This window comes from Piliocolobus tephrosceles, chromosome 12 (assembly GCF_002776525.5).
Source record: "Piliocolobus tephrosceles isolate RC106 chromosome 12, ASM277652v3, whole genome shotgun sequence".
NCBI classification, from domain to species: domain Eukaryota; kingdom Metazoa; phylum Chordata; class Mammalia; order Primates; family Cercopithecidae; genus Piliocolobus; species Piliocolobus tephrosceles.
In genome coordinates, this window is record NC_045445.1 from 10,909,001 (window position 1) to 10,981,089 (window position 72,089).

At 38.3% G+C, this 72,089-nt stretch overlaps 1 protein-coding gene and 1 pseudogene across 2 annotated transcripts; both read left to right on the plus strand.

Annotated features, from left to right (window-relative positions):
- Window positions 1-2,201: 2,201 nt before the first annotated feature.
- On the plus strand, window positions 2,202-3,578 carry LOC111536357 (annotated as a pseudogene).
- A 39,589-nt stretch (window positions 3,579-43,167) lies between these two features.
- Window positions 43,168-50,885, plus strand: SLITRK4 (SLIT and NTRK like family member 4). Of its 2 annotated transcripts, none has more exons than XM_023202691.2 (2): window positions 43,168-43,249; window positions 47,838-50,882. In XM_023202691.2, the coding sequence occupies exon 2, from the start codon at window positions 47,888-47,890 to the stop codon at window positions 50,399-50,401; it is 2,514 nt and encodes an 837-aa protein (XP_023058459.1). In that variant the 5' UTR covers window positions 43,168-43,249; window positions 47,838-47,887; the 3' UTR covers window positions 50,402-50,882. The 2 variants fall into 2 exon arrangements, with proteins under 2 accessions (XP_023058459.1, XP_023058458.1); XM_023202690.1 differs by lacking the exon at window positions 43,168-43,249 and adding an exon at window positions 43,782-44,095 and having other exon boundaries at window positions 47,838-50,885.
- Window positions 50,886-72,089: the final 21,204 nt, after the last annotated feature.

Consider the following 72,089-nt stretch of genomic DNA (forward strand, 5'->3'; position numbering starts at 1 on the left):
TGTTCTAAACCAAAAATTTCGTCTTTTCAAGCCCTTGGATAAAAGGCTCCCATGGCTCTCCATCACTATCAGGATAAGGTCTACATTCGTCAACATCTGACCCTAATTATCACTTAGTCCCTGTCAACTTGGCCCCAACATACACTTCCTATTCACAGAGCCTGAATTACTTGCTCTTTTGTGAACATAACATAAACTTTCATCCCACTGTACCCTTGTTAAACGTTCTCTCCTCTCCCTGGAATACCTTTTTCCTCTGGCCCTGTTGGAAAACTCTTCCTTAAAAGCTCAGCTAAATTGTCACTTCTTTAAAGCATTCTCTGAGTACCCCAAGCAGAATTAAGATCTCCTCTGCATATCCACAGCATTTAGTTATGCCTTCTATTAGTTCACTTAATATATTACTCTCTGAGCCACCACTCTCAGCTGGGGGCTGAAAGGTTTACCATTTCCAACTAGCTGTTTATATCATGCGGACAGCCTAAAAGCAGTCCTAGGTTTGAATTTACCTCTGCTTCTATTTACTGTTTACTTAATTTGGGAAAACAAAAAGGATAGATCGACAGTCCCAAATTAGATGAATTGTCACACAGTTGAAAAGAATATAGTGCAGGCCTAGAAAATGGTTTGAGAAAGAATCAAAACCTTACCTTCAAAGTGAGGATACCTTAAAGATATTCTTGGGAAAGAAAAAGTTTTCATTTTATAGATATATGAGGCACTCCATTCCAAGAAAATTGATGCTATGCTAGAAAGTCTCCTACCTGCAGGACTGACATGATTAAAGGAATAAAAGGGAAAAATGGGAAAAGATGAAATAAATGGCTAGATACTAGGGGAATATGAAGAAATCCACATGAATGTCTACAGTGCTCTAAATAACATGATCATTCATTTGTAAAGATGAACTCAAAAAATAAAATTAGTTATACTATACATACACTATTTAATTGTATGAAAATAGTCAATAAGATGAAGTTTTTTTTTTTGTTTGTTTGTTTGTTTTTTGTTTTTTGTTTTTTTTGAGATGGAGTCTAGCTCTTGTTGCCCAGGCTGGAGTGCAGTGGCAGGATCTCGGTTCACTGCAACATCTGCCTCCTGGGTTTAAGCGATTCTCCTGCCTCAGCCTCCTGAGTAGCTGGGATTACAGGCAAGTGCCACCACTCCCAGCGAATTTTTCTATTTTTAGGAAAGACGGGGTTTCACCACGTTGGCCAGACTGGTCTCTTATCTCCTGACCTCAGGTGATCCACCCACCTCGACCACCCAAAGTGCTGGGACTACAAGCGTGAGCCACTGTGCCCAGCCGAGATGAAGTATTAATATGGAAAAAGGTTCGTGGAAAAGAAGTAGGTTGAAAATATATATGGACTATGACTTTTTATGTCACTTATTCGAAATAAAAGATAAAAACACCCTTTATGTGTATATGTGTGTGTGTAAATGTCTACAAAATTTTACAAGGTATGCCTGATTAGCAAAAATGTTTCCTTCGTAAATAAGGGAGGAGACTTTGGGGTTGATAATCCAAGAGAGTCAAAGGGCATTTTAACTGTTACCTTTACTTGTGAATTGCTTGACTTCTTAAAAATAATGAGCAATTTTTTGTCAATTTAAATTAAAACCAACAAAATGTACATTCACATCACATCCAGATCCTACAAGACATAACATTTCAACAGGGTCTAAAAGAATAGGTGATATATTCTTACTCATTTAGTTTTTAAATTGTCTTTCTTGGGTTTTAAATATACATAATAAAAGAAAATCGTAGATGCTGAAATAAGTATTCCAAAGCTAAAACCCAAGCTGAGAACATCAGAATTAAAACCACATAGGTTAAAAATTATTTTCTTTAAGAACGTTGAATGTTGGTGCCCACTCTCTCCTGGCTTGTAGGTTCTACTGAGAGGTCTGCTGTTAGCCTGTGCAGCAAACCACCATGGCACACATTTACCTATGTAACAAACCTGCACGTTCTGCACATGTCTCCCGGAATCTAAAATAAATTAAAATTAAAGAAACACATGAACTAAAGCCGTTTCTATTAAAGGTGAATGAAACAAACAATAGACGGAAGTCGGGTTACCATGGAAGCAACAGAAATGAACATGTAGAAAAAAAAAAAAGGAGAAGATTTTCTGCTCAGCCACGTCAAAGTCGGGTGTCTAGTCTGTTTCAGTGTCAGATCATGTAAGATGATGATGTTGGGCACTGAAGGTGGACAGAGATTCATAAGGAAGGTCCAGAGATTGCCCTAGTCTTGCTCAGCCAATAAAGTGCAGTGGATTTTTTTCTGAGTGCAAAATTTAAAATAGGGCTCCACGTATTCATTTCATCTACAGCAGAGAAGGCAGACCAAGTGGTGAGACTTTTGCTGAACTTGAGAGTATGAGGTCAAATTGGACTTGAAAAAAGACAATGAAATTATAAGACACAGATATGTTTCAGTATTCAAGTCAAACAACATTGAGATGGATGCGGTGCTGAAGCATAGTGGTCCAGATAGTTCTGACACGGCCAATGATGGCTTTGTACTCCCCTTTGAATGTAGCAAGGAAGAAATTGTTCAGTTCTTCTCACGGTTGGAAATCATGCCAAATGGCATAAGACTGATCGTGGATTTCCAGGGAAGGAGTACAGGGGAGGCCTTTGTACAGTATGCTTCACAGGAAATAGCTGAAAATACTCTAGAGAAACACAAGGAAAGAAGAAGGCACATGCATATCAAAATATTTAAGAGCAGTAGAGCTGAAGTTAGAACTCACAAAAGCTTATGGCCATGCAGTGGCCAGGTCCCTATGACAGACCTGGGGCTGTCAACGGGCGTAACAGCATTAGCAGAGGAGCTGACTTTGAGCGGATGGGGTGTGGTGCTTATGGTGGAAGCTATGGAGGCTATAATGATTATAATGGTTATAATGATGGCTATGAATGTGGGTCAGATAGATTTGGAAGAAACTTCGATTATAGTTTTTTAGGAATGTCTGATCATAGACATAAGGACGGTGGCTGTACCTTCCAGAACACAATGGGACACCGTGTACACATGTGTGGATTACCTTACAGAGCTACTGAGAATGATGTTTATATTTTTTTTCCACTGCTCCATCGTGGAGAGTACACATTGTAATTGGTCCTGATGGCAGAGCAACTGGTGAAGCAAACGTCGAGCTTGGAACTCAGAAGACGCTGTGGCAGCTATGTCAAAAGACAAAGCAAATATGCATCATAGATACGTAGGACTCTTTTGGATTCTACAATACACCAAGTGGTGGTGGTTATGGTAGCCAAATGATGGGAGTTATGGGCTTGTCAAACCAGTTCAGTTACAGTGCTCCAGCCAGCCCACAGCTTAGTGGTGGTTATGGAGGCAGCTATGGTGGCTAGAGCAGCATGAGTGGATACGATCAAGTTTTACAGGAAAACTCCAGTAATTTTCAATCAAACATTACATAAGTAGCCAAGGAGCAATGAACAGCAGCTACTACAATGGAGGAAGCCATGCATCTCTGGGCGTGAGCAGCGTGGGAGGGATGTCTAGCACGTCTGATATGAGTGGTGGATGGAGAATGTAATTGATCCTGATCACGGACTCTTGGCCAACTTTTTTCAAGAAAAAAACTTCAGTTTAACAGTTTTTGAAATACAAGCTTGTGGTTTATGCTTACTCTCTAAGTGGAAATCCGGATTGTTCTGCAGACTTAATTAAGGCTCATTGTTTTTGAACACAGTGCTCCTCTAGGATGTAACAGTGAAGTTGAGTAAACTGTAACTGTTAAAAAAGTTTTCGTTTTTCTCAAGTTAGTTATATTGTACAATGTACTGAAGCAGTACACGTATTTAGGTTAAAGCAGTTGAATTAAGTTAGTTGTTACCCTTATACCACATTACATTGAACACAGTTTGGATGCATGTTGAAATACATGCTTTTTTTTTTTTTTTTTTTTTTTTTTTGCAAAACTCAATATAGGAGCTATGTCTGGAATTAAAGTAAAAATTTTTGGCATGTTTTTTAATTCTAGTTTCATTTAATAACCTGTAGGGCATGTATGTTTAAGCTTTATTTAAATTAATGGGAAAAAATTAGAGATCCAATACCAATACTTTAGGATTTTGTCTTGGTGTTTACATGAAATTCTTAGGCCTTGATTTTAATCTTTCACTGTATTGTGATTTTCTTCTAGCTGTACTGTACCACATGAAACTTGCCAAATCAATCTTTCTCTTTTTTTTTAATTTTTTGAGACAGAGTCTTGCTCTGTCGCCCAGCCTGAAGTGCAGTGGCACAATCTTGGCTCACTGCAGCCTCTGCCCACCAGGTTCCAGCGATTCTCCTGCCTCAGCCTCCTGGGTAGCTGGGATTATGGGAGCATGCCACCATGCCCGGCGAAGTTTTGTATTTTTACTAGCGATGGGGTTTCCCCATGTTGGCCAGGCTGGTCTTGAACTCCTGACCTCAGGTGATCCGCCTGCCTCGGTCTCCAAAAGTGCTGGGATTGCAGGCATGAGCCACCGCACCCGGCCAATCTTCCTGTTAAAAACTGAAGGAGGAGGAGGAGGAGGAGGAGGAGAAGGGAAGGGAGGGGGGTATTATGACTTGGCACAACTAGTAATATCAGGTTAGAATAGATCGTCAGGGCTATCATATTTTGTAATCCTTGAAAATCAATAAAGTTGAATAGTTAATTTCAGTGCAGGCTAACTTAAAATGTAAAGTAATTTTCTCCTCTTTGATTCATAAATTCATTTATTCATTAATCCGTCAAAGATTTACTGAGTGCCTAAAATGTGCCAGACCCTGTATGCTGGGTGTGAAAGATACAGAAAAGAAATAACTCATGCCTTTCTTGTACTTAAAAAGCTCAGTCTAACCAAGGCCTTTATGTAGAGTCAATGACTTGTAAGAGACTCACTGGCTGTCTGGGACAATATTGTTCTCTTTATTTCTCCTTACTGTTGGTTAAGATTTCCCCTAAATATATTACAGATTCAACTCCTTTTATGTAGCAAGAACTGGCAGTGTGGAGTGGAACTGTTCACCACCCGTTCACCATCTCTGCTTTCCGATTTCCAACGCGGAGGTTGGCAAACTTTTAGCGTAAAAGGGCCAGATAGTAAATACTGTAGGCTTTGTGGGATAAAAGTCTAGGGCATCACATAGGTACTTATATAACCATTTAAAATGTAGAAACCATTTTTAGCTTGTAAACCATATGAAAACAGAGCCAGATTTGACCAATAATTTGCTAACCCTTGTTCTAGTGGAAACATCTGAGGATGAGAGAGGGCAGCAGCAAAGTTGTTATTCCTACTATTTAAGGTCAGATATAATAAAGAGCAAAATAGGCACAGTCCTTGCCTTCACAGAGTTTACAGAGCAGGCACACAGCTAGTCCATAAATGTGTATGTTTATCCCATTTCTCTTGCATGTCACAAAAAGAGCAGCTGTTTGAAAGCTTCCCTTACACGTACACCATCATTCTAAAATGAACTACTTGCATGTCTGTATCCTCACTAGGTTAAAACCGCTGATAAGCCAAGGAGCATGTTTTATTTATCTTTATATTCTTAGTTCCTAGCACTCCCTGCGCCTTGTGCATGTGTTATACACTCAATAATTGCTTGTCAGATGAATGGAACTAAACTGTTTTATCACATTATGTGTGTGCCTTTTTAGGTGGTCACTTGTCTTTTGCTAGAGTTAACTGTGTTGTAAAAAAGACTCTGAATTCAAAGCCTTCACTTTTGAGAATGGAAGGGGGCGTATATTCACTGCAGTTGACATAAACATAAGGTCTAAAAAAAATCTTTGTGACATCCTATATTTTCAGCTGGGATTTGCAACAAACTATTGTTTTCCTTTTCTCCAAGAAAAACTCTACCTAACAACAATTTTCTTGTTGGTTTCACCAGGAGACTGTTTGCACACTCTTACATCTTTCAGGTCTTACATGTTTCAGGTCTTACATCTTTCTTTCCTTATTATTTCATAAAGGAAAAGGACAGCTTTTTCTTATGTTGACTATTCTGTCTCTGTGACCTGTGGGTAAAACTAAATACACAGGTAGTGACTACTCAAAAGCCCGTCTGGATGGCTGAAACTGACATGTTTCTATTTGAACATGTGTGAAGTCAAACGTGCCCTTGTCAGCATAAAAGATGCAAATGCCTTTAAAAGTATACTCTATTTTTACCAGTATAAAAGGAATGCATATTCATTCTAGAAAATTTGAAAATAATAGAAAAATGGAAGGTAAGGGAATAGACTGTGTATATACTCACCATCTAAATATATCTGTTATACTATTTTTCTCAAGTTTAAGCTTTATGTGCCTCAGGTTTTTCATCTATAAATTCATTTATAAATCTATAAACAACAATACCTTCCTTAAAGTGTTGTAATGAATCTTAAAATAATCAATACATGCATAATGCCTAAAAAATATTTTTTCTTTATTTAAAAAACTTGTATTTTAGGTTCAGGGGTACATGTGCATGTTTGTTATATAGGTACATTTGTGTCATGGGGGTTTGTCATACAGATTATTTTATCATCCAGATACTAAGCCTAGTACCCAATAGTTATTTTTTCTGATACTCTCCCTTTTCCTACCCTCCACCCTCAAATAGACCCCAGTGTCTGCTCTTCCCCTCCTAAAGGAGATTTTTACACAGAGTACATGCTCAACAAATGTTAGATAAATAGTACTCCTCATACTGAATATTATCTTTTAGTGCCTTAACTTGTTTTGTTATCATTATATCACAATAACAAACATTCCTTATGTAATTAAAAATTTTACTTAACATATTTGGGAGGCTGAGGCAGGCAGATCACGAGGTCAGGAGTTCAAGATCAGCCTGGCCAACATAGTGAAACCCCGTCTCTACTAAGAATACAAAAATTAGCTGGGCGTGGTGGTGCACACCTGTAGTTCCAGTTACTCAGGAGACTGAGGCAGGAGAATCACTTGAACCTGGGAGGCAGAGATTGCAGTGAGCCGAGAGCGTGCCACTGCACTTCAGCCTGGCAACAGAGCAAGACTCCATCTCAAAAAAAAAAAAAAAAAAAAAATTTTACTTAACATAATTATGGTCTAATGCCTCCAATACATTGTTACAATTAGTAATAATACAGAATATTATATAAAAGAACCCCTAACTCTTGCTTATTTTATAAAACAAACTGAAATCAGTTACAAAATTCATAAATATTAACATTGTTTGAAATGTCGATCCTACTTAACCACAATTGCCAGAATAGCCTAGAAAAGTCTGTTCATGAAGTATTTGTAGAAAACAGCTAAGTTTTCAACTATATCTAGGTGACTCTAAGACCATTTATAAAAAGAACATGCTTCGAAATTGTCCAAAGAAATCTTCATTTTTACTAAGCTTCAGATAGGTAATTGCATATTTTTGAATACTTACGGGAACTGAATCTGAATATTCAACTCTAAAGTAACCCATCAAACTTGCCATAATTTTCTTATATTTTCTCGAATCACGGACTATAGATTACACTTCATCAGTTATTAACTTCTTTAATGATAACATTTTTTAGTTTATTTACTGTTTGTCCTCAACCTTCTACATACTTTTCCATTTCAGAGACAAATTAATGAGTAAAATAGCCAGTGGACAGGCGTTATTCATTAAAATTGTGTTTACAGATGCAAAGTATGATAGGTAATTCTGGTAACTGCCTAGATCAGAACTACATGAATGAAGAAATGTAAGTAATAACACCAACTTCCCAGGCAATAAATTAGCAGTTTACTTGAAGTGTCAGTTCCCACAAGAAATACAAATAGTAAATATTCATAACAAATAAGTTCAACTTGGTTAAGGGGTTAAACAAATGCAATATTTAACAAACATGAGATGCAAATTTTTGTATAGAAAAGAAGAAAAAAATAAATGAAATAAGTCCCAATCCTGGAAAAGACTGAAAAGAAATACGCTTATTTATGACTAGCATAATCCTTTCAATGAATAATTTGGTGATGTATATCAGGGTAGATAAAATAATTATACCCTCTGGCCCAACAATTCCCCACATGGAAATTTACCCTAAGTGACTAATCAAAGCAGCGAAGCTATGTAAGATTGCTTTATTAACATGCCATGGTGGATGGCAGAGCAAGATGGCTGACATCGATGCCGCTCTCTTCCACAGAATGGAACCAAAATAGCATGTAGTTATTCACACTTAAAATAGATTGCGAAAGAGGGAACACTGGAATGCAACAGAGCAGTGATGGGAAAGCACTGAAAGCAAAGAAGAAAGAAGCAAGGCAGCCTGCTTGGCAGAGATGTGCCAGGAGCTGGGACAAGGTCCTGTGTGGGGAAAGGGTAAGTGAGAGCCCACCAAGGCTGTACATTTTCACAACGGACTCTTACAATCCTAGCTATGGGGAGAGCCCGTCCACTGTCACGGGCCTGGAGATGAGCACAAGAAGCTGTCTAGAGATCGTGCAGGCATTGTTCCAGAGAGGGTACTCACGCTGAACCCCACAGGCTTCTGAGCCCTGAGCAGCTACAGCATGGTATCATTGGAAGATCTCGGTCCCCAAAGGACTGTTTCCTATTCTGGGGCACACATTGCTCCTGCCACTGCCGGGGGAAAAAGAAAAAGGCAGAAGGAGACCAGGCACATTCACATATCCCAAGGACAAATTCCACCACCACCACTGTAGTGGTGGGGGACTCAGACACAAGTAAACTGTGCCCCCCACGGCACTGTACCCACTGAGAGTGACCCCACCCTCCTCCTCAGTAGCAGACCCAAAGCGGGCGGCAATCTCAGAGCCAAATCGCCAAAGGACTGCATCCTGCCCTGGAGCTGATGCTGCCACTGCCACCACCAGGCCAAGGATGGTGGAGAGAGGAGGGTGGGCGTTTACATGCACCCTTACTCTTCTGGAAAGAGGCTGCTGTGGGACTGATGCTGGAGAGGATATGGAGAAAAGGGAATATTTATATGCTGCTGGTGGGAATGTAATTGAGTAAAATCACTATGAAAAACAGTATGCAGATTTCTTAAAGAACTAAAAATAGAACTACCATCACATCCAGCAATCCCACTAAATCAGTATCTCAAAAGGATACCGGTACTCCCATGTTTGTTGCAGCAGTATTCCCATAGATTTGGAAGCAACGTTAAGTGTCCATCAACAGACAAATTGATGATGAAAATGTGGTCTACATACACACTGGAATACTATTCAGCCATAAAAAAGAATGAAGCCTTGCAATTTGCAGCAACATGGATGAGCCCTGTAGGACATTATGCTATGTGAAATAAGCCAGGCACAGAAAAATATCACATGTTCTCACTCATACGCGGGAGCTAAAAAAGAGTTAATCTCATGGGCATAGAGAATAGAATGATAGTGGGAAGGGTGGGAGGGTGAGAGTAGGGGATGAAGAGATCCTGACTAGTGGGTAAAAACGTACGGTTAGATAGAAGAAATAGACTCCAATATTCTATAACAAAACAGGACCAGTATAGTTAGCAACGATGTGTTACATATTTCTGGCAACCATCATTCTACTCTCTATCTCCATGAGTTCAATTGTCTTAATTTCTAGGTCCCATAGTTCAAAGTAGATAAAAGAGAGGACATGAAATGTTACAAACACATGGCTGGGCGCTGTGGCTCACGCCTGTAATCCCAGCAGTTTGGGAGGCTAAGGTGGGCGGATGATGACGTCGGGAGATTGAGACCATCCTGGCTAACGCTGTGAAAACCCGTCTCTACTGAAAATACAAAAAATTAGCTGGGTATGGTGGCACGCGCCTGTAGTCCCAGCGACTCGGGAGGCTGAGGCAGGAGAATCACATGAACCCAGGCGACGGAGGTTGCAGTAAGCTGAGATCATACCACTGCACTCCAACTTAGGTGACAGAGTGAGACTCTGTCTCAAAAAAAAAAAAAAAAAAAAAAAAAGAGAAAGAAATGTTACAAACATAGAATTTACAAAACCTCAAGGTGAAGGATACTGTGAATACTCTGACTTGATCATTTCAGATTCTATTCATAAAACAACCGCTCACATATACCCCATAAATACACAAAATATTTGATGTCAGTAAAAAAGTCGTCCATGGTCACGTTATTTATTGTGGCCAAAAAACTGTAAAAATTTAAGTTCTTAGCCAAAGACATGTTCAGTATATTGCAAGAATTAAATTGCTACAACATAATATTAAGCATTTATCATAAATAATACATCTTGGGATCCTTTAAAAGCTTCGAAAACAGCTTGGAGTTAATATTTTGTGAGACATAAAATTGGATTAAAGTAGATACTATACATTTTTGAGGAATCAAATCTAAGACTAAAAATATTTACCTTTTAAAATGCAATAAAATAACTAAAACATCTAACCCAAAATTAAATACCATTTTTTTCCAATTTCTCTGAATTGTTACCGGGGTGCATGATGAATAGTTTTATGAATTGCTTTTTCTTGTTTCCATACAGAGCATTTAGTAGACTTGTTAATGCCAGAAGTTCAAATTGCCACTGAATTCACATAATCATTTATTTTGCTCAAACTTTCTATTTTAGAACTAAAGAACATGACTTTATTAAACTCATCATTTCTATCACCAGTTCTAGCATTTGGCTTCATTTTAGAGGCTTTTTTTTTTTTTCCCACAGAGAAACTTCATTTTCATAACTCTTTGATAGCTACTATGTGAGTAAGACTGAATAGAGAAGCACACGATTAGGCAGCGACCTAGGCTCACACACTGGTAAGTGGCTTGCTTTGATTAATCAGCCTCAGAGTGTGCATGCTTCAAACGCATGCATCTCTAACAAAACCTTCTTTACTGCATGCGATGGGACAAACATTTGCCATTCTTAAAATGTGCCAACCATTCATGATCTGGGAACTTTTTTTTAATACATACTGCTCCCTCTACTGGGCTATTCTTATCCTCACCTTCACATCAAATTGCTAGTCACCACCGAAGTCAAAGTTGAAGCATGACTTTCTTTATGAAACATACTCTGACACCTCCAGGGATGGCTATTCCTGGTATCTTCTGCGTGATATTGCACGTGAAGTGAGTATACTCAAGTCCTGAACTCTGCTTGCTTATGGGAGTGTTTGAGGATATTAACTAGGAAGCGTCATGACAGCAAAACCAGGGATCTATTTTCAGTTTCAGTTGAAGTTAAAGAGAATTTCTCACATAAGAGAACGACGCATAGTGTGTGATGAATAGTAAAAGACTTAATGCATCTGTATGCGTAGAAGAGATTCTCACACATAGTATATGCTCAATGAATCTTAGACAACGCTTTCTACTATCGCAGCTTTCAGAGAAAATGGACACCAACCTTGTAGTATTCAGGTTAAGGATGGGGAGAGTCATGGTATCATGTAGTCATCATCAGGGCTGGTAAGCAAGGGTTAAGAACTCTCCAAGATTAGTAATTAATGAAGATAAATAAGATGAAAATATTCCCATGCAAATGAAACCTCATGGAACAGATGAATTGTTTCAGAAAGGATGGGAACTATTCCTCTCACCATGCTGTAGACTGAAATCAGGGCCCTCTGCAGCCCTGGCAGAGGTGATTATAGATAATTATATAGACTAAGGTACTGAGATCATCAGTTCAGAGTGGGGGAACAGTTATTCTCAACAGACCTTCTTGTCATTAGCATAAAGCTTCAAGTTAAGGAACCCTCAAATTATTATTATAGATATCCGGGTTGAGGAGATCTTACTGGTTACATCCGAGATCTGGTACCAGAAAGGAAAAAAACAAGTAAAACACCCCAGTTACACATGGATGTATACATACACATTGACAACAACAGAAAATAAAAGCCTATCTAGATCAGTAACATCTTGTGCTATATCTATCCAGGCACTTCTCAGACTCCATTGTAATAAGTTGTGTACATGTTAGTTGACATCTTTGCATCCTCTTTAAGAATGTAGGTATTTTACATAAGGGTAAAGTATTGTTTGTCTTGTATAACTCTATCAAATATAACCTTGTCTGTGACTATAGGCATTCACACAATGAGGGTGAAATGGAAGACGGAAAATCAGTTGGTTGGAAATATTTATCCTGAGATTCGTCTTCCCTGTGAGTTCTCTTAAGAAACTGATCCATTACAAGGTTGGCACCTTAAGTACCTTGTTCTACACTTCATGCAAAACTACTGAATGCCTGTGGAAACAAAACTATTTTTATTAGTGCCCCACTGAAGGGTAGACAAAGGCCAATATTGCAAAAAGAAATTTACCAAATACCACAGAAGAAAAGGAAAATAAGCTCAATAATCTCAGAAAATGCTAACAGCATCAGATTTCTGAAGCATAATGTCATCCCATGTGTTCGGTTGTGCATATATATACATATTCAACCTTACTTATTTTTTCTATGATTCAACACAGTTTCAATTTTCAGCTCTCAGTCTCTTTGCCTTAAATAAATCATCTTGAAAATGTTAGGGTTCCCCTTGCCATTGAGTGACATCTAAGTTTTAGAATGCTAAAATCTACTGAAGACATTGCAGGGTAGAGGGCACATATTAACCTTGGTGGCATTTGTCCTTGCAGACACTCCTTTGTCCATGAAGACACTTCTTGAGACATTTGTGGCCTCATCAGTACAGATAAGGTGCTTATGAGATGACCCTTGCTCCACCCATGAAACCCCTTTATGTCCAGTGTTGGCACACAGGACTCTCTCTGATGCCTTTCTACTACTTTGAGTTGAGTAAGTCTCTATGAGGCACTCTCTAAGGCCCCACGTGTCTAGACTGACTACACAGCCACTTATTCTCTCAGGTTTTGTGCCTCCCCAGGGCTTCACCTTGGAAATGGAGTATTGAAACTCTGGCTCTGGAATATGACAATGCCGCCTTCCTCTCTACACAAGGATATATAATCTAACCTCTAGAAAAAACCTGTTTCCTCAAATCCCCAGCTCATATTATTCTGTTTTCCCCTTGTATTTTTTTTTTACTGTGTCAACAGTCATATTCAACAAAGCCAAACAAAGATGTTACAAAAAAGAAAATTACAAGCCATATCCCTAATGAAAATATATGCAAAAATCTCCAACACGATACTAGCAAACCACGTTCAACAGCACATTAAAAGGATCATTCACTATGATCAAGTGGTATTTACCTCTGGGATGCAAGGAAGGTTCAACATATACAAATCAAAAAATGATGATATACCACATTAACGGAATGGAGGACAAAATCTATGTGATGATCTCAATAGATGCAGAAAAAATCGTTTGACAAAATTCTACATGCTTTCATTTTAAAAACTCTCAACAAATTATCTATAGAAGGAATGTACCTCAACACAATAAGGGCTATATATGACAAGCCCACAGCTAACATCATACTCAGTGGTGGAAAGTTGAAAGCATTTCCTCTAACATCAGGAACAAGGCAAGGCTGCTCACTCTCGCTATAGTTGCCAACAACATGGTACTGGACTAAAGACAGATACATAGACCAAAGGAACACAATAGAGCGCTGCAAAATCAATATGAGAATTTATAGTCAATCGATTTTTCATAAAGATGCCAAGAACACACAGTGAGGGGAGGACACTTTTTTTATTAAGTAATGTTAACAAAAACTGGATATCCACATGCAGAAGGGAATTAGACTGCATGTTACATCATACACAAAAAGCAAATCAAAATAAAGTTTTAAATATAAGAAAGACTTTACACTGTGAAACTACTATAAGAAGCATTGTGGAAAGACTCCATGACATTGGCCTTGGCAATGATGTTTTGTATATAAACCCAAAAACACGGGAAACAAAAGCAAAAATAGAAAAATGGGATTGTATCCAACTAAAAAGCTCCTGCACAGTAAAAGAAACAATTGACAGTGTGAAGAGACAACCTACAGAATGACAGACAATATTTGCAAACTGCACATTTAATCAAGCATTAATAGCCAAAATATATAAGGAATCCAAACAACTCAATAGCAAGAAAACAAATAATCTGATTTATACAATGAGGAAAGGATCTGAATAGACATTTCTAAAAAGAGGACATACAGATGGCCAATAGGTATATGAAAATATTCTCAACATCACTAATTATCAGGGAAAAGAAAATTAATACTACAATGAGATATCATCTCCCATCTGTTAAAATGGCTATTATCAAAAAGATAAAATATAACAAGCTTTGGCGTGGATGTGGAGAAAAGGGAATCTTTATACACTGTTGGTAGGAAAGTCATTTAGTACAGCCATCGTGGAAATCAGTATGGAACTTCCTCAGATTAAAGATAGAACTAATACATGATCGAGCAATTCTATTACTGTGTGTATATCCAATGAAAATAAAATTATTATGTGGAAGAGATATCTGCACTGCAATGTTCATGGCAGATTATTCACAATAGCCAAGATATTGAGTCAACCTAAGTGTCCATCAAGGGGTGAATAGATAAATAAAATGTAGTGTATATATATATATACACAATGGAATACTATTCAGCGTTATAGAAGATGGAAATTCTGTCAATCGTGATAACAAGGATGAACCTAGAGAACATTATGTTAAGTAAAATAAGCCTGGCACAGAAAGACAAATACCGCATGATCTTATTATATGTGGAATCTTAAAACATCAAACTCATAGAAGCATAAAGTAGAATGGTGGTTATCGGGCTGGGGTGGAGGCAGCGACTGGGGACATGCTAGTCAAAGGATACAAAATTTCAGTTAGCTAGATGGAATAATTTCAAACGGTCTATTGCACAACACGGTGACTATAGTTAATAACAACGTAGTGTGTATCCCAAAATTGCTAAGAGAATAGACTTTATGTGTTATCACAACAAAGAATAATAAATGCATGAGGTAGTGCATACGTTAATTAGCATGACTTAGCTATTCTGCAGTGTATAATTTCAAAACATCATGTTGTACACCATAAATATATACAATTTTTATTTGTCAATTAAAAATAAGTTTAGAAATAGGGCATATGATTTAGGGTTTCATTAACAGAATAGATATTTTTTAAATAGGCATATCAATTTCCTAAAAGCTTAATTTTCTTGAAAACCCTAGCTAAGAACATTTCATATTCTCTGCTTTCTGCTTTATTAGTCTTCTGATTAGTGAGTTTAAAAAGGGTTATCTACTTGGATTTGAGGTTGGAGATAGAAAGAAAAGTGAATTATTGAGAAAGAGGAAAATCGTAAATACTATCTTGTCACTTTTTCAAAGACTTCTTCACCCCACAAGGTTGGCACAACTTTATAAGCATCTGGTTGCCCTTTCTTCCCGTTTTTGTGATAAGTCAGATGAAAAGTTAAATCCTCTAAGAAAATTCACTCTTTCAAGGAATACAGCAGTGAATACTTTTGTAGAATAGTTCTTTGGGAAAATAAATAATTATCTTCTAATTGTTCTTAATATTCGAAAGTTTTCTAAACTACAGCCTATTTTTACCTTTACTTTGTCTGATACTTAGGTCATTGTGTGTGGATTTATCACTGATAACCTGGGTTATAAATTATAATAAAACTGCGTATATGGGCTTTTTACTTCCATTTTAAAAGATCAGCTCATTAAAAAAATTAATGCTTTGGCTGGGCGTGGTGGCTCAGGCCTGTAATCCCAGCACTTTGGGAGGCCGAGTCAGGCGGATCACGAGGTCAGGAGATAGAGACCATCCTGGCTAACACGGTGAAACTCCATCTCTACTAAAAATATAAAAAAATTAGCCAGGCCTGGTGGCGGGCGCCTGTAGTCCCAGCTCCTCGGGTGACTGAGGCAGGAGAATGTCGTGAACCCAAGAGATGGAGCTTGCAGTGAGCCAAGATCGCGCCACAGCACTCCAGCCTGGGTGATGGAGTGAGACTCCATCTCAAAAAAAAAAAATTGTTGGTTTTGAAAAGATCAACAAAATTGATAGACTGCTATCAAGACTAATAAAGAAGAAAAGAGGGAAGAATCAAATAGATTCAATAAAAAATGATAAAGGGGATATCACCACCAACCCCACAGAAATACAAACTACCATCAGAGAATACTATAAACACCTCTACGCAAATAAACTAGAAAACCTAGAAGAAATGGATAATTTCCTGGACACTTACACTCTCCCAAGACTAAACCAGGAAGAAGTTGAATCCCTGAATAGACCAATAGCAGGCTCTGAAATTAAGGCAATAATTAATAGCCTGCCAACCAAAAAGAGACCAGGACCAGATGGATTCACAACCGAATTCTACCAGAGGTACAAGGAGGAGCTGGTACCATTCCTTCTGAAACTATTCCAATCAATAGAAAAAGAGGGAATCCTCCCTAACTCATTTTATGAGGCCAACATCGTCCTGATACCAAAGCCTGGCAGAGACACAACAAAAAAAGAGAATTTTAGATCAATATCCCTGATGAACATCAATGCAAAAATCCTCAATAAAATACTGGCAAACCAAATCCAGCAGCACATCAAAAAGCTTATCCACCATGATCAAGTGGGCTTCATCACTGGGATGCAAGGCTGGTTCAACATACACAAATCAATAAACGTAATCCAGCATATAAACAGAACCAAAGACAAAAACCACATGATTATCTCAATAGATGCAGAAAAGACCTTTGAAAAATTTCAACAGTCCTTCATGCTAAAAACTCTCAATAAATTTGGTATTGATGGGAACGTATCTCAAAATAATAAGAGCTATTTATGACAAACCCACAGCTAATACCATACTGAATGGGCAAAAACTAGAAGCATTCCCTTTGAAAACTGGCACAAGACAGGGATGCCCTCTCTCTCCACTCCTATTCAACATAGTGTTGGAAGTTCTGGCTAGGGCAATCAGGCAAGAGAAAGAAATAAAGGGTATTCGGTTAGGAAAAGAAGAAGTCAAATTGTCCCTGTTTGCAGATGACACGATTGTATATTTAGAAAACCCCATTGTCTCAGCCCAAAATCTCCTTAAGCTGATAAGCAACTTCAGCAAAGTCTCAGGATACAAAATCAATGTGCAAAAATCACAAGCATTCTTACACACCAGTAACAGACAAACAGAGAGTCAAATCATGAATGAACTTCCATTCACAATTGCTTCAAAGAGAATCAAATACCTAGGAATCCAACTTACAAGGGATGTAAAGGACCTCTTCAAGGAGAACTACAAACTACTGCTCAGTGAAATCAAACAGGACACAAACAAATGGAAGAACATAGTATGCTCATGCATAGGAAGAATGAATATTGTGAAAATGGCCATACTGCCCAAGGTAATTTATAGATTCAATGCCATCCCCATTAAGCTACCAATGAGTTTCTTCACAGAATTGGAAAAAACTGCTTTGAAGTTCATATGGAATCAAAAAAGACCCTGCATTGCCAAGACAATACTAAGCCAAAAGAACAAAGCTGGAGGCATCAAGCTACCTGACTTCAAACTATACTACAAGGCTACAGTAACCAAAACAGCATGGTACTGGTACCAAAACAGAGATATAGACCAATGGAACAGAACAGAGCCCTCAGAAATAATACCACACATCTACAGCCATCTGATCTTTGACAAACTTGACAAAAACCAGAAATGGGGAAAGGATTCCCTATTTAATAAATGGTGCTGGGAAAATTGGCTAGCCATAAGTAGAAAGCTGAAACTGGATCCTTTCCTTACTCCTTATATGAAAATTAATTCAAGATGGATTAGAGACTTAAACGTTAGACCTAATACCATAAAAACCCTAGAAGAAAACCTAGTTAATACCATTCAGGACATAGGCATGGGCAAGGACTTCATGTCTAAAACACCAAAAACAATGGCAACAAAAGCCAAATTTGACAAATGGGATCTCATTAAACTAAAGAGCTTCTGCACAGCAAAAGAAACTACCATCAGAGTAAACAGGCAACCTACAGAATGGGAGAAAATTTTTGCAATCTACTCATCTAACAAAGGGCTAATATCCAGAATCTACAAAGAACTCAAACAAATTTAAAAGAAAAAAACAAACAACCCCATCAAAAAGTAGGCAAAGGATATGAACAGACACGTCTCAAAAGAAGACATTCATACAGCCAACAGACACATGAAAAAATACTCATCATCACTTGCCATCAGAGAAATGCAAATCAAAACCACAATGAGATACCATCTCACACCAGTTAGAATGGCTATCATTAAAAAATCAGGAAACAACAGGTGCTGGAGAGGATGTGGAGAAATAGGAACACTTTTACACTGTTGGTGGGACTGTAAACTAGTTCAACCATTGTGGAAAACAGTGTGGCGATTCCTCAAGGATCTAGAACTAGAAATACCATTTGACCCAGCCATCCCATTACTGGGTATACACCCAAAGGATTATAAATCACGCTGCTATAAAGACACATGCACACGTATGTTTGTTGCGGCACTATTCACAATAGCAAAGACTTGGAATCAACCCAAATGTCCATCAGTGACAGACTGGATTAAGAAAATGTGGCACATATACACCATGGAATACTATGCAGCCATAAAAAAGGATGAGTTCGTGTCCTTTGTAGGGACATGGATGCAGCTGGAAACCATCATTCTCAGCAAACTCTCGCAAGAACAGAAAACCAAACACCACATGTTCTCACTCATAGGTGGGAATTGAACAATGAGATCACTTGGACACAGGAAGGGGAACATCACACACTGGGGCCTATTGTGGGGAGGGGGAAGGAAGGAAGGATAGCATTAGGAGATATACCTAATGTAAATGATGAGTTAATGGGTGCAGCACACCAACATGGCACATGTATACATATGTAACAAACCTGCACGTTGTGCACATGTACCCTAGAACTTAAAGTATAATAAAAAAAAATAATGCTTTAAGAAAATATAAATTAATGAAACTATGCTCAACTACTTTAAATCCATTGTAAATTGTATTTATGAGTTCTTTGCTAGGATAACTGTCTACCCTGAAGCTTCCAACTTTAAGCGACATATTCGTAACTATGAAATCTATTATAATATAGCTTTTCACTGATTGAATTCATGATGAAATACATTATTATTTTTTGTTAGATAGGTAAAATTAGATGGAATTCATCTCATTAGAATACATCTTTAGTTTCACTGTATATTTTCACAGCAAAGCACATGCCACCTGGTGGCTGAAAGAAGTATGTAATATAATAGGTTTCAAAAATACTGTGGAAAACCAAACCTTCCACAATATCATGTTGAATCCATTTCTGAAACAGTGGCAAACATGTATTTTGGGGCAAGACGCACCACAGTGGCAAATCTGTTTTTTTTTTTTTTTTTCAGACGGAGTCTTGCTCTGTTGCCCAAGCTGGAGTGCAGTGGCATGATCTTGCCTCACTGCAAGCTCCGCCTCCCGGGTTTATGCCATTCTCCTGTCTCAGCCTCCCGAGTAGCTGGGACTACAGGCGCCCACCACCACACCCGGCTTTTTTTGCATTTTTTTTTTCTTTTTTAGTAGAGATGGGTTTCACCATGTTGGCCAGGATGGTCTCAGTCTCTTGACCTCGTGATCCACCTGCCTTGGCCTCCCAAAGTGCTGGGATTACAGGTGTAAGCCACTGTGCCCCGCCAGTAAATCTTACATGTTCAAGAGTAGATACCCTGTGGTCTGTGTCAAATGGAGACATGAAACAGCAATACTCCATTTTAAGTATTTTTAAAATATCCTTCCAGAATTGTTTTGTATTTTGAAATATGTTTGTTTCTTTATGTCATGTCCATTTTACTAACAAAAGTAAATTTGTTTACATGCAGAATTGCTTGTTCTGGTACACACCTAGAAAACAGAGGTAAATATCTATTTTTTTCTTCAACTAAGAAGGGAGGTGATTAGCCAATGTGGGAGGCATTTATTTCTTTCAAAATTTTTACTGGAGTAGGCCCTATGTGTTAGATGCCATGCTAACAGAGGGTAAGGTGATAGAGAGAAATCTCCAGAGGAAATCTCATTGTATTAAAAGTCAGAAAATCTGGTTTCTGGCTCACAGCCAGCTGGTTGTGTAAGCTTTGGCAAGCGTTAAGCCACCTGATGCACAGATATGTCACATATGCAAGGCCTATGTTTTAAGGCTTTAAGTGGATTGATTTGTGTGTGTGTGTGGCTACAATGGAAGTTTCTTGCATTTTTCATTTTTAATTATAGTAAAAACATATAATATAAAACGTATCCTCTTAGCCATTTTAAGCATATATTCAGTAGTGCAAACTATATTCATATTATTGTATAACAGATCTCTAGAATTTTTCATCTGCAAAACTGAAGCCGTACCTACTGAATCGAACAACTCTTCATTTCCCCCTACCCCAGCCCCTCATAATCACCATTCTACTTTTTGTTTCTATGTTTTGACTATTCCAGATGTCTAAGTTAAGTGGAATCATATAATATTTATCTGTCAGTGAATGGTTTATTTCACTTAGCATGAAGTCCTCTAGGCTCATCCACGTTTTAGCATGTGACAGAATTTTCTTTTAAAAAATGAAATAATATGATATGCTGTTGTATATACCACATTTTATTTATCCTTACTCTGTCAATGGACATTTGGATTGCTTCTACCTCTTGGCTATTGGGAATAATGCTGCAATGAACATAGATGTACATATATCTCTTCAAGATCCTTTTTTTCAATTATTTTGGAAATACATCCAGAAGTGGGATTGCTGGGTCATATGGTAATTCTGCGTTTAGGTGTTTTTGAGGGATCTTCACTCTCTCTTCCATAGTGGCTGCATCATTTTACATTCCCACCAGCAAGGCACAAGGGTTCCAATTTCTCCACATTCTTGCCAACGCTCATTATTTTCTGTTTTTGTTTGTTTTATAGTGGTCATACTAATGGGTATAAGGTGATATCTCATTGTCATTTTGATTTGCATTTCTGTAATGATTAGTGATGTAGGGCCTCCTGTAATATACTTGATACCCACTTTTTTTTTTTTTTTTTTTAGACTGAGTTTTGCACTTGTTACCCAGGCTGGAGTGCAATGGCGTGATCTTGGCTCACTGCAACCTCCGCCTCCTGGGTTCAAGTGATTCTCCTGCCTCAGCCTCCTGAGTAGCTGGGATTACAGGTATGTGCCAACACGCCAGCTAATTTTGTATTTTTAGTAGAGACAGGCTTTCTCCATGTTGGTCAGGTTGGTCTTGAACTCCCGACCTCCGGTCATCTGCCCACCTTTGCCCCCCAAAGTGCTGGGATTACAGGCGTGAGTCACTGCACCCAGCCTAACTTGATAGCCATTTGTATATCATTTTGGGAGAAATGTCTATTCAAATTCTTTGCCTGTTTTGTAGTCAGGTTAACTTCTTTGTTGTTTATTTGTAGGAGTTATTTATATAGTTTGCATATTAACCCCTTGTCAGATGTATAATTGACAACTATTTTTCTTATTCTGTACATTGATTCTGTTTTTTTATTCTGTTGATTCTTTTCCTTAATGTGTAGAAGTTTTTAAGTTTGATGTTTGTTTCATTAGTGTATTTTTGCTTTTGTTGCACATGATTTTGTTCTCATATCTAATAAATTACTGCAAAATCTAATGTTATGAAGCTTTTGTCATATGTTTCCCTGTAGGGGTGTTTTAGTTTAGGTCTTCCATTTATATCTTTAATCCATTTTGAGTTTATTTTTTATAAGGTTTAAAGTGAGAGTCTAAATTCATTTTTTGCATGTGGCTATCCCAGCACCATTTCTTGAAATGACTGTCCTTTCCCCATTGTGTGATCTTAGCATCATGTTATATTATTTGACCATATACATGATAATTTATTTTGGGGCTGTCTATTCTGTTGTATTGGTCCATATGCCTGTCTTTATGCCCGTACCACACTGTTTTGATTACTATAATATTGTAATATGTTTTGAAATCAGCAAGAATGAGGTCTCCAATTCATTCTTCTTTATCAAGATTGTTTTGGTAATTCACGGTCCCTTGAGATTCTATGCAAAGTTTAGGATTTTTTTTTTTTTTCCTCTTTCTGAAAAGGGCTCAGAATAATTAACTAAATATTTAGGTTTTAATGTGTAGCTGTCAGTGTTTTCTTAACCTCTTGGTTCACTCTAGCACAAAAAGCTGGCTACTGTATCTAATGATTCAACTTCCCTTCACTCCTATAAGAAAATTTATTCTCCACCTACTCTTCCATGATGATCAGAGCAGATTCACCTCTCATTTTCAAAATATCTCCACCATTCATTATTCATACCATCCTGGGCCTATTATAGGAACTTACCAAATCATTCATTTTTAGCCATGGAATCTCCCTGCTGTGAATTACACCCTAGAATCATTGTCCCACTTTATTTTGTTTGTGACTTTTATTCTGTTTAGCCAGCTGTCTCTCCCTCCTTGGGCTTGCCTTGTGCATGATATTTTAGGCCCTTAGCCAAGCACTAATCTTTCACTGATTAGCTAACCAACCACTAACCTGCTGCAGCTTCCTGCATAGGTCTTAAGCTCATCATCCTATCCCTAGCCCCAGGACACCTGATAATTTCCTTCCCTGAGAGTGTCACAAAGTATGCCACACCAAATATACTGGCTGAGAGAGTCACTGAGCTGCACAGTGCAATCTTTAAATGTATAGTCAGCTGAACTTAAGAAACTTTGGACCTTTTCTCAGGACTCAGTGAAGTCTGTGCTACATCTGCCGGCAGCAAGATCCAAAGGCTCACTAAGCCTTATTATTCTGTTATCATCAATAGTAAATGACTTGAGGTTACCTAAGAGGATGCATTCACTAAAAGTGATAATGAAATGACTTACAAATGTGATGAAGAGGTTTAGAAAGTTCAGTGTTTTGTGGCTTATGCAACCAACCCATGAGCTGTAGAAATAGCATCTTAGTCCATATTATCTAAAAATTTACCTTAGTTCACTATTCATTGATGGTTCTGTTACATTCAAGTAGTTTAATAAAATAGATCCACAGTTTGAATGTGAAAATGTGCTTAAAAGTGTAAATGAACTGTGATGATATCTACTGGTCGGTGATAAGATCACTAGCTGACAAATAGTGTGCTAATAAACAATGAAGAGATTTGAAGCAGCAGAACTGCATCAGTGTTTAAGGATGTGCACAGATTTCTAAATGATTTTTAAAAACACACAAAAATACTACTAAGAGAAATATTCATGGACTTGACTATGAAATTCTCCCAATCACATATATAGACATGTTGTAGTAAACAGATCTGAGGAAACTAGCATGCATTGAAAAACTATAATGTGGTAGGTGCTTTGTACATATGAGTTTACTTAATTATCACAATAAGCCTGTCATGTAGATGGCATTATTATCCCATTTCATATGTGAAGCTTTTAAACCTTAAAGAGGTTAAGTGTCTAAGGTCACAGAGCTAATAGAAGGACCAACACTAAAACCCAGGTCTGTATGACTGCAAAATTAATTAGTTTTCTACTATACCAAGGGTGACATGACAGCTTTGAAGGAAAAAGGATACCTATGTAGCTCAAAGATGACTGAGGAAGTTAGCATGTGAGGGTTGAAAATAAAGCTGATATTGAACATTTTGAATATTTGTTTCTTGAAGCTTATATGCTAAAGATTTCTAACAATATTTTCATTATAAATACATATACATATGTATATATATCTTACAGCAGCATGAATACACATGTACGGGTCTTTTACAAAAGTGATTGTACATTTTGTAAACATTCTATATATTTCGTCACTCTAGCTTAATATAACTTCTTAAAGATAAGGTCCATGCTTGATACACAATTAACTTGGTTTCTGGCTTGTGTAGAAATGTGTGCAAGTCACTCAAATGCTCATGTTTCCCAAGGGGATAGAGAGAAAGGTAAGCACTTACCATCTATGTACCCACCCCAGCTCTGGATAGATCTTGGTCTCTACAAGCCCATTCACTCATTCAGCCAATGTTGTTTGATTACCTGTTGCATGCAATGAACTGTGGTAGGCACAATAGGAGGCATGCAAAGATGAAAAATAAGACAAAAAATGGCCTCTTAAAGTTATCTTATCTGATCTACCAATCTGCCTGAAAACGTCCTAGCTGTCCTTGGTTTATCAAATTTATCACAGGTACCTTGTCAGAGTGGTTAAGTATTATATTCATTCATTCTCATAAAGCTTGTGGGCTCCACACCTCAACCATACTGTAAGAGCATGGGACTCTAACTTCAACTCCTTTAAATTATTCTTGCTGTGACAAGAACATTTTAAAATCTCTCATTGAATCACCAGTGGTAGCAGCTTTACTTTTTAACACTAAGCAGCAGTTAGAAAATCATATCAAATATTCTGGCAATCTGTTTTAATACTAATTAGTTAATAATGTAATTAGCAAAGTAAGAAATATATTACTATTATGCTGTATTACGACTTAGCTGAAATTGCACATGCAGATGTATAATGTGGAATTTCTAAAAATTCCATTTAGAAAATTTAGCAGTGTATTTAAATATTTCTTATTCACAGGCACCCAGCTGTGATGGAGGAAGCTGTATTTAAATAGTCAAAATTGAAGGTGCCAGCAGATTTCAAACAGAACACGTGAAAGGGAACTTTTTATAAACTTTGTTTTCCTTCTTGGCGTGGATTATTACAACACACTGAAATTGAGGTGTGAGGTTTATTTTAACCATCTATGTACATTTAAACGTTACATGGTGCACTACTTTCTAAATGCACAACTGTCTGACAATATTCACTGAAAGTACTTGTCGACCTCTTCACCTGTGCCGGACACTATTAGCATAAGTGGTCACTAAATTAGTGTACATACTAGAGTTCACTGTAAACATGGTTTTACCTAAGGTGTGGCCATAGTTATTCTAAGCTAACATGCTTTGTGCACGATTACATATACATATATGATACATACTATATATATTTTATATAAATAAGATATTATATATACATATACATGTGTATATAATACATATACATATATGCATATACATAAAATATATATACAGATTATAATGTATATATATTATATGCATATGTGTATATATATATCTCTCTTTGGGCCAGAATCTGTGTTTCACTACAGGAAACTGTAAGGCCGTTTTTAAGTACATTATAGCATTACTAAGCAATCTATACAAGTAAGAGTTCAAGCTTCCTCATATTAAGGCAGGCATAGAATAAAAAATGCAAGAATTATATGAATATTTTTTTCTTTTTCTTTTGGAAACACATAGTGGCAGAGAACAGAGGATTTTTTTTAATAGTATCTAATATTTATGGAGGGCCATGTGCCAAGCAAGATATTAGGTGCTTTAACAAGTAGTATCTCCTTTAGTCCTCAAAATAATACCATAAACTATTTTATCATGCCCATTGTATAGAGTAATGAAGCAGGGAGGATGTGTGACTTACCAAATATCACATAACTAGTAAGTAGTGGAGACCAGATTTGAATCCAATCTATTTGGCTCTCACATCTGCACTTTTTATTTTATGTTATGTTACGTTATTTTATTTTATTTTACTTTAAGTTCTGGGATACATGTGCAGGCTTGTCACAGAGATACACATGTGCCATGGTGATTTGCTGCATCCATCAACCCGTCATCTAGGTTTTAAGCCCCACATGCATTAGGTATTTGTACTAATGCTCTCCCTCCCCTTGCCCGCCACCCCCTGACACGCCCTGGCGTGTGCTGTTCCCCTCCTTGTATCCATGTGAGAACAGAGGATTTTTAGGGTAGTAAAACTACTCTACATGACACTATAATGGTGGACACCTAGAACAATAGGTAAAAGAATCACAATTTACTTTGAATTATAGTAGGTTTTGTATATGCCGCTATAATGGTGTCCACCATTATAGTACAACACCAAGAATGTACAACACCAAGAGTGAACCCTTTTGTAAACTATGGACTGGGCTTCATAATGGTGTGTGAATCAGCTGTAACAAATGTACGACTCTGGTGGAGGATGTTGATAAAGGGGAAGGTATGCATGTTTGGGGTAGAGGGATATGGAAAATCTCTACCTTCTTCTAAACTTTCCTGTGAATTGAAAACTGTTCTACAAAAATAGTCCATTAAAAAAACACATAATAACAAGTTGTAACACTAGGATGAATAATAATTCAGTCAAATCATCATTAAAGCATGATGAAGCAGACCTCTTCTATTCACCAACAGATATGAAATTGATAGAAGCATATATACTGTTTCCTTTTTTAAAAAGCATATTCGCCATTTAAAATAATTGGAAGTTTAATTTTGTATGGTCTTATACCAAATGAATAACATAAATTGCTTCTTGGAACCTAGCAACCTATATCAGACAGTTTAAAAAAAGAATTAAAAACACAAAAAATGGGAACCAAACATAAAACCAAGACATGTACAGAGTAAAGTAACATTAAACACCATTTAGCAGCCTTTTAGCAAAGTACTCTACACAATTAGCTAGATTGCAAAATGTATAGAAGCTTAATCTCTTTTCTACAGGATATTCTTCTAAATGACTGAGGACAGTTAAACTTCTACTTTTGCATCATTCCCTTTTTACTTTTACATCAGTCCCATCAGTGGTTTCTGATCTGACATGGTTTTCAGAAACTCAACGTTTCCTCCTTGATACTTTCTAGTTTAATATCTCTCTTGAAATATGGTAGCTGGAATTGAACACCCAACTCCAGATATGCTATGTCCAACACAAAACAGAAGAAAATTATTATTATAAATGCTTATGCATTATTATAAGGCCATTTGCATGAATAAAGCCTGTTTTCATTTGTGGCAGTGACACCCACTATTGAATCACATTGCTCTTGTACTCAGTTAATTCTGAAAATGAATCTATATACTACAGATATAAGTTATCTTACAAGGTGTTAGGAAAAAGACCAGCCACTAGAATCACACAGCCTCCATGTAGCCTTGAGCAACGCAGCTCACCCTCTTTGGACCCCAATGTCTTCATCTATAAAATGGAGATAATAAAATTGCTTTTTCATAGGGTTGTTGGGAAGAGTAGATAGAATTATACATGGAAATCTCCTCAAACAAAGTCTGGCAGAAGGCAAATTCAAGAGTTATAAAGAACCAGGGGCAGAGAGATCACATCCATAGGTGAAGGTTCATTAACCTAGAACAATAGGCAAAAGAATCACAATTTACTTGAATATGGAATCAGTATTCAAATACGGCTAGTAATGTTTTTGAGAAAACCCATTCAGTGCAGAGGCCAGAAACAGAGAAGAAAGTAAGCCTTCTGGGATCTGGAGATTTCCCAGGAGAGAGAACAGAAATGAAGGCATGCAGGAAGCCACTTGCTTTAAGCAAGGAGATCATAAAAGTAAACTTTAGGTGGGAGAGAGGGACATACAGAGATTATGAAAGCGATCCTGAAAGAGACTGAAATCTCCACAAATTCAAAATTACAAATAAACTTCTGAAATATTAATATAGTGATGGTGCAAGCCTGAATCTACTTTGCACCAGAGTCTAGGTGGGTAAACTTAGCATTGAATATTATACGACTATAATTTGCAGTTTTTCTGAAATATTTCTTTATTTTGAGACGAAGTCTTGCTCTGTGGCCCAGGCTGGAGTGCAGTGAAACCTCTGCCTCCTGGATTCAAGCAATTCTCCTGCCTCAGCCTCCTGAGTAGCTGGGATTACAGGCATGCGCCACCACACCCGGCTAATTTTTGTATTTTTAGTAGAGATGGGGTTTTTCCATGTTGGCCGGGCTGGTCTTGACCGCCAGACCTCAGGTGATCTTCCCGCCTTGGCCTCCCAAAGTGCTAGGATTACAGGCGTGAGACACCGTGCCCGGCCCTCTGAAATATTTCTGATATCAAATTGTCTCTCTTAATATCAGACTGGGGCCAATTTTCGTTTAGAAAACAGAGACATTATCTTATTCTGGCAAGCGTAAGAATTTATAGAGAAAGACAAAGAGTGTAATAACTTTGAAAGATGGTTGAACTCTATATAACCAGTATCATATGATTTCTTAGAACTAGAATCTCCATGAGAGCAAGCACTGTTTAGTTCAACTACTGAAACCAGAGGGGTTAGCACAATTCCTGGCATGAAGTAAGTGTTCAACGATGACCTGTTGAGTGAATGAAGGAAAGACATTTGTATTAACTTACTAACCTCAATATTTTTCCCCATAGTGATTATGAGAAAAACACTTTAATCAAGAAGGGTATTTGGGAGGACAAGAAAAAGACCACCTGCTAAATCCTATTTTATAACCAGTCTTACAGTGAAAAGGACCCTCAGGGGCTACAATGTATTGCAGAAATGATAAAAGATGACAGAAACACAGGGTAATATATGGAAGCCTGTATAAAGGAAAAAAGATGACGGTCCAGAGATCTTGTCTGGACCAAAGGCATTTAATTTGTGGAAGGGCAGTGTAGCTCCCCTAGATTTATCCATTATTAAAATTTTCATATTTACCTGTTATACTGTAATCAACTAGACATAGCCTTAGTTTCTTACTATTGCAAATAAAAGGTGAATGTAATCTTGGAAATTATTATAACCACTTTAAAATTAAATTTATATATCTAACCAAAATCAGCCTGCTGAGTTCTCCAGATTTTCCACCAGGTACACAGATGTATGCCACAGCCTACGGTCGTTGCCAGTGTGACCACGGCACATCCTATAGTAAGAACAGGCCAAGAGATTTGGAAGGTTGGCATCAATAAATGTTGTAATTTAATAAACTATATTATGGAACAATATGCCTATGAAAGTCGCCTGCCGTCGACTGTTTTGTCATCTCAGAAGATGAATCCTGATTACCAAGAATAATTTTTGTTGCTGCTACACAATGTAAATAAAATGGAATACGTTCGGAACTGCCTTCTGGGTACTTCCACGCTGCCTCTTAATCTTTTCATCATCAAGAGAAAAGAGTAATGGAAAACTAACTCAAAAAGGAGGAAGGCAGGACTAAGGAATCAGACCCTTTGAGAATGTCACTGTATAGGGAAGAACACCTACTGACTGAGTCCTGGTTACAGCAAAGAAACATGGCAGGAGTAGCGGAAGAAGGTATTCATAAGAATTATTTGTAATCTCATGAAAGAAAAAGGGCTGTATCCGCCATCCCTATTTCTTCCCTTGATTTTTGTGTGTGTACACACACACACACAAACACACAAACATACATAATAATTCATATATATGTATATATACATGGTGTGTGGATGTGTGCAAGTGCACACAATTTCTTTTTTCCTCTCTGTGATTTTCCCCCTTGTTATTTAATATGAACATTTTTGCTAGCAGTTAAGTTTACAATGTAAGCTTTAGATTATAAAATGTTTAGGCGGAATTTAAGGCTATTTAATATCAGCTAGAGATGGACATCATAAATGTTGGAACTTTGTGTTAGGGGAAAGGGGAAAATAATCTTTATTTGGAGGAAGGAGAGAAAGCATAGAGTTTTGTTTTATAGAAGTTAAATATTTGTAGGAAGTCTACAGATACTAAGTAATGAGAGTAGGCTGTGGTGATGGTTATTAAGCTGTTGTTTCTCAGCTACAAATAAACAATTGTATACATTGTTTTGTGGTGCTGGCACCAGGATGGGACTCTGCATACCACGTGTCTCCTTTGCTACCTGGTGTTGCCAATAGGGGAACTATTTGCCAATAGAGGGAGGCTACAAAACTGAAAGAGAAAGAAGACATCTGATCCTTCCGGATTACTTGCTAATCCTGTGGGCCTTGCCCAACCACTGCCCTTTACCCTGCCAGTAGCAGTTAGTTCCAGTCTCAATTTTCCTTCCAAAAAAACATTTTTCTGTTCATCCATGATGACTATATTAGTTACCTGCCTTATAGAGTCATCAAGAAAAAATTGTGTGCATCATACTGAGAACCAGGAGACACAGGTTTTTATCATTTTTTTTTATTTTTGTCTTTTTCTTGTTCCTAACTTACAGACTAAGGTAACCTTAATCAAGTTGGCTTTGTGTGTTTCTTATATTATAAATGGTGACGTGTTTTTTATAATCTACAAGTGTTGTAAGCATAAATAAGAAAATACCGGTGAAGATCCTTAGATTCAGAAAAGAATAAAATTTTGTGCTAAGATTCAATATGAATCTTAGAAATAATTTTTAATATTAAGCCTTTTGGAAAATATACAGGCACCAATCCAGATGAATGACTAATAAACAGAAAATCAGTCAAATAAAATTATAGCAGCAGTAGCAGGGAAAATATGTTATTTTCTTCCCAAATAATTTATTTAAAGAAAAATTAAACTTTAAGTAGATTGAATAGCAACAGGGGATTTCAGTATAAGATGCTGAACACCAAATATTTTGGAATGGCTATTTTTTTGGCTTTCATCTATCTTTCTTTCTTTATGGAAGAGCGTACGAGAGGGGATGGGAGGTGTTTGTTTATACAGTAAAGCTATGGAATTGAGAAGAGTAATGACAAATCTTGACTACTAAATTTCTAATGTAATCTTTGCTCAAACTCCAATGCAAGAATCCCATAAGAACTGTTTATTGGTGCTGGGATGAGGAAAATCACAAGTTAAGTACTATGTTAGAAATAAAAACCAGCAAATGTTTTAAAAAGGGTAAAATCTCTTGCTATCCATAAATAGCAATTAGAAGACATCACTGTCGGGCTGAGGTAGAAGTCCCAAGGCTAAATGGCTAGAAGAAGTATATTTAAAGTCTGTTTTGACTTATTAAAACAGTCAAACTATTTTAAAAAAATCCACATTTTAGCCTTGTTAAAATAATTTTAGTAAGATTTCTCTCTTTCTTGAAATATTTATCAAATGACCCATTTAAATATTGAGGCACATCTGTGTATACCGGTTAAAAATAAAAAGAGATAATGTAAAACTAGACCTGCTTATATTTAAGATACTATTGCCAGCTGCTCTTATTTCCTGAGAACAAGTTGCAGTTTCCTAGTTGTTATTTCTCAATCACTATATATATATATATATATATTATCCAATCTACCAATCTGCCTGAAAATGTCCTAGCTGTCCTTGGTTTATCAAATGTATCACAGGTACCTTGTCAGAGTGGTTAAGTATTATATTCATTCATTCTCATAAAGCTTGTGGGCTCCACACCTCAACCATACTGTAAGACTATGGGACTCTAACTTCAACTCATTTAAATTATTATATATATGTAGTAGAGAAGAGATATATATATATATGTATATGTGTGTGTATATATATGTATATGTGTGTGTATATATATGTATATGTGTGTGTGTATATATATAGTAGAGAAGATAGTTTTTATTGTATTTGGCTCTCAGTTCCACTTGGGAAGCCAAGTCCCTAACACTATATACACTGTATACAGTTGACCCTCAGTATCAGTGCATTCAACCAACTGTGGACACAATGAGATTGCATCTCACGCCAGTCAGAATGGCAGTTATTAAAAAGTCAAGAAACAACAGATGTTGGCAAGGTTGTGGAGAAATAGGAATGCCTTTACACTGTTGGTGGGAATGTAAATTTGTTCAAGAATTGTGGAAGACAGTGTGGGGATTCCTCAAAGACCTAGAACCAGAAATATCATTCAATCCAGTAATCCCATTACTGGGTACATACCCAAAGGAATGTAAATCATTCTATTATAAAGATATATGCACACGTATGTTCACTGCAGCATTGTTCACAACATCAAAGTCATGGAACCAACCCAAATACCCATCAGTGATAGACTGGATAAAGAAAATGTGGTACGTAAACACCATGGAATACTATGCAGCCATAAAAACAAACAAGATCATGTCCTTTGCAGGCACATGGATGGACCTGGAAGCCATTATCCTCAGCAAACTAATGAGGAACAGAAAACCAAATGCTGCCTGTTCTTACTTGTGAGAGCTGAACAATGAGAACACATGGACACAGGGAGGGGAACAACACACACTGAAGCATGTTTGGGGGTGAGGTATGGAACGCATCAGGAAAAATAGCTAATGCATGCTGGGCTTAATACTTAGGTGATGGGTTGATGGGTGCAGCAAACCACCATGGCACATGTATACCTATGTAACAAACCTGCACATGTACCCCAGAACTTAAAATATGAATTTCAAAAGATCTTCCTAAAAATAATAGAACAATAAAAATAATACAGTATAACAACTATTTACATAGCATTTACATTATATTAGATATTACAAGTAATCTAGAGATAATTTAAAGTATACAGGAGAATGGGCATAGGTTATATACAAGTACTGTGCCATTTTATGTAAGGGGATTGAGCATCTTTGAATTTTGGTGTCCTGGGGGTTCTGAAACCAACTCCCCACAGATACCAAGAGAGGATTGTAATATTCACATTCCTGAAAATAACATGAGGATCTCTTCCTTTTTCATGATTTGCAAAATCAAATTTGAGAAGACCCTTATTGTTTTGGTACCTTCTTCCATTTTATTTCTTTTGCATATGTGAACTACTTCAATTTCTGGCCCTTCCAAATGATTCAATTTCTTATTTTATAGAACATTTCCTGTTAATGTACTTTCCAAATATGCCTGGCACATGGTAAATTTTGACTCTATATTCTGGAGGAATATCAAAAATTTGGACTGTGTCATCTCCAGAAGGACATACAAGTTGTTGACCTTGCCATGTGATGGAAGGCAGTGTTCTGATTTTCTTAATTTCCTTGAATATGTGCCATGGAAGCTTACCATTATTGCCTTCGACTATAGTTATTTCACAACATTTTATAAAACCGAGAAATTTAGTAAAGTCTGAAAATGAGCTGTCAGTAGTTAAAGGGCATATTCAATCAATGCATTTGTTTATTATAACACAATACATTATATAGTATTGTTTATTATAACACAATATACATTCTATAGTATTGTTTATTGTAACATAGTCTCATCTGCTTTATCACTAAACTAAGTGATCTGGGAGGACAGAGGCAGTTTCCTTCACCTTGGCACCCAAAGCCTGATGAATTATAGGCATTCAATAAAGATTTAATAAAGTGAACTTTATGGTTGAGCAGATTTTTTGTAGTCAGTCACCTCTACTAAAACTCCATATATTCTTGAAATTCTTGGAGTTCTTGGAGAACAAAAGGAAAGATAATTTTCTGTTACTAGGACAGAATAAAACATGCTCATTTGTTTTAGGTGTACATTTTGATTCTTCCAATGTGCAGCTATCAAATCAACCATTAGGATGGGGATGGCAAGGGCGAGTCATACTGGTTTGTTTTAATTCTGGAGAGCTTGTTTCTATGTGGTTCACAATGTGATGTGGCTCACTAGGAAGTCTCAGGATTAAATTTGCCCTTTCCCAGAAAAGCTCTGAGTACAAACGTGTTTAATTCAGAATTTTCAATCAGTGATAAAGAGGACAATATGCTTCGTTTTTTAAAAAAGGTAATTACTTGAAGTGGTTAATGAGTTAAGAACAAAAAGCTGCTTGAGAGTTATGTGTAATTTAGATAATGTGTGCACTAGTATGCTAAAATGTCATTTGTTTCTCCTTTATCCATTTTCCCCTCTAGGCTAGTCTGTTCTTGCTACTAGTCTTAATAAATGATAAAATCAGAATCTCAAATGAATTGGAGATACCTTATATAATATTTAATAATGAGCTGAAAAAGAGACCCAAATATATTCACTTTTTGAGCTACAATCCAGTTAACCATCAGTCCTTGCCAGTCCTTTGTTACTATGAAAATACTATATGAAACTATTCCTTATAGAGTTTCCACTGCTTACCAAACTCGTTTTACAGTAAGACATGCTTACTTCAGAAATTTCTCTTTTACAAAATCTGACAACCTTTCACAAATGCTTTTAAACCAAAGAGAATTTGTCAATATATTTAACTTTGTGTTTAAATTTTGGTAGTAACGTTGAGACCGTCAAACTATCATGTAAATCTTCTGTTTGCAAGACATAATTGGAGAAAAGATCAGCACAACTCTGGTCACTCACTAAATTTTAGATTGGAAAATGGCATTTCTTTTACGTTTGTCCAGATACCCTCTTAAAGTATACAAGGAGGGGTAGGAAAGAAAGGTAAGGTTCCCAGAACCATGGTACCCTCACAGGGATAGCCTGCCATATGTCATAGAGGACAGATTCTCAAGGAGAAAATCTGAATGACTTTCAACAAAATTCCTCTCCTTTCAAAGCTCAGGAAACTCACATCTCAAAACACAGGCAAAGAAATGAAAGGAATAATCATTATATGGTCCATCTGTGATTTTTTTTTTTTCATTGCCCTGAGTGGCTGAATCCTATAGTTTGGTTTTCTGGATATTTCTTCATCCATAAAGATAATAAAAATGAAATTTCATAGAATAGCTTCATCTATAAATGGAAGTAAAATGCCCAATGGAAGTAAAATGAACTCTGTGGGGGAAAAAAGTTGTCTAGAGGCCATCCTTAGAATTTGTTTTTACCTTAGAATTGTTTTACTAGAGAAGGTATAAATAGAATTGAGATGATGTAAGTTAGATGTCACCATTTCCAACGATGAATATTGTAAGAAAAGTGAAATAACAATGGATATAATAGGCACTATATCTGCCTGAATAGTTATTGGATGATTGAGATTGAATTAATTTACACATAATTTATCACACGAATGTGATCTTAGGTATAATTGCACCACATCTGGTCAGATCTGACTTGCTTTTCTCTAAAAACAGCATATGCTACTCTTATGACAAAAGAATCTTAGATAGAAGAATACTAGTTCTTTAAGTCATTAAGTTTCTAAAAATATACATTTCCACTAGCAAAATGATAAAATTAGTGCCCCCAACTCACCTGAAATTTTTTTGCACGTAGATTACAAACATTAAAGCTATATACACGTTGGTTCCTTTTATCCTTTGCTTTCTCTTTTCCTATTTGTTTCCCTAAAAAAAAAAAATCAGTGACAGGATTCAGGAAAAAAAGTATTTTTAACATTCTCTCCAGGGCCATTATGAGGAATTTTGTTGCAAAAATGATAATACCCACTTTTGTGGGTCTGACGTGTAGAGAATGAGATTCTAGGTTATTCTGGCAAGCAAGGCAAGTAAGATTATTTTAAAAAATAGTAATGGAATCTGCAATCCTCAATTCTACAGAGAGTGTTGTTAAAATTAACTTTTAAAAAACTAATAATATGTGAAATGAGAATAGAGAAGTAACTAAAGGATACCAGGAGGGGTAAGAACAGATGGATTTTTTTTTTTTTTTTTTTGAGACGGAGTCTGGCTCTGTCGCCCAGGCTGGAGTGCAGTGGCCGGATCTCAGCTCACTGCAAGCTCCGCCTCCCGGGTTTACACCATTCTCCTGCCTCAGCCTCCCGAGTAGCTGGGACTACAGGCGCCCGCCACCTCGTCCGGCTAGTTTTTTGTATTTTTTAGTAGAGACGGGGTTTCACCGTGTTAGTCAGGATGGTCTGGATCTCCTGACCTCGTGATCCGCCCGTCTCGGCCTTCCAAAGTGCTGGGATTACAGGCGTGAACCACCGCGCCCGGCCCGGATTTATTTTTAAATAATAGTTCTAGCTTTTGAAATAAACAAAAGATACACTGAATTAATCCAACCACTCTCTTCTACTTGCCATCCTTAGACTCAAGAAGGGAAATAATGTATGGTCTGAATTATTTGTTTTTTTTTTTTTTTTTTTTTTTTGTATATGTAGAATCCTTTTCTGTTTATAAATAGAAGGAAATAAAAATATTCTGCCAGAAAGACACAGTGCTAGGTGTTTGTCAAACATTCTACTTGTTAATCCTCATAAACTGAGGAAGATTGAGTTTGTCCTGCCCACTTTACAGAAAGGCAATGAAAGCTCAGAGAAGTTAACTGCCTTAAATCATAGAACTATTAAATAGTGAAGCAAGAAATTAACACCAAGTTCATCTGGTTCCAAATTTCACACTCCTGAAACCCTGATAGATCTAATTTTATGTTTCCTGAATATTTACAAAACAGCAACAATTTCAAAAATTCTGTAATTAATTTTCTGAATAATTCACTGGAGATTCCAGTCTACCCTCAGTGAGCTCCCCGTGACTGGGTGTATTCAAGCATTGAGTGTTCATCTGATAAAATACCCGTTTTGTGAGTGCTTCAACTAGAAAAACTTTAAGGTTCCTTCAAATCCTGTTTCTAACTGATAACCAAACTGTGCACCTGAAAGAGAAGAAATTCTCTGTGATGACACTTTTTCCTATACCATGATCCCTTTACATGGGACCTGAGGACAGTTTACTCATGGCAACCTTAGGTGGGTAGACATCACTCAATTTGAGTCAGAGTGGGGAATTAGCAGCTCCAAATTCAAACTGAAAAAGAAGGTAGTCAATCACAGATGCATGACACTAGCTTACACAGATGTTCTGCTTTCCTCTGACTCACTCTTTGAGGCTTGGAAAGGGATAAACTTTATTTTAATATAGCAATTGCAATACAGTCATACCATAACTCATATTTTTATATTATGCCTTTCCTGCCTTGTTTTATGCCTCCGTTTTTGACCCAACTTTTGGATTGTTCAAGAGCCTCTAAAACAAAGGAGGAGGAGCTGAGAACAAGATCAACTTTTTATTTTTAATTTTTGTGGGTACATAGTAGATATATACAGTTATGGGGTACACCAGATGTGTTGATACAGGCATGCAATGTGAAATAAGCATATCAGGGAGAATGGGGTATGCAGCCCCTCAAGCATTTGACCTTTGAGTTACAAACAATCCAATTACTCTTTAAGTTATTTAAATGTACAACTAAGTTATTATTGACTATGACCACATGTTGTGCTACTAAGTAGTGGGTATCATCCATTCTTTCTAATTATTTTTTGATATTATCTCATCCCAGTTAAGATCACTTTTGAATGAAAGGTTGAAGTGCATATTTCTAAGTAAAAGTAATATTGTTATAAAAGTATCGAACAAAAGACCCTCAATATTTTTGCAAAACAATTATGTTTTGCTAGCTAGGGACAACACTGTGGTTCCCAAGATAGAGTTGAACATGGTAAAAACAGAAAGATTTTTATCAACTTACTCTCTCTCTGATAAAGCTTTGGTTGGTATTATGGAACTTTTACAGCCCATAAGAGTAATTCTCACACTAGATTGTTTAGCTATTAACTTCCTATATTTTTATTTTATGATCTTTATTATCTTTGAGTTGTCTGAGGGCTGTTGAGCTTGTGGCTGGGCCCTAGTCTTTGACAGTGAGATTTCTTCGAGTTAGAGAATATATAGAAAAAAGACACTATTTTGTCAGCATCCCTAGCTTAGCAATATTCTAAACCACATAGGTGGTTCTAGTTAGCCATAGGGATAAGTACTCATTAGGGGCCAAAGTTACAAAGATTCTGCAAAACAACATACTCCTCTTTATTATTATTCTAAAATTAATAATTTCTGAGTGAAATGTTATTTGAAAAATTAGCCAATGCCTTGCTACACAGACTTTAATACACTTACAGATGATGCCTTAGTTTCTGAAAAGGACACCAGGTTACCAGCTGTACTATAAAGAAGTCTGAGGAAAATGGAAGGTCAGGTTAATTGATATAACCTAATCAAACAATCCACTAGTCTCACATTTTCCATTTCATTTGGTATCCTATTTTATAACAATTCTTTTGTCTTAACTGGAATAAGTCTAGGGATGAACACTACTGCTTTGCATGGTGTGACAGTTAATACTGAGTGTCAACCTGATTGGATTGAAGTATGCAAAGTATTGATCCTGGGTGTGTCTGTGAGGGTATTGCCAAAGGAGATCAACATTTGAGTAAGTGGACTGGGAAAGGCAGACCCACCCTTAATCTGGGTGGGTACCATCTAATCAGCTGCCAGGGAATATAAAGTAGGCAGGAAAATGTAAAAAGGCCAGACTGGCTTAGCCTCCCAGCCTACATCTTTCTCCCATGCTGGATGCTTCCTGCCCTCGAACGTCAGACTGCAAGTTCTTTAGCCTTGCGACTCAGACTGGCTTCCTTGCTCCTCGGCTTGCAGACAGCCTAAAGCAGGATCTTGCAATCGTGCAAGTTAATACTACTTAATAAACTCCTATATATGTATATACATACACACACACACACACACACACACACACATATATATACCATTAGTTCCGTCCCTCTAGAGAACCCTGACTAATACGCATGGCTTCATTTGGTAATAGTGAAAGTTATTATCCCTAATAAGGAACATTTGAGACATCATCACAGATTCAGAATCAACTCAGGTATGAGAGTTGAAAGAGCAGAATGGATAGAACAAGGCTACTATTGGCAAAGGGTAAAATCAGTTGATTCAAGAGACCTTGTCATGCAGAATTGATGTGAACTGTTTTTAATGTCATTTATTTGTTTGTTCTTGTGCTGAGTATTCATACTTTAATACTTGAAAACATTTATGTCTCAAGTATTTATCTTTGGAAAATGTATTCTGCTTTCAAATCTATCCCTTTCTCTCTTTTTTGAGACAGGGCCGCTCTGTCGCTCAGGCTAGAGTGCAGTAGCGTGATGACGGCTGACTGCAGCCTTGTCCTCCTAAGCTTAAGCGATCCTCCCACCTCAGCCTCCCTAGGACCTGGGACTACAGGTGCACCCCACCACGCCTGGCTATGTTTTTTTAGTTTTACTTTTTATAGAGATGCCTTTTCACCTTGTTGCCCAGACTGTTTGTCTTGGCATCCTAATGTGCTGAGATTATAGGCGTAAGTCACCATGCCCAGCCTGTTTTCAAGTCTATTCTGCTTTCAAAGTTAAAAATTCCCTAATTCCCCTGTGAAAATGAAAACATGGTGTAGTGGAAAACTTCAAGATCCGGGGTCAAACCTTGACTGTCACTTACTCACTATGTGACCTCGGGCAAACTGTTTACCTTCCCTGAATTTATTTTATTTTATTCTATTTTATTTTATTTTGTTTTGTTATTTTATTTTATTTTATTCTATTCTGTTTTGTTATTTTATTTTATTATTTTGAGAGAGTCTCACTCTGTTGCCTGGGCTGGAGTGCAGTGGCATGGCCACAGTTGACGGCACCTTGACCTCCTCGGCTCAAGTGATCCTCCCACCTCAGCCTTCCAAGTACCCGGGGCTACAAGCATGTGCCACCATTCCCCACTAATTTTTGTATTTGTTGTAGAGAAGGTTTTTCCCATGTTGCCCAGGCTGGTTTTGAAATCCTGGGCTCAAGCGGTCTCCCCACCTCAGCCTCACGAAGTGCTGGGATTACAGGAATGAGCCACCATGCCTGGCCACTTAACCTCATTTTTAAAATAAGTATAATAATCCCTTCCTTGTTCATAGAACTAAGTGAAATATTTGTAGGCAACATAGCAAAGAAGAGGCACTCAACAGATAGTAGCTACTATTGTATGGGTTAGATTATGATCTGAAAACTTCCTTTCATGTTCTGAATTCCACGAAATGTGTAAAAATGAGCTATCAGTATGTTTTTCAAATTGTATAGATAGAAAAAAAGGGTTCCATTGTCAGATAAGTTTGTGAAATGCCACATGCCATCTCCCTTTTCCCTTGGTAAACAAAAGTTCATTTAAACATAATTAATTGTGTTGAAAAACCCCAAAGTAAAAATAAAATGTTTAGCTTTATGGAACCAAGCGTCTTTTAACTTATTTGATCGCGGAAACATTTCTTCCTAGAAGATATATTAACATCCTAAGAACTTTCTTGTATTCCACTTAAAGAAATAGCAAGCGTGTGGCCGGGTGTGGTGGCACATGCCTGTAATCCCAGAACTTTAGGAGGCCGAGATGGGCGGATCACCTGAGGTCAGAAAATCGAGACCAGCCTGGACAACATGGCAAAACTCCGTCTCTACTAAAAATACAAAAATTAGCTGGGCATGGTGGCATATGCCTGTAATCCCAGCTACTCAGGTGGCTGAGGGAGGAGAATTGCTTGAACCCAGGAGGCAGAGGTTGCAGTGAGCCGAGATCACACTACTGCACTCCAGCCTGGGTGACAGAGCGAGACTCTCTCAAAACTAAAGAAATAAAAATGAAAGAGAAATAGCAAGTTTGTGACTGTTAAAATGCCAGAATATAAAGAAATCTTCAATATTAAAAAAACTGAATAATCTGGGATACCTGGATACAAAAATTAAGGTTGATTTGATTTTGAACAGCAGCAAGACAAGGCAAGATAAATGAGGAATACAGTGAAAGTGAAAGATAACTGACTAGGGCCAAGATTTGGCATTATAATCACTTTCAGTTGTTCAGTGTTTTAATGACTTAATTCCAAACTGCCTTTGGACCAAGGGTATTCAGGATCTTGTTGAAATTCTTAGTGCAGTTGTTTTTTTCCCTGATGGAGGGAGACACAGTATATAAGTATAGACCTACGATTCTGGTTGTACTCCTAAAAAGCCAAGATGAAATAAGGTAAAACATTTGGAGGAAGACTGTGAGGGTATTGCAAAACTCACAATATTTGAATTCTTACATTTTAGGAAGAACATCAAATTTGTTTTTTTTTTTTTTTTGCAATGGCCATAAATAATGCTGGAGTTTTCTTAACACTTTTATTTATGTATGTATTCACTTCTTTTGTTAAGCTAGCAGTTCTGTGTCATTTTCCTACTGTTCTATTGGGATGTCACCTGTAGTCCTAGGAGACAGAAAAGGGACTGCGGGACTAAAGGATTGGGTTTTTAAATTACTTTGAAAGCAAAATAAGCAGAAAACATGGAAGTTGTTACTTCTGTTTCATTTTATGAGCGTCCACTTTATCTTTTTAAGTAGCAAAACATTTTATTTTAAAGAATTCATTTTAAAAAGTTGAATATTCATCACAGACAAGTTCTGAGGAATATTGTGAATTGTAATTTATCGATGATCTAGCTGCGGTTGCTTTCAGATTTGTCTCCATATCCATATGAAAAATAACATTTCACAGTTATTGCAGTTAAATATAGCCAAGTCTCAGAACAGTTTCTAAAGTTGAATAAAGATAGGCATTTAAATCATCTGATATTTACTGTCCAAATCTGGCCTTTTCAGTTATCACAGTACTTAGAGTTTTCAGGTAAACTTTTTTTGCTCACTGTTGACTCTTGTTAACATTTATAGTGAAGGAAAAACATTTCACCTATCCGGATAAAATATATTCAGCTTCCTGAATTGTTAACATTTAGAATAAAGGCCACCTTGTTTTGATACTCATTACTACTTTCAAATTGCATTATACAATAAAATGCAAATGTGAGTTATTAATTAGCAGGATCTGTTTTGTCCAAACGTGCAACAGTAGAGGGATTTTTCAACATTCTGCAGCTGTTACCTATGAAGGAAACACCATTCGCTTTACTAAAAGGGGCTGCACAAGTACCTATGTTGTTATAGACGAATATTTTAGTGTTTCCCTAAGCAATGCTATTTCATAATGGATTTCACATTGAATATAATAAATGTTACCAATGCTGCCTAATTTCTGTCTCTAGGTTGTTTTTAAGAGAGAGGATGATTAAAGTTTTCAAGACAATGTGGAGTGAAGGTAGAGAAAGAGTTCTTCATGAAAGACACAATGTTTAGCAAGGTCATAAAGAAATATGCCCATATATGCATATCTATTTAAATATTCATTTACATATTGTATGTGCATCTCTGTATACATATTGTGCCTGGCCAACATTCCTGTGAATATAACCTGAAGGAAGTACCATAAAATGACAAAATAAGAAAAACAATAAAACATACATATGAATGACTACGATAGACGGTAAAGAAGGTAGGCCATTATTCACAAATAATGCAATAAATCCTTTGCCCATCAGATGTTTTTACCTAGATTTGGGGCCTTTAAAACATCAACCAATTATGGTAAATGTTTAACTGTAGGAGTTCAGGCAGACAGCCAAATTCTGGTTTCAAAGCTGTTGCTAGTTTTAGCTTAAAGATTTTTTTTTTTTTTTTTTTCATTTTTAAGCAAGAACATTTCTGGATACCGGTTGTGCTCTATTGTAGCTAGAGCCGCTGGAATTTGAATAAGTGAATTGAGCAGCAGCACATTGGTCCTGAAGAAATGGGCCTGGCAGTATTACCTGAACGTGGCAAATAATAGGCTACCAAGAGTCCTAGGGAAATACTTCCCATTTATAACTTAGCTCTACTTACCTAAAGCTAGTTTATTCCCACAGATACGAAGAGTGACAGAGGTGGTTTTCTTAGCCAAGCTCCTACAAAAAACAGCAAGGTTGGGGGATGGGAGCACAACGAATGTTTATGCCTTTTGCTTAGGAAAGCCAGGTATCTGAAATACATACGTGATAGCCAGCTCCTCTGCTCCCCTCCCCCAGGTTTACTTATTTTCTTAACAAGCTTATTAACGAAATTATCAATCTGCATGTAACTGGTTTGAACATTGGCCCTTCCTTAGAATATTCCTACCCTCTTGTTGAAGCACTAACAAATAGGTAGAAGAAGGGGCCCAGACAATCCACACGTTGGATTTGCAGCCACTAGGATATTTCAGAGTCAGCTGCTAAAGCCTCTTTGGTATAGACAATGAGGGGGCGACTGAAGTGACTTTTCTTAGTCCATTTCCTCTCCTTCTCTCCGTCTCCCAAAGGTGTTCCGTGGGTCCCTTCCCTTTCCCTCTTCACAGTCCCTCCTGAGCAGTCCCAAAGCTTCAAACCTTGTTCTCCAACCCCCTTTCCCTAATGTCTCCCAACTACCACCCCCTTCCCCAATCAAACTCCCCTCCCGGTCACCACCAAAGCCCGGAGAAGTGGAACGCACACAATGCCTCCCTTATAGGGCTTGAGCTAGGAACTGAGCATGCTCAGTAGCCAAAGTAGATTTTTTTTTTTTTTTTTCTTTTGGTCGCAAGTGCGGCATCTCTCTCAGTCCCACGCCTGTCTTTCCTCAACCCCTATCCCCTATCCCCTGTCCCCACCCCCAGCTCCCAAATCATCCGGCTTAACCCGTTCCGCACCAAAGGCCCACGGAGTTCTAAGGTGCGGATAATTAACCCGTCTCCTTCTAACCCCGCTAAATAGTCTCACTTTAGGCTAAAGCCTCACACTTTCGCCTTAAAGCCCCCGGCCCCTTACGCGCAGACAGGTAGGGGGAGTGCGAATACTACTGGATCTTAGGAAACTGGTTCCCAAGAAGGCTCCTTCCAGGATCGACCGCTACGGAGAAGTATTCCAGGAGCCCTCTGTTCTGCGGGGTGACAATTAGCCAAAGGTACCGTACCCGTGATACAAAATCCAAGTATGATTGTTGCATTTGAATGTCATTGTTGTTGACTCATTCCTCTCCATCCTGTAATTATTCAATTCCGCGTAGGCTCGACGACCCTATCGATCTCCCTCGGTCCCCCTCCCCCAGGCTTTCCAGTGTTTCTTGGCTTTTCCTGGCTTCTTGGTTGCTCTCTCAAAGGAATGCCCCGTGTGTGTGTGTGTGTGTGTGTGTGTGTGTGTGTGTGTGTGTGTGCGCGCGCCTTCGTTATTAGGAGACTGGAGGAGAAGAAAAAGGCTCGAGTGTGTGTGTGTATGTGGTGGGGGAATGAAGGCAAGCGCGCCCTTGTTAGAGGACTGGGGTCTCCACGCCTGAGGAAAGGGGTCGCTCCTCCCTAGGGAATGTTTTAGGCAAAAAGAGGGGGCGGATACCGGGAGGAAAGCGCGCTGTCTTTCTGGGTGTGTGGGTAGAAGAGGAATCAAATGGGCATGTCTGGGTGGGGGACGGGGGTAAGAGCTAAGGAATGTGAGGGGGTCGAAGTGGTCGAGTGTTGGGAGGGAGGACTGCTTGTGTGCGGGGTGAGGGGGGAGTGGAGAGCGGGGGCGGGGGTTTAGCGCGTGTATGTAAAGGTGCAGCCCGTGTGCTAGGCTCTGGGTGCGCGCGCGGTGTCTTCTCGGGTGCGCGCGCGCGCCGCTGCCCGCCTGCCCGCCTGCTGGGGCTGCTCGGCGGGTTTGACGGGCGAGCGGGCGAAGGAGCGAAGGAGCTCTGTCCGGAATCACATAGAGACCATCGTGGAAACAGCAGCGCAGATCGCGGCGCCGCGGGCCCTGCACGAGACGCTGGGCTCTAGAGGTGGGTGAATTTCCAGCGGGAGCTGCACAAGCTGCACCGACACGCGCTCTGCCTCTTCCCCGCTCAGCTCAGTAGCGCGTGTGCGTGCGTGTGTGTGTGTGTGTGTGTGTGTGTGTGTGAGAGAGAGAGAGAGAGAGAGAGAGATCGCGCGCGCGCGCGGAGGGGGCAAGTAGCTTATTATTTTTAGTTTGAGTCCTGTTCGTTTGGGGCCGGTTGAGTGGCCAAAGTGGCCGAGGTGGCTAATCCTGCCCTCCACCTCCCACTTGCCTGCCTACGGCGCGGTCGCACGCCGCTGAGGACCGGAAAGGATTCGGGTGTCCTTGGCATCGCTGCCCCCCCATACCCCGGGCGACCAGGGCGGCGGGGCAAGTGTACTGGTCTCGGATGGCTCCGGCTGTCGGGCCGCTGGGCTGGGTTGGGCTATATTTTTACGCCCCACTCGCAGCCAGTTTCCGCAGACGTGGATCTGAGGCTCCGGGCAGTGGCCCGCGGGCTGGTCGGAGATTGCTAGCGCTCGGCAAGACTAGGAATACCAGAGGAAGAGCCGGTGGGTAACTCTAAAAGCTCTGCAAAGCCAGGCGAGCGCTGCCAGCGCGACTTTGCAAGGTGCCTAAATGTTGAGCTGATTTTTGGCATGGTGAGAGCAGGATTTATGTAGCTGGCCGGGGAGGGAGCATAGGCAAAGGGGAGCCTGGGCCGCCGCTCGCAGCCACAAAACCACAGGGTCCCTCTGCCCGTGGCAAGCAGGTCAGTAACACCCTAGTGCCAACGTCTTCGAGGCGGCCTGATCTGGCCATCTCTTCCTCCTCACCCACCGCACGCCTGGGTCTAGAGAGGTCCATTGAAACTCCAGCAGCTGCCCCTTGTGGGACGGGAGCGCGCGGAGAAATGTGTGAGCAGCGGGACTGAAGGCCCCCGCGACATCCCGCGCGGTACCCCGCCTCCACTACACTGCCCGCCAGGCTGCTGCTTGGGCCCCTGACGCGGAGGGGGCTGCGCACCGGCTCCGGGAACAGGGATGCGGCAAACATTGCGGTACGCACCAGGGGCCCCTCCAGCCTCCTAGCCGCCCGCCCGAGGTAGCGCACCGGGGGCGGCAATGGCCGAGTCTCTCCGCGAACCTCTACCACCTCCATCCGAGCCTTAGGCGGGCCAGCGGGGTTTCCCGAGTGAGCTCTCCGGGAGCCACCTCGGCCCACCGCCCTGCAGCCCATCAGTGGTCTGCCCTCCTCAGGCCGCCTCTCTCCTCCCAGTCGCGGACTGCCAGGCGCTGCACTCTGGTGGATGCAGGATTTGGTTTTGGTAGGGCTAGATTTGTTCAGTCCTGGTGGGTCGTGGGAGCCAAGGGTCTTTCAAAGGGGCACGGAGAGGAAGACGGAGAGACCGAGAGGGAGACGGACAGCTCCCAGCAGCCACAGAGAAGGCTCTTGGTTCCCAACTGGTACTTTGTGGGCTTTTTCTTTTCTTTTTTACGTTTTTCCCTTGATGTTTAAATGTGCATGTTTCGGTGGTACCACGCGAGTGTGAGGCTTTATTCGCATGCATTCAGTGCCCCCCTTACCGTCTTCGTAGCTCCCCTCTCGGAGCTCTTTTTCTTCCTTTCTCCACATTTCCATAGTCTCTTGCCCTTTCAGTACCTCTTTTCCTCTCTCCTTGGTGAACCAACTGGACTCTTTCTCTCTCTTGCCTGCCCCTCCAGCTGCTTGTGGCTTCCTCTGTTTCACAAGAGCTGCATTTGGGAACTTCCTGGCTCGTCCTAGTGACTTTTCCCCCCTTGCTACTTAAAGTAGAAATTGCCAGGAGGAGGAGGGCAGCTTCTTACGCATTTTCAGATTTGTTGAGATTCCTGGTTCTTGTTTTTGTACTGAATTCGGATTATAAGGAATTTTTTTTTTTTTTTAATTTTCTGCGTTTGGTTTTTAGTTTGGTTGCTTTTGGGTTTCTTTGTTTTGAGGTGGGTGGGGTGGTGGTTTAGTAACAAGAAATGACTCAACTGAACCAAAATAGCTGTCGAAAACCACATTCATAACAAGGCAAAAAATATCAAGTGAAATTTTGATTTTACAATGAAAGTTGCTTTAGGTGATGTCATAGTTAAGAATTATGACTTCTTTTTTGCAATGCCAATCATGCTCTCATGGTGAATAGGGGAAATGCACGTCTATATGGCAGCCAAATAGCATCTCAGCAGTGCTGGCTGTATTCTGAACCAAACTACTTAAAATGCAAATCCTCCTGGGTCATGGCTAATGGATTATCTACCTTAAGACATGTTCGGTTTCACCACTAGCTGATTCCTCGTGGGCAAAATAAACAAAGGAGTTTCTGTGTGACACTTCTTTCTTTGCATCATTTCCTTGTTGTGTGTCCCTGGGTATTCTACGTATTTAATTAATATTTGGAGGTAACGATATTGAAATTACACCCAGTTTCCCATTCACGATGGAAAAGACTAACGTTGCTAAAATAGTATCAATAAAATGCACGCTGCTTGTGTTGTTTCATCTTTTCCAGGAAGCATTGTGTATATTTGTATATATATGCAGGATTTAAGGACCCAGATACGATGAGTTATTTTGCTAAGCATTAAACTCTACCAACAAGTGATTCTTTATGTGTTTATAGTCAGGGACGTGGGCTGGTAATATTAGGAAGGGCGGGTGGGTGTTTGGAAGTGATGATTTTAGGACGAAAAATGTGCTGTACTGAACATATTTGGTGCTGTAGAAAAAGCTACTCAAAGATTGTGATGTGTGAACTCCTCTTTCTCAGCAGTTGCAGTCTGTGGTCAAAGTAAAAGAGATAAGCAGTTAAGCCGAGGATCAGTCGGACCTGGGTTCAAAATGGTAAATAAAGGTGTGGGAGAGGGCTAGGGAGGCAAGAGAGCCAGTTCTCAAAGTGGAAAGCTGCCTGGAGATTAGCTAAGCAATGCAGGAGTAAGCAGGTTACTCTGCTGCTTTCAGAGGCTCAAAGACAAAAGGCCTTTTGCTCCCTCTTTGGGAAATGACTGACAGGAAATTAGAGACTGTTTATTTACCAGAAAATAAAAGTTGGCCATCCCTTACTCAATTGCTTTTCTAGAACTGCACAGATTCGTCTGTGTCTTTGAAGGCAGCAGTGTACAGGAGTAAACTGATTGACAGAAACGAGCTTACCTCTATGGGGCTATAGCACAAGCAAATCTCTTCCCAGGTCACCGTCCCTTGGTCTTTTAACAGTCCCTGCTACAGCAGCCCAATCCTCCCATTTCCATCCTCCAGTGAACTCTGGGCTCTAATATGTTTTGTATTCAGCCTCTCTTATCTAGCTGAAGCTTAGAGAATAGATATCCACTAATCAAAATGGCTTTGTGGTGCAAACTCAATGGCATACTTGATGGTCTTGGTCATTTGAAGTGCAAATAGGAAGCTTAAGGCCTGTGTTCAAGGGCAGAGTTTGATGGTCCACGTGGAAAAAATCTTTTCAGATTGTAAGATTTCGGCATGATTAATAATACATTTTCCTATTGTTGGTTGTGTGTTCTGCACATGTGAATTTTGTATAAACCACAGGTATGGAAAATAAAATGGATGGCAGTTTTGGTGGTTATTATTGTTTGACTGAGCGAGAATATTTGGAGGTTTGGTTGCCTTAAAAATACAACTCTGGTAATTATAGCCATGTGTTCACTATGGTATGATTTAAATACAAGTAATTTTTCAAGTAATGACCATTGAAAAAATGTTTTCTTTTTATTTTTTAGATTATTTCTCTTTATTCAGAAGCATACAGTTGTTTGCTGATTGCAAGAAGATGTTTCTTTGGCTGTTTCTGATTTTGTCAGCCCTGATTTCTTCGACAAATGCAGATTCTGACATATCGGTGGAAATTTGCAATGTGTGTTCCTGCGTGTCAGTTGAGAATGTGCTCTATGTCAACTGTGAGAAGGTTTCAGTCTACAGACCAAATCAGCTGAAACCACCTTGGTCTAATTTTTATCACCTCAATTTCCAAAATAATTTTTTAAATATTCTGTATCCAAATACATTCTTGAATTTTTCACATGCAGTATCCCTGCATCTGGGAAATAATAAACTGCAGAACATTGAGGGAGGAGCCTTTCTTGGGCTCAGTGCATTAAAGCAGTTGCACTTGAACAACAATGAATTAAAGATTCTCCGAGCTGACACTTTCCTTGGCATAGAGAACTTGGAGTATCTCCAGGCTGACTACAATTTAATCAAGTATATTGAACGAGGAGCCTTCAATAAGCTCCACAAACTGAAAGTTCTCATTCTTAATGACAATCTGATTTCATTCCTTCCTGATAATATTTTCCGATTCGCATCTTTGACCCATCTGGATATACGAGGGAACAGAATCCAGAAGCTCCCTTATATCGGGGTTCTGGAACACATTGGCCGTGTCGTTGAATTGCAGCTGGAAGATAACCCTTGGAACTGTAGCTGTGATTTGTTGCCTTTAAAAGCTTGGCTGGAGAACATGCCATATAACATTTACATAGGAGAAGCTATCTGTGAAACTCCCAGTGACTTATATGGAAGGCTTTTAAAAGAAACCAACAAACAAGAACTATGCCCCATGGGCACCGGCAGTGATTTTGATGTGCGCATCCTGCCTCCATCTCAGCTGGAAAATGGCTACACCACTCCCAATGGTCACACCACCCAAACATCTTTACACAGATTAGTAACTAAACCACCAAAAACAACAAATCCTTCCAAGATCTCTGGAATCGTTGCAGGCAAAGCCCTCTCCAACCGCAATCTCAGTCAGATTGTGTCTTATCAAACAAGGGTGCCTCCTCTAACACCTTGCCCGGCACCTTGCTTCTGCAAAACACACCCTTCAGATTTGGGACTAAGTGTGAACTGCCAAGAGAAAAATATACAGTCTATGTCTGAATTGATACCGAAACCTTTAAATGCAAAGAAGCTGCATGTCAATGGCAATAGCATCAAGGATGTGGACGTGTCAGACTTCACTGACTTTGAAGGACTGGATTTGCTTCATTTAGGCAGCAATCAAATTACAGTGATTAAGGGAGACGTATTTCACAATCTCACTAATTTACGTAGGCTATATCTCAATGGCAATCAAATTGAAAGACTCTCTCCTGAAATATTTTCAGGTCTTCATAACCTGCAGTATCTGTATTTGGAATACAATTTGATTAAGGAAATCTTAGCAGGCACCTTTGACTCCATGCCAAATTTGCAGTTACTGTACTTAAACAACAATCTCCTAAAGAGCCTGCCTGTTTACATTTTTTCCGGAGCACCCTTAGCTAGACTGAACCTGAGGAACAACAAATTCATGTACCTGCCTGTCAGTGGGGTCCTTGATCAGTTGCAATCTCTTACACAGATTGACTTGGAGGGCAACCCATGGGACTGTACTTGTGACTTAGTGGCATTAAAGCTGTGGGTGGAGAAGTTGAGCGACGGGATTGTTGTGAAAGAACTGAAATGTGAGACGCCTGTTCAGTTTGCCAACATCGAACTGAAGTCCCTCAAAAATGAAATCTTATGTCCCAAACTTTTAAATAAGCCGTCTGCACCATTCACAAGCCCTGCACCTGCCATTACATTCACCACTCCATTGGGTCCCATTCGAAGTCCTCCTGGTGGGCCAGTGCCTCTGTCTATTTTAATCTTAAGTATCTTAGTGGTCCTCATTTTAACTGTGTTTGTTGCTTTTTGCCTTCTTGTTTTTGTCCTGCGACGCAACAAGAAACCCACAGTGAAGCACGAAGGCCTAGGGAATCCTGAGTGTGGCTCTATGCAGCTGCAGCTAAGGAAGCATGACCACAAAACCAATAAAAAAGACGGACTGAGCACAGAAGCTTTCATTCCACAAACTATAGAGCAGATGAGCAAGAGCCATACTTGTGGCTTGAAAGAGTCAGAAACTGGGTTCATGTTTTCAGATCCTCCAGGACAGAAAGTTGTTATGAGAAATGTGGCCGACAAGGAGAAAGATTTATTACATGTAGATACCAGGAAGAGACTGAGCACAATTGATGAGCTGGATGAATTATTCCCTAGCAGGGATTCCAATGTGTTTATTCAGAATTTTCTTGAAAGCAAAAAGGAGTATAATAGCATAGGTGTCAGTGGCTTTGAGATCCGCTATCCAGAAAAACAACCAGACAAAAAAAATAAGAAGTCACTGATAGGTGGCAACCACAGTAAAATTGTTGTGGAGCAAAGGAAGAGCGAGTATTTTGAACTGAAGGCGAAACTGCAGAGTTCCCCTGACTACCTGCAGGTCCTTGAGGAGCAAACAGCTTTGAACAAGATCTAGGTCATGTAATCTTACTTCATACAGAGGACATTTATTTAATGATGAAAGTGCCTTTTGTTGACTTCTAACTTCCAAATACTATATTATCAATAGGCATAGAGGCAGGTGTTTCCAAGGGTGTCTCATTAACTGTAGCTGCAAAGATGTGTCAAGTAGAAGAGAATATGTTTAATAGATTTTACTACATAAAACCTATACTGTGGAGTCCTGTGGGGATACTGCAAACTCTATTGCCAAAGGGATGCTTTATACACATAATACTGAATTTAACCTCAAGAGGCAAATCTGTTTTGTATCCCAATGCAAAACCTTCGTCTCTTTGTGCTTTGTAAAGCAAACTCAAGAAAACTGGTACAGGTGTTTGTACCTCAGCTGGGTCCTTTATCTTGCACGTAGATTAAGTTGGTGGAACTGGAATAATCCTTTTGATTTGTGGCATTGTAACAACTCCGTGTAAAGATTATCTGAAAAGTAAAAAAAAAAAAAAACCAAAAAAAAAAAAAAAAAAAAAACAAAAAACAAACAAAACAAAACAAAAAAAAAGCATGCAAAGAGAGAACACTCGATAGTATTTGTAAATTGGTAACCTTTATGGCCTGCATCTTGAAACTGCTGGATTTATAATGTTAAATTGTGCAAATACTTGTTTAAAATATAACATGCATTACATAACTATAAAATAAATTTGAATACTTTAAGCATTACCTGTCTATACATAAAAATCTAAAAGAAAAAATCAACGTGAGTTAGATAGCATTTGTGATGATCTGAAGAAATATGTGATGTTTATCAGAATTAAACATGGCTCAAATTAAATTAACACTAGAGTTTGTTCTCAGTTAGGTGAAATACCCACAATCCTTAAAGGTTGTCCAAAATAAGCAGAGTGCTTACTGTGTGAGCGCACCCAAAGCTATTTTTGTAACATAATTCATATTTATGAAGTACTTTGTATACTAAATAGAAAAATATGTATTCCTTAATATGTATTTAATATGCCTGACTTGTTTTCCTGATCACAGTGAATTTACCAGTAAGTATAAATGTAGACAGAAAAAAATATACTAAACTGAAACAAGCCGATGTGTACAGAAATATTCTGGACTTCGTGATCAGGTGTAACTTAAAAACAACAAAAAAAATTAAAAACGAAAAAAAAGAAAAAATTACAAAAGAAAAGTTAACTCTGTGCTATTCTTGTGAATTTAGCATATTATCTTCAGATTTGTTACCAACTGTGCATTTAAAAATAAGTTCCTTAGTTTTCTAGTATTGTGTCTGGGGCAGTTGTTATTTGCCATCAGTTGTCTTGCTTTTCAGGATTCTATGAGCTTAATTCAAATAGTTTTCGCTACAAGTATTTAAAAAATAATGAATAAGGTTAATAGTTATATCTTGTATGCATCAGTATCCTGTTCTTTCATCATTCAGACCACTATCAGATAATCTAGTAGAACTGTAAACATCATGGTAATCTTGGCTATGAAAGCCACACTGTAAAAATGCTTGCATTGGTTTCAGATGAGTTCACAGTCTGCAACTACAAATGATACGCCCCTGTGTTTGTTTTTGCTAAGATCTAAGTCAAAATTTGTTAAAGGAATAAAGTAACTGAGAATGGGTGATTTCGGAACTTTTGTAGGAGCTCCCGATTAACAAAGTGATATTCAGAAACACATTGTCTTCTTGGCCTGCCTGCATATATATATATATATAGATATATAGATCTATATAGATATACATATATATGTGTGTGTGTGTGTATATATATATGCGTGTGTGTATATATGTGTGTGTATATATATACATATATGTGTGTGTGTATATGTATGTGTGTATATATGTGTGTGTATATATATACATATATGTATGTGTGTGTGTATATATAGTGTGTGCGTGTGAGAGAGTGTCCCATCTTTTTTAATTACCGTATGAATCAGTAAGATAACCAAGAAAGTAAACATAGCCATTCCTCATGATTGCAAGTGGCATATTTTTTTGTTGCAGCTTCCAAAATGATATTATGTTTATAGTTGCAGTAGCTGTTCCTTTACTAATCACTAATTTCAGGGCTTTATGTGTTTGTTGCAAGATAAAAAAATAAAAGAAGCTTGACTTTCTTGGGTGTGTGTGTATGTGTGTGTGTGAGTGTGTGTATATATATGTGGGTATATATTCATACATATAGATAATTTGGAAATCTTTTTTAAATAGCGAAAAACGTCTCCATGTGTATGTGCTGGTGCTCTTAAAACTTTAGTGTGTGATTTTAATTTTTATGATGTCTGTGAAAACTTTATATGAATATAAAATAATTCAAACAAATAATTGCTTTCTGATCTTGAAAGAAAAGACAAGATGTGTGCCCAACAGCTTTTTTCATCTACAGTTTCATAAGGACTTGTGATATGCCATTACCGTGCATGCACGCATCCACGGATTAAAGGGCTCCTAATGTATACTGACAGGATAAAGATACAAAGGCTTCAAAGAAAGTGTTTTAGTTTAGTCTGTCAATAAAGTATGGCTTGAGGGATCTTAAATAGACACTTATAGGAGGAATCAGAAAGTTCCATTCATGGTCTGGGGATAATAGGTCATTTGAATGATACCTTTTATTCAGTGTGGTGATGTTTTGAAGATGTTTCAAGGTTTCTGCAGAATTCTCAATGGCAAGAGTACCTGCCACCATCTCAAAAGCTTGCTGTAGCATATTGGCTATCTCATACTCTTCTGCTAAAAGGTATAAATGTTCAACTTTTTTTAAAAAAGTAATTTAACGTACGTGGTTATTTGGAGGTTCAAATTGTAAATGAAAGTAAAAAATTCTTGGTTAAGGCTAATATATTTTCCTTAACTGAAGTCATTGTGCCTACATTATATAGTGTATACAATTTTGCACCTGTCTTTCATTAGTTCTAGTTGTACATTTTATGATAATGTAGTTAGGTATAAGTTCTGAGTTGAGTACAAAAACAGTTAAAATACTGTATCTACATTTTGTTGGCTTCAACTATAACCTTGATGTTAGTTTAACCCCTTGAGGTATGATATGCACATCAGTACAGCATTTTCAGTGGAACTTGGATGCAAACCTATAAAATCCAAGAAGTGCTCATTTCTAATGTGGTCTGACACATCGTGGGCTTCTTGGCCCTATGTTCATGTATATGGACTACGTTAGAATGATTGCAAACAAATTTAGATCTTATGAAATCAGTGAAGGGGTTGAGATAATATATTGTGTCCATGTAATATAAATCAAGTTTTAAATTATTTTTTTATGAAATCAATAAAGATGATTCAATTCTTTAAAAGTAAGTCTTTGTGTAATTTTATGAGAAAGCAGCTATTAAAGTAGAGTGATTCAAGTCTATGAGACAATTTATATTCTATATTTAGTTTTTCATTCTGAATAAACTGAAAAAATATATTAATTAGAAATTTATTTAAGACCATCTTTCTTTTGTTGCTTTTTTTAAACACTTACTTTTTTTTTAAGCCATAAGGATGCATAAATTATACAGGACATGACCTTATGAGTAATATCAACAGGTATTTCAGAAATAACAGAACACGTCTAGAAATGTATGGTGGTAATATTAATCTATAATATTTTTTGCATGATTTGTACATTGACATTGTATGAAATGAGCACAGTGAGGTTTTTTTTTTTGTTGTTGTTATTGTCGCATCCAAAGAGTTGGGGAGAAACTATATTAAGAATGTATTTATAATCACTATTTTAAAATAAAGTAAAAAAAATTGTATTGTTTTTACCCTGATTTGATTATTAGTATTTTAGGTTAATTTGTAAGAGAAAAATCAAGTAATGCTGTAAAAGCTAATGTAAATCACAGAAAAGAACTGTTTTAATGACTTTTGTTTGCTTTTAATAACATCAAGGTATTAGAATTTATTAATTGCCATTTTTATGAAAGTATTAATAAAATTGTTTGCTACAATGATATTTCTGAAGCCACAGTTTGTTAAATATATTTGTCTTTCCATTATTTTTCAGAAAAAATAAAGCAGTAACCAAACTGATCATTTCACCCAGATTTGAGGGTAAGATATAGCTTTAGAATACTGTTTGTATTCAACTTAACTGCTAAATCTCTGTTAAAAAGAAATGCTTTCTTTAGAAACATATTTTCAATCTGTGTTCCTTCCCACTGGCAGCCCCTTTGGAGAAGAGTCAGACAGTGCCAAGATCAACATGCTTTGATTCTTGCCCATTCTTTTGAATCAGTTGGATTCTGACATAACTTCAGATAAGCAAATCTTAACTATCTTAACAATCTTAACTATCTGCTCAAATACTTTTAGAAAACCTTCAGTACCTCTGTATTCCATTGCCAGTTTGCATGTTTACAGGTTAGTTACCCACTTATGGAGTGAATTGTGATTTGTATTTGGTTCTTTTAAAGATGACCAAAATTATCAATCCATCACTTTACCAAAACTATTACTGTTGTGGAAAATGAACTAATTGCATTATGGTTAACTTGAGGGCAGAAAGGAATATAATTGACTATATTGCCCAATACAGTGGGTTTAAGGTTCATATATTTATGGTAAGACAAGTAAAGACAGAAACAGAGAAAGAGAATATAAATTAAGATTGTTGTTGCTTTACACGTATACATAGGTATGCTGAAGGTGTGAACAGTATAGATAGCATATACAAGTACTTTTAGACTAAATGCCTTATGCATCTGAGGAGATACACTGCAGGATTGTGTTATTTTATTTATTTATGAGTACTGAGCACAGAGCTTTGGGTTCCAGCCACTTCTGTTATGTAGACAAGTGGCATCAAATCAAGGTTTGGCATCATTTCTCGTGCTCTATCCAATTAGTCACTGTGGTCAGATGGGCTGAACTAAAATAAAATATCCTGTTTGTGGCTTCACTTACCGAGAATAACTGGTGACATATATCAAGTTCACCTGATAATTGTTAACTCTCAATTTCAGATTTCCTAAGGATCTGTTCTTTATTTAAAAGCAAATGGGAAGGCAAATGAATTTTAATAATTTACTTTGTACAGAACTGCCCTTAATCTAATTTTGAATTTTATTTTGTTTTATTTATTTATTTATTTATTTAATGTCTTTTCAGTTTCTACTGGTTGATAGGATTGTGTTTTAAAAGGGGGAAATCGAGGAAGGGAAATTGTGTTGTTTTTCTTATATGAAATGACTTCTTTTAATTTTTTTAAAAATATTTTAACCTGTTGTTCTTATGTCTACAGGGGGAAAATAAATTAGGGCTCTGAGGCATTTGAATATTTTAGACCAAATAATTGCTATTCAGAATAAAGATTCAAACTTCTCATTAATTCATAATTAACATTTCCACTGACAATAGGACCCAGAACCAGGAGAGAATTACTCAACCCTCCACTTTAGTTTACTTTTGTAGACACTGCCTAAATAGAAATAGAAATTCTGGTGATTACAGTAACATCAAAAATGACAAATTACCTGTTTAATTTGAAAAGGTCATGAATGAAGCCTTCAGAGAAATAATGTGAATAATATAATGAATAACCATAGGGCAGTGCCTTTAAATTAGCTATATGAAGGAAATAGTCTTTTTAAGTTCCTGAACAATATATTTCTCTTAGTTGGCACCTCACAAATACTAGGTCATGTCAGATGCTGCTGGTTAATAGCTGAAGGAAGGCATGTTGTGCAGTGGACATTGCTCATAGAAGTGTTTGAAAATCATAGTAAGCTTTGTTCTCCCTGCTAAGACTTGCTATGTATATTTCCATCATTGTTTCATGTAAACTGAACCATTGTGGTAAACTTTTGGAGTTGATATGGAGTAACTTTAATGCTGTTTTCACAAATAAAAGTTTTTTCTTATAGGTCACATTTGTAGCCATTCAGTGTGTTTATTAGTGTGAAATTAGTAAAGCTCAAGTTCAAAAAGAAATGCAAATAATCTGGTTTTTAGCTGATGCAGTCATTATATTAGTTTACATGTCTAGGCCAGGTCTACCTACACACATACACATGCGTACACATAAGAAAGATAGAGGGTAATATGTGCAAATGGTGAATTATGCACAAAGGGAATTATCTGGTTAATGTAAACAAAATATTTCTACCTTGACCACCTAGATTTTTCAAATCCAAGTAGATTGGGACCTAAATGTTATTTGTCCTGTTTTTGTTTTTTTTTTCCCCCACACTTGAAATTAAAACCTGACCACTTTGTCATATATAGGAGAAATTATGCCCAGTTTATCTCCCAAGACTTCTCTGGATTTCAGTTATGTTTGTTGTCTTCAGATTTTATTTTGATTTTCTTTGTTAACATTTTTCATCACTATCATCCCCAAATTATATGCTTAATAAATGTACAGTGCTGTGTACGATGTTCAGGCAACCAGCCCGCCCAGGTGCAAATCAATGCTGCTACTACCGTTCACAAACGTTATTCAGAGAACTGTACAGGGGCATTTAGATCCAAAATAATCCCAGGATGAGGATTTAATTAGAAGTTATTGGAACAGGTATGGTTTTTTTTCCCTTAAAGAAGGAAAAGTTGTTTGAAAATTATGACTAAAGAGCAGGATGAGAACAAAGGAGTATTAAGGGAAAAAATATTTATTTATCAGATAGAATTCAGAACTTAAATACTGAACAAAAGTATCGTAAAATAAGTCAAATTGTAGATTTCTTTCTCCTTATTATTTACCTCGGCTTTATTTCTTTTAAACAAATATGAAATCTAGGCTTTGTCAACATAATAGTAGTTTAGGGTTTTTATAGAATCCACTGGTCAATTAAAACATTTAGTTACCTTTGCAACCCCTATGGATTTTTTTTCCCTTGATTGACTGACATCAAGGATTGACTGAATCTCAAAGCCTCCCGATACAGTTTTAGCTGTCAAAAAATGATAAGTAGCATTTGTGTTTAATGAGAATAAGAGGTGAAAAATGCATATCACAGAAAACCATCATGATAGGGAACAAAATAAATGAGTACAAACATTTGGGTTCCCAGATACAAAAACTTGTGGTCAAAAAGCTGCTAGACCTTTTGGGTTGTTTTCAGAAATCTTATTTAAAAAAAAAAAATATCAAGTGCCGATTTCAGAAGCTATTTCCTGTATGAATCCCCAGGAAGCCATGTATCTGCCATGGATCCCCTTGTTCCATGGCAGGATGTGTCACATTTGCCAAGTCGTCCCTGCTGGAAATTTTTCTCTTCTGCTGTTACAAACAGCCAACGCTGTCTATGGCATGGGCTAGCTTAGGAGGAATTTTTTTCACTGTTTTTTGGTAGTTAGTGGTAATACACACAAAAAGTCTAGGAGTCTCAATACAAGCGTATATTCACCTTTGTAATATTACCATACTAGAGAGCATTTGGGTCTTGTATGTTTTACACATTGCATCTTTGTTTTTATTCATCAGTTATCCTCTAGCCCACAGAAGCTACTAGTTATTTTATTCATCCCTGTCTTTCAAAGTAGAAGCTAATCACCATCCTGAAATCTCAGTTACTTATAGAAATGATCATCACACTTCTATGTGCCCATTTCCTTCTATAACTTCTAGAAATATAGAAAATTTAGTACAGTAAGTGATGGATTTAAAAGAAAGTCCTACTGACACACAAAAAAATCATGATATGAAGACAGAGTGACTTACCAGAAAAAAACAACTTTAGGAAATCATTTTTTAAGTTTTAGATTTCCTTGCTTTGCAATTAGACTTCAATGCCTTCACTTTTGAGCTGGACCCAATGAAATCAGTTTTCACTCTGGGGCCGCGCAATAACTAGAAATGATATTATTGCTGACGTGTGGGCAGGTTTGCCATGTGTTGCCATAAACATGGCTGCTATTTTCTCCTTGCACTTTCTACTTCAGAAAATATTCATTCTCTCAGATTTGGCACAGCTGCTGAAATGCTGCTGTATCAATTCTCACCATGAAAATTCAAAAAGAATTTTTTTTCTATATGTAACTAAGCAGTTACACAAAAATGCGTATTAGAAACTGGATAAAAACATCAGGATAAAGAAGATAACTAGTGTGTTCATAAGAAAAGAGGGTTTTAAGGAAGCAAAATGCAGGCATTTTATTAAAAATTACATCTACCACCTCCCTTTGAACTTGTCGACTTTTTGAAGACTCCAATGTATGCATTATAAGGGGAATAGGACTCAGTTTATATGCAGCATTTTCACTCTCTGCTCATTCTTCTTGGTTGCCTAGCCTGTGCTGCGGTGTAGAACGTGTGAACAGTAACTTTGTTTTTAAATCCCAAATGCATATATGATTTCACTTGTTCATTTGAATATTAACACATTGGACATGACCAGTTTCTAACGTAATATTTTTACTACAGCCAATTGAGACTTCACTGAATGACCTTTATTTCATCTGAAAGGTTATCAGAGCAGGGGTAAACTAAGAGGCTGCTGGTCAGTTTCCATGTTTAAAGGCCATCACAGGAAGATTGAGTATTTGAGTATATGTACTCTGAATTTCCAAGTCAGATTATTTGGTCCTCATTTTCTTCTCTTTTGAAAGAGTAACTAGGGCTAGAGAGGGGAAGTGACTTGCCCAAGGTCATCAAATTATTACGGCCAGTCTGGTCTAGGACCTGATTGTCCTCACTCACAGGACCATGTTATTTTCATTACACTGCTTTGTTTGGAAGTTCCGGAGAGGAAAATGAGCATCTGTGGGTGAGGCTTCAGGCAGACATTCCAATGCAGCATAAGGACATTTTCTGTAAGGTTTTAGAATGCTCTATAACTGGAATGAACTAGATACAAAATACAGAGCTCTTAGTCCTTAGAAGCGTTCAAGCTGAGGATAGTTCTAACAAGGAGGATGGATGTTATTCAAGAAAATTTATCTGAATGCGAGCTTGGACTAGGTGATCTTGGAGGACACTTGAAACTCTAAGGCACTAAGGATTCTGTAGTGTATACACTGTAATCATTTACCCAGAAAGTCAAAACTATCAAATATGTTTCATCCAGAATATTTAATGAATTGATCTTTGTAGTGTAATGACCAGCAGATGATCCCTACTAGTAGAATAACAAATTAATAATCCCCCAAAATACCAGGTAGGTATTAGGCATCATGATAAAAGGGACATAGAGTGAAATCTCCCCCAGTATATAATGTTTGTGTTTTAAGTGTCAGCATTTCAAAACGAACAGTCTCTGATGTTTAATTTTTTACAAAGGAAAAAGAAATTCTTTTGTACATTGCACTGAAGATGGCACTGTAGCAACAACCCCACACTGGAAATGCTGAGACATGCCGGTATACGTTATTTCAATCCTAAATTTCAATTTTGACACTATTTCTTGAGCTTGCCAAGTGGAACACAAAGGTTAATATCTTGTAACATCATCTTTGCTAATTGGAGTTGGGTGCATTTTGTTTTATAATTTACTCTCAGTAAGATAGAACTGAACTTTATTCCAAAGAATTGCAATTCAGGTTGCAGTTCAACAGACTATATTCAGAATAGAAACTGCAAATTATCCGACCAATAAAAACGTATTAGAAATATTTATTTGAATTTTCTTCCATAAAGATAGTTTTCTTTAAAAAAATAGTAAAGGGAAAATTAAACCATTCAGACCTCAAGGACTGTTTTGTTTGTTTATTTATTTGGGATGTTATTAAGTTTTAAAGATTGTGGGTACACCCAGGATGACTCTGAAATGCAGTTCCTAGGTTTTCTTTATTCCATCCATATCATTAACTAGAGCTCCATCAAATGTGGCTACCATGCAATTCCTGGTTCCTTTAATCATAAAGAGTATTCCCTCAGGTACCAGCAACTCATTCAAAATTAGCAGTTCTATACTTTGGAGTCATACTTCACTTTTAAATAGTCACAGTGTTAAACATATAAATAACCTCTGCCCAAGTAATTTTATGTTTTAGTAGAGAAGAATAGAAGCGAATACAAATATTTACTTTGACTTGACACTGATGTGCAAGGCACGTTGACCTCCACCCTTCCCTCTCTCTTCATCTCACATGCCTTTGCATGATACCACTCTATCTGCCTGCTCCCTGTGCAGCCTCATAGCTCCTCACTCAAACATTACCTCTTGGGACAGTGGCCTTATGCCCCCACCCTCACTAAAACTGTTTCTGTTTAACAATGTTTTTCTGAAAATTCACATTCGGATACCAGATTCACATGCCGCTAATTCACAGGCCCATCAAATATGTCAGTACTCTGAGACATTTTCCAGAGAGGACATCAAGGAGTGGAAGACGATACCACGTTAGTCGAACAAATAATGGTGTTTCAGGCCTGGGACAAGCAGTGGACTAGGGGACCTCCTTGGTATCCTTCAGTTTTACCATGGGTAAAGCTTTTACAGTTCAGACCAATAAGGAGAGAGACTGACTTCAACCTTCTCTCAGTAAGTCCCATCTGATGTCTCCTTAGTGGCTTTCATTCATTCCACATTATTCATATTAGAGTGGAAGGAGTGGGAGCCAGTTAGGTAAGGCTCTCTTGTGGAAATAATATTTAAATGAAAGTCTTGAAGGGTGAAGTTCATATTAATGACTGAGGAGTAGGGTTGAGGAGGGCCTCTGAGGTTGAGAGAACAACATGGGCTTTGACTCCAGTGTGGGAATTAACTCATTATGTTGTACTGGTCAGGTAGGCAGTGCCTAGGTCAAGGGTTGGCAAACTTTTTCTGAAATAATTTTCTGAAATAACAAATATTTGAGGTTTTACAGACCATATTGTCTGTGCTTCGACTAGTTAACTGCTGTTGTCGCACAGAAGCAAACACAGACAACAGGTAAACAAATGGTTGTGACTGTGTGCCAATAAAACTTTGTCATCCAAAATAAGCTGGGGGATGGATCTGACCTACAGGCCAGAGGTATCAACCCCTTGGCTAGATTCTGAAGGGCCCTGAAGGAGTTTGACTTTCAGGTGCTTTGGGAAGTCAATGAAGGTTTTTTTTAAAAGCAGTGCAGTGATATGATTAGGTTTGTTTCCAACAGACTTCCTTCTGCTTCTGGAGGCTAGACTAGAGGTGGTGAGGAGCAGAGTATAAGTGGGGAAACAAGTCAGGAAGCTCTTGCAATAGTGCTAACCAATGACAAACATAATCCAAGCTAAGATGAAGGAAGAATATGAGTTGTGAGCTATATTTCGAATGTCAACTCCATAGCACTTGTCAATATACTGGATATGAAGGTCAAGAGTGACAGTGGAATCAAGGAAAACCCTGAGTTCTGTGCCATGAGCACCTGCACTGATAAACATGCCATTCTCTGAGATGAGGACCTCTAGGTTAGCGGTGGCTGTGCAGGGTAGGCATCACGAGAGTAAGAATTTCATTTTGGTGGCCAGGCGTGGTGGCTCACGCCTGTAATCCTAGCACTTTAGGAGGCTGAGGTGGGCGAATTGCCTGAGCTTAGGAGTTCAAAACCACCCTGGGCAACAAACTGAAACATTGTCTCTACTAAAATAAAAAATTAGCCGGGTGTGGTGGCACACACCTGTAATCCCAGCTCCTGAGGAGGCTGAGGCGGGAGAATCGCTTGAGCTCGGGAGGCAGAGGTTGCAGTGAGCTGAGATTGTGCCACTGCACTCCAGCTTGGGCGACAGAGTGAGACTCCGTCTCAATAAATGAATAAATAAAATAAACTTCCATTTTGGACGTGTTAAATTTGAAGTGGCTGAAAGTCTTCAAATTGTCAGATTGGTGACTGACTTTGTTCAACAGGAGCTCTGAGGAGAAGCTTAGGCCACAGACAGAATGGAGAAGTATTATGATTTTGAAACTGAAGGTCATGGAAGAAGGTCACAGAAGGAAAAAAAAAAAAAAAACCAAGACCCTGCAATGATGGCAGGTGCTTTAGAGCTTTCTTTTTCAGTGTCGTCTGTACTGTGCGCATTCTGCATCAGAATCTCCTAAGGTGCTTGTTAACATTCAGACTCTTAGGCCCCATCCCAGACTTTCTGAATCAAAATTTTTGTGGTCAGGACCCAAGGAATGTCCATTTTGAATTTTCTTAGGTTATTCTTATTCACCTTAAATTGTAAGAGTGTCTGCTGTTTAGGTAACTTAGAAGATAAAGTACCTGCAAAAAAGGGAAAGGGTGACCAGACAGCATGACAGAAAACTAGGAGGCTGTGGGGTCCTGGGAGCAAAGACAAAAATAACATTCCACAAAGGACTCCGTGACTGACCATGTCCAGGGTCGCTGAGAGACAGCAGTGCTATCTAAGCACGCTTTTCTGGCACTGGCCCCACTGAGACTGCATGAAAGGCTGATGTCAGAACAGCTGTGGGACTTCATTCCCTAACAAGAGACAGAATCTTAGAAAGAAACTCCAGAGGGAAGGGATGGTGGATGAGAAATGGTAGAGAATAATCAGGACCACAATACTGGGCAAAGTGAAAGCAAAGATCAGTGCAAGAAAGACTTTAGGATTCCAGAGGTGAGACATGGAAACAGCGAAGCCAGCAGCAGGATTATACCCAGAGTAGGAGGTCAAAGTGGGCACCTAGAGTCAGCATCAGAGGGCAACAGGGGTGGGCTGTGGTGGAAGCTCACCACACTCTAGCACTTTATAAATGACTTTATGTCCAGTAGTCCTGCCCCAACAGAGATGAGGAACAAACAAAAGAATCTTGGAGCTTTAGCTGTTTTCTGTGGTCTTTGAACGGAAACAAATTCGGCCAGGAAAACCCCATTACCACCCCTACTCTGCCATAGAAATTTTTCCTTAATAGAGAACGCTTTTTAAATTCAAATTAATGCACATTCACTGAATGCCTACTATGTGTTTTCTCTGGACCGGATGATGGAAGAGACAGAAGAGTTATACCAAGTCCCAGCTCCCATGCAGCTTACAATCTAGTGAAGGAGGCAGGTATGAAAATGACTAACTAGAATATCACATCCTTAATGCCATAACATAAAGGGAATGTGGTACTTGAGCAGGTGCTGAGCCATAGGGCACAAGGAAGGCTTCATGGTGGAGGTACATGGTGACCTAACCTTTGAAGGATGGATTGGATTTTGATAGAAGAGGGACGCTGCAGCTGAGAGAATAGTGTGTGTAAAAACAGAGGGGTGGGGAAGCTTGGTGTTCTCGAGATATTAGGTGGTTCAGTGTGGCTGGAGCGTGTACCTCCTGAGGGCTGTCTCTACTGCTTACCTGCCATGTCCCTCTGACTCAAAGGGACCCCAAGCTCAAAATATGACATACTGAATTCATCATTCTCTCTGCACAGAATATTCTTCTAGTCTTTGCTATCCTGGTGCCCATCCCCTCAGCTACTTGGATACTCCAGCCAGAATCCTGGGCATCATCCTCAGCCCCTCCATGTCCTTCACCCCACAGCAGCAAGACCTGGGGATTGTGAGTGCTTCTTACCTACCAGTCATTTTTCCAAGCACTTAGCGTGTGCCCTGTAAATTAACTCTTTTTTTTTTTTTTGCCATTTATACTATTTATTGAACCTCAGATTGGTATTTTGTAGTATATATTTGTAACATGTACGACATGATGTTTTGATGTATGTGTACATAGTGAAATTATTACTGTAGTCAAGCAAATTCACCTATCCACACCTACTATAGTTACTGCGTGTGTGTGTGTGTGTGTGTGTGTGTGTGTGTGTGTGTAAGAGCACCTAAAGTCTACTCTCTTAGCAAATACTCAGTATATAATACACCACTATTAAGTATAGTCCTCATGCTGTACATTAGATCTTCAGAATTATTCCTCCTAATAAATGCAAGTTTCTAACCATTTACCTATTTATTCCTAGTTCCTCCCTCTTCCTGCTCCTGGTAACCAGGATTCTATATTCTATCTGTTTCTATGCATTAGCTTTTGTTTTTCTTTTCTTTTTTTTTTTTCAGATTCTACATATAAGTGAGATAATTTAGTATTTCTTTCTATGCTTGGCTTATTTCATTTAGCATAATGTCCCCTGGGCTCATTGGCAGTATTTCCCTTTTTTTTTTTAAATTTTTTTTTTGAGACGGAGTCTGGCTCTGTCACCCGGGCTGGAGAGTATTTCCCTTTTAAAGGCTGAGTAATATTCCACTGTATGTATATACCACAATTCCTTTATCTATTTATATATCCACAAGCACTTAGATTATTTCCATGTCTTGGACATTATGAGTAACGCAGCAGTGAACACAGTACTGCAGATATGTCTATAGGTGCTGATTGTTTCCTTTGAGTATACACCCAGCACAGGAATTGCTAGGTCATATGGCAGTTCTAGTTTCAATTGTTTTAGGAAGCTCCATTATGTTTTTTATAATGGCTGTACCAATTTACATTGCCACCAATAGTGTACAAGAATTCCCTTTTCTCTATATCCTTACCAATATTTATCTCTTGACTTTTTGATAATAACAATCCTAGCAGGTGTGAAGTGATAGGTTGTTGTATCTATTTGTATTTTCCTGATGCTTAGTGATGTTGTACACCTTTTCATATATCTGTTGGCCATTTTTATGTCTTCTTTGAAAAAATGTCTATTCAGGTCCTATGTCTGTTTTTAATCAGGTTATTTTTTTTTGTTCTGCTATTGAGTTATGTGAGTTTTAAAAATTATATTCTAGATATTTACCATTTATCTAATATATGGTATGCAAACATTTTGTCCCAGTTTGTAAGCTACCTTTTTCACTCTGTCAGTTGTTTCCTTTGATGTGCAGAAGCTTTTTGGTTTGATATAGTCCTACTTGTTTATTTTTGCTTTGGTTGCCTGAGATTTTGGCGTGATATCAAACAATTGTTGGCAAGATCAGTATCACAGAACTTTTCCCCATCTTTTCTTCTGGCAACTTTATGTTGTAGGCACTACAGTTGTCCCTAATTTACAGATTAAAAATGGAAGCAAAAGGAGATTTTAAAAATTTGCCCAAACTTGTACACTGGTACACTTGTACACTGGTTTCAGTGACAAAGCTGGAAAGCATACCCAGGCATTTTGGCTATATATCCCACACTTTTCTGCATCATGGTGTATGGCTCCTACAAAATGTAAACTCTTTACCGTGGTCTACATAACCAGCATGGCTGGGCCTTTACCAGACTCTCCAGCCTTAACTCACACCATAGACTCCCTTTCTTTCGTAATATTTTATGTGACATGGTGAACTAAATGGACAAGGCAGTTGCATCCCTCTGTCTAAAACACCCTTTATTCCTCTCTTTGCCATGTTGACTTCTGTTCTTATCTTAGATATCAGCTTATTCACCACCTCCCCTAAGAAGCCCCACCTGTATACTGTACTAACGCATTTCAGCCCTTGGCACCTTGAATCAAAAAGGCATGTTTTCTTATCTGTATCCTACAACTAAAATAAGAGCTTCTGGAGCACAGGATCTATATTCTGTTTATCTTTTATCACCAATGCCTAGCATAGTACCTAGAAGGTAGTATGTGGTAAACAGAAATTTTTGAATCAATAAATATATTAATGGTCACAACAGCAAATGAAATGTGAGATGGTTAGTTTGGAGTCAAATTATTAAAAACTTTGGATGCCATGTTAAGATGTTTGATTTTTTTTTTCTGCAGGCAATGGGGAGCCATTGAAGATTTTTGAGAAAAGAGAGACACTATCTGAAATTTTTATTTTGGGAAGATGAATCTGCTAATTTGTGGAGATTGGAGAGAGAATTTTGAAGGCAAGAAGATAATTAGGATATTACAAAGATAATTAGAAAATTAAAATATCAGTCAACTTTTGCTGCCTAAAATACTGCCTTCAAACTCAGCTGCATATGCTGCAGTTTGGCTACTTCAGCCTGTGGGTCTGTAGGTCCATTGCATAGGCTCTGCTTTAGACTGCAGGTGCATGGGTTGGCTGATCTAGACTGATCTGGGCTGTTTTATCACCAAATTGAAGGTTCAGTTTTATATTTTTGATTTGAAATGTCCAGGGGAAACTGGACATTTAGGGAAAGGTCTTCACTTAGCATTGTCACCAGTACAAGAGGGCAAGCTCAGCTACACAAGTATATATCAGGTCCCTGCTTGTGTCTTATCATTGACCAAAGCAGGTAAAAAAGGAAGCCCAACATCGATGAGGCAGAAAAAATAAAAGACTCTTCCCATGGAAGTTCAAGGGGAAAGACTGACTGTTTGATGAACAATAATCACCACAGATGCTATTGATATAGTACAGATCAGTAGTTGTCAACTGGGGAATAAAAAAGCATGCTCCACCTTGAAAAAGGTGAAACAAAATTTTCGGGAAGGGGTAACCACGTATATGTATTTTAAATCCTACCTTCACCCCTGCCTTTCAGAATCATTTCTAGTATGAATTATTGTTACTAATTAGAGTATCAAATCCATGAAATCTGGTGGGATAGAATAAAAGTTTGGAAAATATTACTGCAGATGATAACTGAATCAGGCCTAGAAGATGAGAGGAGAAACACACAAAAAGGCAAATAATTGGATTCAGAGGATAGGGAACAAGAAAAGTCAGTGATGACCTGAAGTATTAGAGACCAAGTGATCGGTAACATAGAGATGGTTTGAACGAAGATAGTGAGGGAGAAAGGTGTTTATTCATTGAAGAATTAGGATGCATTGATTATGTACAAGCCCCTTATTCATAGACGTGGATAAGATGTGGTACCTGTCACACATCTTACAGTCCAGTGAACACAAGACTTGTGCAAATAAGACATACACACAGGTAAATATTAGGTGTTCTTAAAAGAGGTAAATGCCATAGGGAGAAGAAGAAATTGCGAGAGCTTAATTCCACCTGTAGAAATCAACAGTGAAGAAGATGACAATAAATCTTAGTGCTAAAATATAGGTGAATTTGAAAAAGTAGCAGAGAAGGTCAGGGAGACAGCCTAAGCAAAGGTACAGAGATACAAGTGTCTGGGATGCATGTGAGGCACGATATATGAAGAGATGGTGAGAAATGGTGCTAGGCATGTTGGCATTCTTCAGGCCTCTTGTGATGGCAAGAGAAAAAACCCAAACTGAATTAGGTTAGACAAAAAGGGAATTTTCTAGGGAGTGTTCTAAAGAATCTCAGGAACCCGTGTGTAGGACAGTGTATTAGTCAGGGTTCTGTAGAGGAACAGAACTAATAGGATATATATATATATATATATCCTATATATATATGAGTTCATTAAGTATTAGCTCACATGATCACAAGGTCCCACAAAAGGCGGCCTGTAGGCGAGGAGCAAGGAGACCCAGTCCAAGTCCCCAAACTGAAGAAACTGGAGTCTGATGTTTGAGGGCAGGAAGCATCCAGCACAGGAGAAAGATATAGGCTGGGAAGCTAGGCCAGTGTAGTCTTTTCATGTTTTTCTGTCTGCTTTATATTCTAGCCACACTGGCAGCTGATTAGATGGTCCCCTTCCAGATTAAGGGTGGGTCTTCCTTTCCCAGCCCACTGACTCAAATGTTAATCTCCTTTGGCAACACCTTCACAGACACACATAGGATCAACACTTTACATCCTTCAATCCAATCAAGTTGACACTCAGTATTAACCATCACAGACAGGGAAAGTGTAAAGCTGGCTATGATGTAATGACAGGAAGCTACTGAGTATTTCTGTTCAGTTGACATTTCTACTTGTCTCTATTTTTTTCCTTTTCTGCCACTCTTTTGTCTCAAACCAACTGTCTTAGTTCATTTTTTGCAGCTATGACAGAATACCACAAACTGGGTAATTTATAAACCATATAAATATATTTGGTTCCTCATTCTGGAGGTTGAGAAGTCCAAGTGCATGGTGCCCACATCGGGTGAGGGTCATGCCATGGTGGAAGACATTGCATGATGAAATCTGTGTGCAAGACAGAGAGAGGAATTGGGTTGATCACATCCTCATTATGAGGAACCCACTCCTTTGATAAATTAACCAATTCCCAAGATAAAGGCATTAATCCTTTCATGAGAGTGAAGCTCTTATAACCTAATCACCTCTTAAAGATCTTACTCCTTAACACCATTATAATAGCAATTAAATTTCAGCATTTGTTTCAGAGGGGCATTCAAACTATAGCACCAATCCATCCACAAATTCTGTTAATTATATCTTGAACATATATCCAGAAACTTCCCACTTCCCACTATTCCACAGCTATCGCCTAGGTCAAAAGCATCATTTTCTCTTTCCTGTATAATGCACTGGCCTTCACACTGGTGGTCTCCCTGCCTCTACCCTTGTACTTCTTCAGTCTGTTCTTAACATGGTAGGCAAAGGGATATTTTAAAATGATATTTTAAAATGATGTCATGTCACTTCTGTCTTCTAAACCCCACAATAGTTCCCCATTTCTCTCAAAATTAAAAACTAAAGTTTTCATAATGGGCTATAAGTTCCTATACAACCTAACCTCCACTACTGTTCTGACCTTACCACCTATGACTTTTTCCTCGTTCACTTTGTTCTAGCTATGCTGTTCTTTGAAAATGCCATACATATTTTCATTTTCTGATCTGTATAAGTTTCTTCTTCACGGAACACTCTTCCTCCAGAAAGCCTAATAATTCACTCCTTTATTTCCTTCATTGAGTCTTTGCTTAAAGGTTACCTGCTCAACAGAGCCTACCATGACTGCTTAATTTAAAATTGGGCCAGTTGCGGTGGCTCACACCTGTAATCCCCGCACTTTGGGAGGCCGAGATGGGTGGATCAAGAGGTCAGAAGATCAAAACCATCCTGGCCAGCATGGTGAAACACGATCTCTACTAAAAATACAAAAATTCGCTGGGCGTGGTGGTGGGCACCTGTAGTCCCTGCTACTCGGGAGGCTGAGGCAGGAGAATCGCTTGAACTTGGGAGGTGGAGGTTGCATTGAACCGAGGTCACACCACAGCACTCCAGCCTGATGACAGAGCAAGACTCTGTCTAAAAAATAATAATAATAAAGTGAAATTACAACCCAACCCCCACACTCCAAATCCTATCTTTACCCTTCTCTATAGTGTTATATGATTAACTTACTATTTTTTTTCTCTATCTCTTTTTCTCTAAAATATAAAGTCCACAAGAGCTGGAATGTTCACATGTTTTCTGTACTTGATATTCCTAGCACCTAGATTGATGTCTGGCAAGAAGTAGGGGCTTAATAATTTTGTTGAATGAGTGAATGAAATTGCAAGGTGATAGTTCTAACTTTTACATCATAGTTAGAGGATACATTGGTGAAGGCCATAGGGTAGGGGAGAGACAAAGAGTTAGAAGAAAGGAGGTGTGGTTCTGGCAGAGAAAACGATTATTCCACTAGGCCCAGCTACAATGTGAATTTCCTGTGACACCTACCTGACCCTCAGTTAGTGGTGCTCCTCTGTTTACTGTTCTTTGAACAGTCCTCCATGAGAGCATGAATTTGCATGCTTGCTTAATTGGTGATTTACAAGTCTTTTCCCTTGACAGTGCTGAACTTTACCTGAGCCCTGTGCTCTTGGAAAAGAACGATAGTTAAGAAATACTTCTCCTACCCTTTTGTATTCCCTAAAATGTTTTACTGCCAAAAAACACTTCCCCGTATGACTAAGACTCTGGTGAATGTACCCTTGAATACCTATGACAAAGCCAGATAAAGACCCTCCACAGTTCCACCTTGTGTCTCATAAGTGATTAGCTGAAATATTTGTCTCCACTGACAAATCAAAACAAAATGCCCACTAACTTGACTTGACCAAATGTTGTCAGACTTTTGTTTTGTCCATGGGCTGCTGCTGGTCTTTCACCCTCAGCCTGAACCAGCCCTCCTTAAAGGCTTCCATTGAGAATAGCCTGGATTCAGAGGAAAACCTTATATCCAATCGTGTCACCCTGACTCACTGATTCATCCCACTTTTCTTCTTTTCTTTCTTTCTTTCTTTCTTTCTTTTTTTTTTTTTTTTTTTTTGAGATTGAGTCTTACTCTGTCGCCCAGGCTGGAGTGCAGTGGTGTGATCTCGTCTCACTGCAACCTCCACCTCCTGAGTTCAAGCAGTTCTTCTGCCTCAACCTCTTAAATTGCTGGGACTACAGGCACGCGCCCCCATGCCCAGCTAATTTTTGTATTTTTAGTACAGATGGGGTTTCACCATACTGGCCAAGGTGGTCCCAAACTCCTGACCTTGTGATCCGGCCGCCTTAGCCTCCCAAAGTGCTGGGATTACAGGCGTGAGCCACTGTGCCTGACCCTCATCCCACTTTTCTACAACCAGTCCTTTCTAGGTGTGTTTATTTCTCCATGTAAAAGAAAAATCTTTCGGCTGGGCGCGGTGGCTCACGCCTGTAATCCCAGAACTTTGGGAGGCTAAGGTGGGTGGATCACCTGCGGTCAGGAGTTCAAGAGCAGCCTGGCCCACATGGAGAAACCCGTTTCTACTAAAAATACAAAAAAAAAAAAAAAAAAAATAGCTGGGTGTGGCAGCATGTGCCTGTAGTCCCAGCTACTCAGGAGGCTGAGAGAGGAGAATCGCTTGAATTCAGGAGGCAGAGGTTGCTACAAGCTGAGGTCACGCCACTGCACTCCAGCCTGGCTGATAAAGCGGGACTCCATATCAAAAAAAAAAAGAAAAAAATCTTTCCAGGTGTGACCATTGAGACACTAGCAGATCTCATGCTTGGAGCCTTCTCCCTATTACAACAGGCCTCCCTCTCTACTGCAGTTTTCTCTTTTCCCTCTCTTCCAACAGTTCTTTCAAGTAAATTATCTCCTTATCTAAGCTCAGATTTTTGCTTTTATTTGACATACTTGGCTTGATTATTTTGTTTTTCTTAAGGACAGTTGCCATGTATGATTCAGCACAGGGCCTCAGTACTTAGCACCAGGCCTGCCAGTATAGTAGTTATTATATATTAGCTGAATGAACTAACCCACACACATATACGAATGAATACATACTGTGTCAGTCGCTTGGAAAGACCAAAAAAAAAAAAAAAAAAAAAAAAACAAAACACTAGACCTCTTCCCCTCCTTCAAAGATTCTGTACCTCAGTTCATTTCAGTAGCTTTAATCTTAACACAGATATTTAGCATTGTTTAGACAAAAATCTCACTATGTAGCTATGCTACAGAATTAGCCTAAATCATGCATCTGCCTGTGTTTTTGGCAATTAATCCCCAGTCTTAATTAGAAAGGAATAAAGTTAAGGTGTTTTCTCAATCTAGTGCAAAAGCTCGTATTTCCTTCTACTTCAGCAAGACCCTGGAGTGAGTCTGAGGTTACTGTTTTTAAAACTTTGAAAGCTGAGATGGTGGTGCATTACTCCTGCTTCTATTGGTGGGTGTACTTCACTGAGCTCAGGTTAAGCTTTTGTTGCAGGAATTTGTATTGTTTTAATTCTTTGCAGGCGTCTCTGTGATGAAAAACCTGAGCATTGCAGACTTTTTTTTTAACAGCTCTGAACAATTCCATTCAAGGCAAAGTCCCTGCACCTTCCTCTGTGAATTCTATATATTGTCTGTATGTGTATTAGTGCGTTTTCACACTACTATAAAGAACTTCCTTGAGACTGGGTAATCTATAAAAGAAAAAGATTTAATTGACTAACAGTTCTGCATGGCTGGGGAGGCCTCAGGAAACTTAGAATCATGGTGGAAGGGAAAGCAGGTACATCTTACATGGCAGCAGGTGAGAGACAGCATGTTGGAGGAACTGTCAAACAAAACCATCAGATC

Bases quoted from the DNA above. Each gene is read 5' to 3' on its own strand.
- SLITRK4 (XM_023202691.2), top strand. From the start codon at position 47,888: ATGTTTCTTTGGCTGTTTCTGATTTTGTCAGCCCTGATTTCTTCGACA.